Source organism: Thalia democratica, chromosome 4 (assembly GCF_965202585.1).
Source record: "Thalia democratica chromosome 4, ktThaDemo2.hap1.1, whole genome shotgun sequence".
In the NCBI taxonomy this organism is placed as follows: Eukaryota; Metazoa; Chordata; class Thaliacea; order Salpida; family Salpidae; genus Thalia; species Thalia democratica.
The window spans coordinates 8,966,006-9,038,094 of NC_139168.1; the positions used below are offsets into that span (position 1 = coordinate 8,966,006).

General features: G+C 25.1%; 3 protein-coding genes across 3 annotated transcripts; 1 reads left to right on the plus strand and 2 right to left on the minus strand.

The window, feature by feature from the left end:
• Positions 1 to 16,395: 16,395 nt before the first annotated feature.
• On the minus strand, positions 16,396 to 24,414 carry LOC145832987 (uncharacterized). Its single transcript, XM_082940191.1, has 12 exons — positions 24,255 to 24,414; positions 23,569 to 23,905; positions 22,514 to 22,676; positions 20,115 to 20,257; positions 19,427 to 19,480; positions 19,024 to 19,188; positions 18,703 to 18,762; positions 18,301 to 18,442; positions 17,884 to 18,102; positions 17,574 to 17,686; positions 17,356 to 17,481; positions 16,396 to 16,710 (listed from the first exon to the last, which is right to left on the minus strand). The coding sequence occupies exons 1-12, from the start codon at positions 24,412 to 24,414 to the stop codon at positions 16,668 to 16,670; spliced, it is 1,725 nt and encodes a 574-aa protein (XP_082796317.1). The 3' UTR covers positions 16,396 to 16,667.
• Positions 24,415 to 32,616: 8,202 nt separating this feature from the next.
• On the minus strand, positions 32,617 to 34,193 carry LOC145832989 (uncharacterized). Its single transcript, XM_082940192.1, has 2 exons — positions 34,060 to 34,193; positions 32,617 to 33,415 (listed from the first exon to the last, which is right to left on the minus strand). Exons 1-2 carry the CDS (start codon positions 34,191 to 34,193, stop codon positions 32,617 to 32,619), a joined length of 933 nt encoding a protein of 310 aa, XP_082796318.1.
• Positions 34,194 to 65,312: 31,119 nt separating this feature from the next.
• On the plus strand, positions 65,313 to 71,701 carry LOC145832990 (mediator of RNA polymerase II transcription subunit 20-like). The gene is made up of 4 exons (XM_082940193.1): positions 65,313 to 65,360; positions 67,900 to 68,039; positions 69,871 to 69,988; positions 71,545 to 71,701. The coding sequence occupies exons 1-4, from the start codon at positions 65,347 to 65,349 to the stop codon at positions 71,699 to 71,701; spliced, it is 429 nt and encodes a 142-aa protein (XP_082796319.1). The 5' UTR covers positions 65,313 to 65,346.
• Positions 71,702 to 72,089: the final 388 nt, after the last annotated feature.

Genomic DNA, 72,089 nt, shown 5'->3' on the forward strand with positions numbered 1-72,089 from the left:
ATAAATATGAGTAATATTGACTAAAAGTTGTTAAACTAAAATTCGTTTGTAGTTAGTCACTACAAAAAATCCCTTTTACAATCTGTTACATCTTTATTACCGTTGCTAATGAGTCTAAAAAACATTTTTAGTTTATTCTTTATATATTTTAGCATTCAATGCAAGTATTTTTATAGCTTAAACAAGCTTTGAATGTTCAATACAGTACAAAACCGTATATACAGTTTAGCTTTGTTTCTTATTTAACAAAACATATTTTATTAAACATTTCATCTTATTTGTCTTTTTTTTTGTTTCCTTAGTTAGTTCATAAAACATTTTTGTGACAGAAAATAAAATTAAAAAACTTAATTGTTAGTAATTAATTTCTTTTAGTTTTTTTATCACTGGTTATAAATTTATTTTGAAACATTATTGTTTACTAAAGATATCCACATATAAATAAAATTAGAACTTCTTATGTCTTTTAAAAAGTATAAACTCTTTGTTATAATTAAATTAATTTGTCGAAAATAATTAGTTTTTAACTTCAAATAAACTTAAGTTATGTATATAACTATACTTGGGTTTACATGATTCATCAATTACTTCTATCTAAATTATAATAGACTATATAAAGTTTTTACTATTATTTTCACTATTTGAACATAAATCTTGTAATAAATCAAAATTACAAGTTAAACAGTTTTAAAATAATTAACTTACACCAAAGCTGTTAGTTCAAAGCTAAGTTTTGGCCAAATAATAGATCATTTTATTTTTACAAAAAAAAGTTATCTTGACGTAGTTAGCTAAAGATTTTTATTTTATTATTAAAAAGCTTGTGACTTTTTAAACGTTTTAAATTAGATTTTAAATTTTTAGTATTTTACCTTTATTTTACTTATTACATGTCAAATTGATGCTGAAAATTCACAAAATTAATCCTAAAATAATAAAAAAGAAGTAAACAAAATAAACTCTTGAATTATGGTGTACGACTCGATAACCAAAAGGTTCCTTTGTACACCATGTCCTTAAACTTAACTTTTTAAGCGCTTTTTTTATAGTTCAATAAACAATATTAATATTAGTAAAGTAAAATAATATAAAGTAAGTAATATTAAAGTAACTTAAATTATGAACTTTTTAAATAGTATGAAAAATAACTTTATGTATTATGAAATATTTATTCACTATGTTTTAATTTAGTTATTTTCAGTCTTTGTTTAAAACATGAAAGCTAAATGCAATTATAATACCAACAGAAAAAAAATTGTTTAATAATCTTTGGCAAACAATTTAAAAATATATGCATCATTTTTTTTTCTTTTCACAGTATCACAAGATAAATGACGAAAAATTAATTCAGCGTAAAAAATATTGATTTTCTCGGTCATGTGTATTACATTTTTGTTGCGTTTTCATTGGAACAAAAGTTACTGGATTAAATATTTTTCTTGTTGCAAAAAAGTTTTATTGCTTGCAGCAGTTTTTTTTGGCTGCAGGCAAAGCTATATTTCTGCGGCATTTAAAATAAACTTCTCTTGGGTTAACATTGACCATAAATCCACCAAACATATTTTTTTATCCGTCGTATTAAAGAATAATAATCACTCTAAGATTAATGTAAAGAGCTTAAAATAAAAAAAAACACTATATGAAAAGTTTATAACGTATTTCCTTGATCAGACTTGTACACCTATATAAAGTTTATTTGCTGATACTTTTCATTTTCAACATATGTTAAATCCCTGTTTATCATATCTTACATAATTTATCTGATAATTTTTTCTAAATAGTTTTGTTTTAATATAGTCTAAAATATTACTGTATTTTTTACAACTACTCAAACTATGTTATTTATACAAAAAGTATTACTTTAAGCGAGCTTCTATAGCGTGATTTGTTAGTTAACGAAAGTAAAAATTTTTATTAAGTTACTTAAACTAATCTAATAATGAGCCATAATTTTGGTTCTGAACAAAAAAAAAATAAACTTTGCAATATTTTAGCTGATAAGTGTTTATACGAATCTGCAATACATTAGTATGTAGAACAAAATTCTGAACAAAATTTCAATTAATGATTATAGTTATGAAAATGGTTCTGAAAGTAGATAAAAGTATTATTCTTCAAAAACTTTATTTGCTTTAAGTACAGCTTGTATCATTACACTATTATATACATTTGTAGATGAAGTTCGGTTTTAAAGAAATTTTTAATTTTTTTTAATAAGCAATTTAAACTTTTTATAATTTTAAAATTCAATTTTTTTTTCCCCTTTTGTGTTAAAAGTGTTATAAAACAAATAAAAAATTACAGCCTCAAATATGTAACTATCATATAACAGCCATCATACTTAAAGCATTAAAAAAATTATTCTTAATCAAAAAGATTCAATCACTTATGTAGCTAGAAAGTTCGTCTAAGTTTACGCTGATTGAGTTTTTTAAATTGATTTGTATAGCCAATTTGGTTATAAATCCACTCGATCAAAATAGTTAACGTGAAACTAGCATTAATACCACATCAAGATACATCAGGGTTTCCTAAAGTAGCAATGTAAATTTCAGTAAAAATTACTCTTAAATGGCAGTTTTAGCTACCAGGGGCATTGACTAGTAAGGTGGCAAAAAGTAAACGGGTAATTATCTAGTAGAAAATCCGATATATAATTATCAAATAAATGGGTGAAATTGTTATTTTATTTTCTGCCAAGGGGCGTATAAGCAAATAATTTTAGGCTACTCTGATTAATATATATTTAATTCAAGAAATCCAAGAAGTCCGTTTTATATAAAAATTGACAATAAACTAGTACAGATATGACATCAATGTACTAGAGAAATATTACGCGCCGCCACTGACATCTAGCGTTTAACTTAAAATTGTTTTTTAAAATAACATCAATCCTCAACAACTGTGAAGCGGACTTGTTTATATCAATTATCAAAAAAATTTCATTGATTTATTAGATGCAATCTATGTTTGACAGTAATCTGTCAATTAATGTGCTTATGACGTTATTGTGGTTATTATTTAAGTTAGTTAACAAGAACATATCTTATATAATTTTTATAGTTTATTTTTATATATAAAAAAATAAACTACATAGGTTTGAAAACCTTTATTTAGATTAATGTTTTAAACCGTGACCTCTAATTGTATTAAAACTATTCTTTGATGTTCACTAATTGACATAAATAATTGTTTTAATTTTTTAACAAAACAATAATTATCTACAAGTGCACATAAATACATTACTACTAAGTGTAGTCCAGAAGTTCTTTACGTATAAAGATATGATTAAAATTAAACTTTCTAAAGCAAAGAAACAATTTTGTTATTACAAATTCTGCATTTAACTTTGATTTATTTTTATATATTTTTATTTTTTTATTATTATTCAGTAAGATTTTAAGAAAATATTTTTCATTTGTTTTTAAAACTGACGTTTTAACGTTGCTAATGAATTTGAAACGCTTTGTTTTATTTGATAACAAAATCAGTACATATTGTAGATTTTTTCAAATGCAAAACATAATGAAAAAATTACCTTAAATCTTCCCTCATTTTCTATTGGATTTCTTTTTCCTTTGTCATAACATTATTTGTCAAGTGAATTAATAAAGAAATCTTAAAATACTTAATTTGTTTACTTCTACAAATAGTTTCGATTATCAACCATTTACAACTAGAGATAAACTTTAAACAACAGAGCATTTTTGAGAGAGTAAAAAAATGAAAATATATAACATAGTGGCGTAACGATCTTTTTTATTTTAAAGTTTATTAGTAAAGAATAACATTATATAGCATTTGTATTAGTTTTGTTGAGATATAGACAAAATTAAAGTAATTCAAGAGAAATTTTGATTAATGATGCAGAAAATGTTTTGCCCTCTATTACTTTTTTTTCTTTGATATTTTTGGGCTTTTTATAGTTATAGAATTTTCATTGCACAAAATGTATTCTAGAAATAAACCTTTCTGGTTTTTAACTTTTATTGTTTATTTGCCATACGTGACGCTTAAATAGATTAAAATCGTGGCTTAAAGTGTTAATCCCTTAAAATCAATTTATTTCAAATTAATTCGATTTAAATAAATACATAAACAGAACTTAGTTTGCTAGAAGTGAATTTAAAAAAATATTTTATTTTCAGCAAAAGTTTTAAACCGCTGTTAATGTATTGAATGTAATTTTATGGTACGGTTTGTACTAAAATAAGCAAGCTTGTTAATAATACTAGGATTTTTATTTAAAAACAAAACGAAAATATATATTTGTATAGTTTCAAATAAATACTAGGTTCGTAAAGTTTAACGTTTTTTAATATTTGCTTACTGAATTCATTTAAAATAAGTAATACTAAGAAAATATTGTATATACTGCAAAAAATTACTTTTCAAAATAACGTTTCACATTTTAGTTACATACTAAACTTTATAATTTACTTAAAAGTAATGAATGTTAAAAAACTTTAGATTTTAGAAATTTGAGAACATTAAAATTTATAACGATCAACAAGGAAAATTAAACAAGAAATAGAATCAAATATAAGGTTATATTGTTTTTGGATATATACTTTTATCTACTTTAAGTTATTGAAAACACTCAATCATTTTTTTAATTAATTTGGTATTTTTTAATTATATATTGTTCTAGGTAAAACATTTAGTAATGATATAGTAAAAACTTAAATTCAAGTAATTTAAAGCTTTCACAGTTTTGTAAGATTGTATGTTTTAACTGTTACATCTTTCAACACAATAGTGTAACATTAATACATATATACCATCTTTATAGGAACAAAGCTTTCGTTGCTATAAAGTTCATAACTTTTTATGATATAAACTTAAATTATATAATATAAAGTTTTCAAATAGTAAAAAACTAAAAATAAAATTTAAAAAGTTTTTTAAAACTGTTAATAAAGAAACTTATAGATAATACACTGATTAAACAAAATTAAGTCAAGCAGTTAGAAGTAATGTTTACTATTTACAGTGAAAACATGTAATCTGATAACTTTTGAATCCGATTTCACGAACCGATTTTTTCATAACAAAATGATTGATTTGATACTGATTTGATTTCAAGTTGTTCTATATATTAGTAAAACATTTATTTGACACCTATATGCGAATTAAATCACCCATAACATTACTGTGACACCAGTGAATGATTGATATTTTAATTTTTTGTTATTTTAACTTTATAGCTTCAGTCGCTTTCATGGCTGTTTTGTAATAAAAAAGTTACAATTTTATTTCTGAATTTTATTACAATTTTATTTTTTTATTTTAAAACTGTACTATTATTTTGCGATTGAACTATCTAAAAAGGCAAATTTTCAGCTTTAAAAAGCAAGGCAACACTAGTTCTTTACAGACTCTACTTTAAAAAAAGGTCGTATTTAAAATATTTTAAGTCATTAAGAATATATACAAACTATTCAGACCAGCTTTCTTTTTGTGTGTAAAAATATTTAGTTGTATAAATATGATTACATTTCTTAATTTTATTTATCAACAGCTAAACCGAAATTCCTTTGTTGTGAAATCACTGCTAAAAATGTTTAAAATAACGTTCACAATTTTTATTTTAAAGCTAAAAATCAGTTTTTAATTTAAATATTTAAAATCAGGTTATTTTAAATGGTACTTCAAAATATTAAAGCAATCAATTTAAGTCAACAAAAAACAAGAATTAAAAGTTTATTTTAAACTTGAAAACCGTATAAAAAGTATAAACTTTGTTTCGACTTTGAAGGAATATGTTTTTATAAAACAGCATATATATTTAATCTTAACAAGTATGTTTGTGTCAAAATCGTCATAAAAGCTGTTTGTGACGTTAGACGAAACAAAATTAAATGTCGTTTAATTACTTTCATAAACATCTTTTTATTAGTGGTTGTAAAATTATTCAATATCAAAAGTATTTTGTACATCGTCCCGGACAAGACTTTAAAAGGTATCTGTGGTGTGCGACTCGATAAGCGAAAGGTTTTTTCGTGCACCATGACCTAGGACGAAGTTTTTTGAGCGTATTTTTGTCGTTCAATAAATTATATATGCACAAGTTTAGTAATCAAATCCACATATAAAGCTTAAAATTGCTTATGTATTTTTAAAAGTATATTTTTGTTAATATGTTTTACTACATTTAGCTAAGATGTTTAATTTAAAAAAAAGTTGTATTAAAACTGTTTAATTAACTAACCTAAAAAAATAACAATGTGTTCAAACCAAATTTATTCACTCAGTTAAATAATTAAATAATAATTAATATTTACAGTGATAACTTGTTGTCTGATATTTTTTTAATCCGATTTTAAAAATCGATATTTTCACAACAAATGATTGATTTGATACTAATTTGATTTCAAATTGATATATATATATATACATATATATTTTTTGTTTTATATAAGAATTTATATGACAACTAGTTGCGAATTTAATCACCTCTTACCTTACAGTGACACTAGTGAATGATTGATAATTTATTAATGTTATTTTTTGATATGTTCACATTTTGTTGTATTAAAAAGTATAAGCTTCAGTCGTTTTAATAGCTGTTTTATCATAGAAAAATAAAAACTCTACTTTTATATGTGTAAGTCTTATTAAAACTGTTATGTTTTTTTAACTTGTACCATTAACTTAATTATAATGTATTTTTAACTGTAAATTTTACCTTCTATGCCTAATTTGAGGCAAAACCTAATATTTTTTAGCTTGTTTTTATCAAACGTTGCTAAAAATATTTTAACTTCGTATGACTGTGGAGAATTTAATAGACTAGATGTTTTTTTTTTTGTTTGTAAGTAAAGTTCAGTATTTTCGAAGTATAAATATGATTAATTAAGACTTAAAATTGCCAAACTACAATTCCTTTGTAATGAATCAAATCACTTTACCAATATGTTACATTGTTATAAGCGCTACAAAAGACCTTAAAATACGATAACAAAAATATATCGTAAAAGATTGTAGCATTCAGTTTTAGTTATTAAAACAAGCGTTGAAAGACTAACACAAACTTGAAAACCGTGTTAAAGCTTAACTTTGTTTTATTTACAAAGGACATTTTTTAAATAACATTACACTTTGAAGTCTTAACCGTGTTTATTTCCTAAGTTGTGACATAAAAGCTGCTTGTAACTCAAAAATGTGCTACAACAGTTTGCTAACTTTCATAGATATTATTTTTCTAACGGATAACAAATTTTTTTGCGTTGACCTTAATTTTTGTGCAAACTTAGTAATCATATTCACATAATAATAAGTATTTTAATTTTCTATGTCTTATTGAAAGCACAATATTTTTTATATGTCTAAATTCAATTAGGAGAGTTTTTAATTTTCAACTTGAACTTTAGTTGTGTAAATTTTCTGTTTTTGATAAAAGTTTCTTTTTTCTGACTGTTTTTTTTATGTTTGTTTAAAGGATTTTTTGAAATTCTAAAACTTTATTTATTGTTTTGTCAATATCCTTTAGATTTAATTGTCTATGACTTTTTTTTCATGTGCGTTTAAGGCTAAGGCATATTTTTATGTGTACTTTTTTTTAACTTTAAAAATGTTCTTAATACTTCAAAATTGTAGGTTTTAAGTAAATATTTTACTACTAGAAAAAATATGTATCGTACGTAAATACATGATGTATTACTATGTGATTACATTTACCAAACTTTGTTTCTGTTAATATTACATGATAGTTTCAGATAATATTTACGTTCCTCTAACTAGGATGTTTACAAAATCGTCAAGTTTTTATTTTTATGTTCACTAACTTATCTTTATAACACTATCCGACTATAAAGGTTGTAATAAATCAAAATTACAAGTCAAACTACATCAAAGTTTTTAGTTCAAAGCCAAGTTTTGGCAGCTAATAGATCATATTATTCTCGCAACAATCGTTACTTTGACGTAGTTATCTAATTATTCAAATAGCTTGTGATATTTAATATCTACTGCTTGTTACTATTCTGTTTCGTTCTAATTATTTTATTTGTTAAAGAACAAATCTTTAAGGGTGTTTAAAACGATCTTTTTTGTTGCCAGAGTATTTAAAGAATTCGCTTGGCTTATTTGAATTCGTTATCAGTAGACCATGTTATGGTCAGTTGAGAAAAACTTTAGGAGTTAATTTGATATGTAAAAGCTAAATTTTATATTTTATGTGAACTAATCGCAAAACAAAAACTTTTTACGGTTTCATTTTTTAGTAATGAACTATTTTATTATTTTAGTTATTGACCTGTCAAGATACTACCAAATAAATTACCAAATTTTTTTTATCTAATTTTTAAACTACTTCATCTCATAATATTATAGGTTTTTTCAGATACAAATAGTTTGAAGTTGTACTGACAATATAACAAAAAATGTTTTAAGACATACTTATCAAAGTTAGTATTTTCCTCAGTCTTAAATAGTTCGTTTTGCAAGGTTTATTTGTTTTGGTTTTTATTTTACAACATTTTAGGCGTTTAAGTTTTAAATACATTAACTGAAATACAAAATATACTTACTTAATGATACTAGTTTTGCTTAAAGTTTAAGCAGTTCAGTAAAAAAAAAAATAAATTTTCAAATCTTAGAATTATTAGTGTATATTATGTGTCATAATTGAAAGAAACTAGACAAATAAGTTATTGAAATAAAAAACAATTTCGTTCTAAATTAAAAATATATATAAAACGCACATTTGGAAACAAATTACAGCATACTTACAAAATAATCAAGGTGAGATTTGTAACAGTCTAAATTAGCGTAAAAATATGTTTAAAGAAGTTCACGTTAAAAAATGTAATTAAAGTTTCTGATTTTTAAACCAACTTACGGTATGTTTTAACCAATGTGGCTTAATAAACAAGTTGTAGGCTGTATAGTTGATACACTTTATCATTCTCAAGTGTCGTACACATGCTTTATTTATCATGCTTTTAAATAACGTGAGAAATAACACAATTAAATATAAAATGAATACAACTTCATTAAATAAAAACAAATTTTGGTATATGGGAAATTTTTATCGGATGTTAAAGTTTTTTTTTTCAACTCCAGTTATTTTTTTATTAATTTATTATTATGAATATATTTTCACAAAAAAATATCAGATGTAAATTAAGGCTGAAAATTAATGAAATAATTGATATTTCAAATAACTTAAATTCTACCAATGAAATACGACTAGCTATTGTATGTTTTATTTAAAAATACTCTTCTTTCAAAAAACTTAAGAAAAATAGTCTACTGTCTTATAAATGTTTCAAAAGTGTAGCTTTTTCAACTATTATTGTAATTTATTCATCAGACACAAATTTTAGGTAATAAATGTACTTGATTTTATACAAATGTTTAAATTTTAAAATAAAGTAAAACTTAATTTAGTAACAATCTTTTTAAAACATTTTAGTAGTCATTTTTCATGTAACAAAACTAGAAAAATTTACTTCAGTTGTAAAAACTTAGTTATGTTTCCATTCAAAACGAACATTTTAAATTATGATCTAGTTTTCAGAAAACCATGTTATTTGCTTTATGATAAAATTTACTCACTTAACATAGTTGTTTAAAAGAATTAAATAACTAATCTAAGAAAAAACATCTTTATAAGGCATAAACTTTGTATTTTTTTCCAATTAAAATTAGTCTACATATTGCACACTTGACCTTTAAAAGAACTTTAACTTCTTCAACATCTTCAACCAGTTCTTACTATCAACACTCAATGCTAATTGATACAACTTGTGTGGCAACAGACTTAACAACTTTAATTTACTTGACACTCAGTTTTAATCCTTACTCTTATGGCTGGCAGTGACTACTAACAGGCAATCAGCGTGTTTGTATGTAAATACCACAACGTTTGTTTTGATATCAGTTAAGCTTCATACTATACTTTTTCTTGATTATACGTCGTTGACTGCAATGTGAAATGAGTATTAGTTTTGTACTGTTAAAGACAAAAAGACGTAAACCTAAACCTAAAAACAGTAACGAAATGAAACCGTGAGATATTTTCAAACAAGTTTTTTCTCAAACCGTTATTGAATCAAATTAAAAAAAACAATTTAAGTTTATTTTGAAATCAGTTAAGCTTCATATTATGTATTTTCTTGATTATACGTCGTTGACTGCAATGCGAAAAAATATTAAATTAATACTATTATAGACAAAAAGACTTAAACTAAACCTAAAAACAGTAAAGAAATGGAACAATGAGATATTTTTAAGCAAGTTTTGTTTTTAATCGTTATTGATCAAATTAAAATTGCCATGCTTCTAGCAAGGAACAAACTTTTTTTTTATGAAAATAGTACACTGTAAACTTTCGTTGCTTAATTTTTTTTATGAATCGTTACATTTTATAAATGCAACGTTAAACTGCAACGCTTTAAACATTTTAGTTGTTAATTTGAAATTAAGTTTAGTTTAATACTGTAAAGAAATAACATAATACTTTCAAACCTAGTTAATGTTCTAAACCTTACCCTCTGCGTAAAAAGTCTGTAAAGTGGCCAACTAAACCTATAACTTACGCTAGATATTCTGGGATTTAAAGTGGAGAGTGAAAATATAACCTAAGGGAGATTTTAAATTTGCGTTAGATATAGTGAAAAATTATGTAACAGAAAATTAGTTTTTTTTTCGAAACTAGTTGGATAATAGCTGATTAGTTTTTTAAATTAAATAAAATCAAAGTCTCCAGCCCGCAAAATACTAAATGTTTCTTCATTTGACCAGCCCACTAGAAAAGTTTTCCATTCCTGTACCATCCCGAAGAAAAAAAGTGTAAAAAAATTAATATAAATAAACTCTATTTATAACTTAAATAAATTCATAACTCTGAAAAATTTAAAATTGAACAAAAAATAAGCTACTCGTGTATTCGATGTTCTCTGTGAAATTTTTGTTACTTGAGTAATATTATTGCCTAGCAACGAATCCTTGTAAAGACAACAAAACTTTAGTTTGCAATTTTTCGCCATGAGTCATTTTGAAAGCGATATTGAGCAAATTATAGTGAAAGTGATGACTAAAAATTGTTATTTAAACAGTTTTTTAAGATGAAATTTAGCATTATGTAGAAAATTAATCTAAACTTGTAACTTAACACGTAATTAATGTCAAAATAAAAATTTGAATCTAGAATATAAAAAACATAGAAAATGATTTAGTTTTATCTACTATAAGTATAATTTGAAGCTGTTGTTAATGAAAACTGTATATAGATAAAAAAATATACCTTAACTTAAAATCTAAACTGCAGCTGAAAATCTAAAGGTGTTAGTTGCATGCCCAAGCTAAATTTTTCAAATGTAAATCTTGATCAGAAAAACAAAATATGAAAAAAAATTTATGAGTTAAAAGATTTAATTTGGTGCATTTTAACGTTCAGAAGAATTTAAATTGCATGAAATTGTCTTTAGATAAGAACTTTTCGGGAGATCATCTTTTGTTCTAAAATGAAAATAAATTATGTGCAAAACTTTGACAGGTGTTTTTATAAAATAATATTGTAACTGAATATTTCAAAAATCAAAAACCTCAGAATTTTTTAATTCATGACATATAGAAACAAACTATTTGATATAAGATAAGTATATAAAAAAGGTTTATTTTAAACAACCTAACAAAAGTTTTTAGGTATAATTTTCCTTCTCTAGTAAACCTTTTTTTGCAAAAAACTCAACAATACGACTAAAAAGTGTAAATAGTTTTTAGATGTGCCATTAGTGTCTGTATTAAGACAATAATTTTGTACAATTGCAAATGTTATTTTTTATGTAAAAAAAAATAATCAAAGTTTGTATAGGTTTATAAATGAGACAAAGTAAAGTTAACGAATTTTTTTTGAAACCTTTACGTTTAAGTATTTGCTAAGTTTATCTTTACTTAAAATAGTTTCAATAAATTTTCAAGTAATTAAAGGTATTAAGTGTAATTAGTTAAATTAAATAATAAACAAATAACGAAAGTTTAGACACCATAATTTGTTTAAAAATTAACCCAAGTTGTTAGTTATAGTAAATAAACAATATTTGGAATATGTAATTATACGATTGTACATCATTCATAGTCATATATATCAAAAATTTTGTTAGTCTTAAATTTTTCGTTGAAAAATATTTGTTATAACTTCAACTGTTAAACAGACTCTTTAAAATAGATGACTATAAACTGTGAATTTTGAGCAAATTCCTTAATACTGAGTAATTGCGTAGCAACGATTCATTATGATTAATTTGCATGACAACAAAAATTGGCATAGCAACAAAGAGTTACATGACAACAAGAGCTTTCCTTCTTATAATTTATATGAGTCAATTTCAAAGTCATTGTTTTCAAAACGAAGAAGAAATTTTATAACTTTAATTCTTATCTTATTGCTTTTACTGTTATTGGTACATATTTATAAATACAAACGTAGATGTAAGTCGACTAAAAAACTTTATTTGGAATTAATTTTTGTATATGACTAGGCTTTAAAATTTCAACGATTTGTTTTACATGTTAAAACTACTTTTTGAACATTTATTTTGACAAAATAGTAACATGTATAGACGTTTAAAACTAAAAACTTTATTATATAAAACTTAGTGAGTTTAAATTTAGGTTAATCAATTTTCGTGACTTTTAAATTTTTGTAAAAAAAGCGTAAATAATTAAATAATTAAATTCTAAAAACATGTTATTGTAATAAACTATTTGTTTTTTAAGGCATTTAAACTCACATCTGTTTTAGCGAACAGCTTGCTATAAATAGACGAGAGAAAATTTATTTTCTACAAATTGTTTCTTTTTAATAATAAAATTTTACTTGATAGTTTACAAGTATGCAAATTGTTTTGTCTGAAAAACATTTGTTTACATAAATTTGTCGTCTCAGATTAAATTGTTTATATGAGTGATCTTCACAACTCAAATACAAAACAATTTACGTTTAAAATTTATACAGAACACATTTTTTATTTTTACAACTTAAAATACGAGACGAGACTTTCAAAGACATTTTACCTCAGAAATGTCTGTTTCGCAAAATTACATTTTACTGAAACTCTTATAAAATTTACTTTTAGCTTCCTGAAAGTGATGACATTGGCTTAAATTTTGACAGCTCAGATTAAGTTTTTCTTTAAAGCTTAAGGCGCGTAGTAATGTAAAGAATTTTATTTTATCCACAAAAATCAATCTTAAGTTATGTTTTGATATTCTTAAGTTATTCTTAAGTTATGTTTATTTTTAAGTCTGTAAAGGAAATCTTCTTTTCTTTGTTTTTAATGTTAAGATTACTTATTTAACTTTTAGAAAAAAAGGCCAAACTTGTTGTGTTTACTTAAAGTCGTATTAGATTTCTAGGTGTTCCCCCAATATTTGATGAGTCAGCCTAAAAAAAAGCTTTTTTCATGTTATACTTAATTTGAATTTTTTTTTTTTAATTAGTTTTTAATATGTTCGGGAAAATTAGGTCGGGGTAAAGGGTATAAATAAAAAAAAAAAGATTTTTTTTTTAATCTGCTGACTGAGAAAATATTAGTGGAAGCACCTAAGTTAGATTCATACCCGTTTAACGTAAAGAGGTATCATTAATATACTGTTGTATTAACATATTTTAAACAATTCAATATGTTTAAGAATTAATAATTTCAAGAGTTGTTATTTTCGAGGAGGCTAAGTTAAAAATTTGCAAACACTTGCGCAGAAACAGAAAGTCATTTAACAATCTTGGAAAAATTAGAAAAAAAAACAAAACGAAATAATAGTTAATTTATAAAAATGTTTAAATTAAATTTCAAATTTTATTTTGAGCTCTTAAGATTCAGTATATGCAACAAAAACATACTTATATATAGAAAAAGAACTTTTATTAAAAAATAAACACACATGGTGTTTTATAAAATACCACTTAACTTAATAGTAGAAACTTTAAATGAACTTGTTAAGTGAGGTAAATAAAAGTTTAAGTAATGTTAAAGTGCTTAAAATTTTAAAAATGACAACAGAACTTTTTAAAACCGCAATATTTATGATAACAATCATTTGGTTTATTTCTTATTAAAGGAATTTGATTATTGCAATTAAATTAAAAATAATAAGCTTTTAGTTTTTTATTATATAGCGGTAATTAAGTTGTAAATAAATTTAAACTTCTAATATAAAACACTTCAACCTGATAGTTTTTAACATTTTAAAAGACTTTAGAGTTTTTAACTTGCAAGAATAAACACACTGTCAAAAAGTTTGTTTAAATTTGTTGTTAAACGTTTAAGTACAATTAAAAATACACAGCTGCAAAAACAAATGGTAATATTCTAAGGTATCCAAAATTAAGCAATAACTAATAAGTTTGCGAAAAAGTAAGTAGGTAATTAGTTAGTAAAGGGGTTTTGATAAAAGGGGACCTTAATTTCAAGATTTTCTGCCAGGAGTCGATTTTAAAAATATGTGGAAAACCCTGTATTATAGTGATTTAACTACTAATAGTCTTGTTTACATCTTAATTTCAAAACAAGATAAAAATATAATTTAAGTAGATAAATAAAATATTTTATTACTAAAACAGTTGATCTATTATTTTACCGTTTACTTCAAAGTTTGTCTTGTTATTTTCTCAAACAAATCTATCAAAATAATTAATTTGTCATTTAAAAACACTTATACTGTTTTAGTTTGAAAAAGTGAATAACTATATAATCAGCATTTGTAAACAAATAAAAGGCTATTACTAATATAAATAACTAATCAAAATGCTATGTTTATTATTTCATAGATAAATGTAGATAAAATGTATTAAACGGCAGTACTGTTATTATTAGGTTTTAAAAAAGGGCACGTTTTTATTGTCTGAAAGCATTTTGTTTTCTTTCAGTGGCCCTAAACAGAAATATACTTTGTACCTCAATTATGTGAGAATAAAATAAATGTGGCTTTTGCGTTGACAGATTGAGTATTATTTTACGCTGTTTGTGGTATTTTTGTAATTAAAAATACTTCATCTGTTTTATTATTTTCATTAGTGTGTAAAATTCTCAAGATTTATTTTTGTAACTTGTAGTTTTTTTTTAACGTTTTTAATGTTTTTTTGTCAGTTTTTGTTTTAAAGCTGAATAATGAAAAAAGTTAACAAGCAAACTCGTTTAATTACACTAGTAAAGCTTACACGTTTGGATAAAAAATACTTTATTGAAGAATAAAATAACTATAATTTATACTTATTTCCTTAAATTTCATAAAAAAAAAGTGTATTTTTAAATAAATACCTGTATGCAACTGGTTGTTTTTTAACGGTAAACCTCAGATTTTAGTTCAGAGTTGGTTGTTTTAAATTAGATTCAATAACTTTTGGGCTGCTCTTTTGTTTAATTTTAACAAAACATTTACAAATGTTTTACATATTTATTTTAATGATTGTAGATGACTTTTCAACTGCCTTCAGTAATATTTTATTTCATATTTTTTAAACTTTTTTTAAACTGAAAAAATTGCGAAAGTAAAATTTGCACAAACTTTAAATGAGTTTTTAATAAATTAATTAATTATATCTGGTGTGATGTGATATATTATAAATTGCAAAATAAATCATACGAATTTCGTCTAGACTAGTGTGACGTATAAGTTTGTGACTGTATAAAAACTACAATAACTGACGTCAGAGAATATCAAATTGTACTCCTGTTCATGTTTGTATCAACTACTTGAAGATTAGTTTGTGCTTAAACTTTCCAAACAAATATTTATTAAAAATAAAAAATGCACAAACAATGTCTAGGGCATTTAGTTGTTTTCAAGTTTTTAAAACTATTATCAAGGGACTCAAACTTGCCTAAAAGCTCTTATAGTTTTAACGTTTTAGTTAAATTAACATTTACGTACTTTATGTGTGGTCGTTTGAATAAAACTGTTTTGTAATAACAATTAAAAAATAAAAAAGTATGTTTAATGCTTATCAAGAATCATTAACAGTTAAAACTCATAAATAAACAAACTCTTGTTTACCATTAATTGTGAAACAAGAAAGCTTTAATTACGGTTAAGTTGTATCCTTAAACTATAAACGCTTAAATAAATATTCAATTAACAGCATGAAAAAAAATTAAAACTTTTATAAATTTTTTTAATATACCACTAGATTATCATAAATAAATAAAACTGTTATCATATTTGTAAATTTTTTGATTATGTATATTTTCTATAGAAATGTTAACATTTTTTTTCACAATGTAATTTTTATTTCACACTATGGATTGTAAAACGATAAGAAGACAAAGAAGACTGTAAAAATTCAGGTTTTTTTGTCTTATTTTACTATAAATTAATACTTTTTTGTTAGATAGCACTATATAGTTTAAATTTAAAATAAAGTGTATAAGAGTAATCAATTTAAAGGCAAGCAAGTTTGATAATAAAGTCATTAACATCATTTTCATCATTGTTAAAAAGTTGATCATTTAGTTTTAAAGATACTTTGAAAAACCAAAACAGAATATTGCCTAATATTGCTAAAAAGTAATGAAAAACGAACAAAATCCTTTTGATAATAAATGTCAATGTAAGAATTTAGTTCTTTAAAAGGCAACATTACCAACTATGTAAAACGTTCGATTCTAACAAGTAAAAAAAAAGATAAACAATTGACCTATTTTAACAATAGTTAAAGCCTTCTAGAAATAAAATTCTTTTTCAACTTCGTTTGACTTTAGTGGCCTGAAAATAAATAGTTTTCTATGATGATTTTGTTAGATTAAAATAACATTGTGCTTATGCTGAAACTTATAAAAACTTTAGTTTGTCTATCTTTTTGATAGACAGTACGAATTACTTTGAAATAAAAATTAAAAACACCAACTTTTTTCTGTCAATAACTTTTATACTAAAATATAAATTAATGTTTAAATTTATATTCCGATTTTAAACCTACTTTAAGCTTTTTTTTTTTTTTTATCTAAATTAATTAAGCGATAAATTCTATTTTGTCTAACGTTAAAATATAATAAGCAGTTGAACATAATTTTAAACGAGTTTCATTTTTGTTAATATTCAAATATAGGTGTTATCGAAATCTGTTTAATTTAGTAGACGTGATAAAACATATAAAATTAGTTTTTTTCCTATGGTTATAACAAAACAAAAGTGCTAAATTTACAAGTCTATATTATAAACTTTTTATACTTATTGTTATAGCACTTTTCAAAGGAAATGTTTTGAATAACCTAATACAATTGTTTACTTTTACCGAACTTTAAGCTGATTAAATAATTTGTAGTAAAACAAGCGTTAAGTAAGTTTTATTTTTTAATAAAGTTTTGATATTTATTTTAATCCAATATTAATAAAACAACGAGCTAATACCTTATTTCTTCTACTGAGCTGCTTTCATTTGAGCTTTCTGTGAACGATTCAGTTTCAGAAACTTTTGTTTTGGAATTTCTATCAGTTTCTTTCGACTCGTTCTTACAAACTAGTTGCTTGAGCTGGCTGTTTTAATTTATTTTACTTAAACATGGAGTTGTAAATTAAAAACAAACGGTCTAAACTAAAATTGAAGTCATTATTACATAATTATATACCTGACACGTCTTGAAAAACTCGTTGTGGTGAAGAAGTACAAAAATGGCCAAATTGCACATTGGGTCCATGTGAGGTACTTGGTGACAAAATTTATGTTGTCACATGGTGTACTCTAAAAAAATTTTGATTTAATCTTTCAAAAAAAAAAAGCTTTAGAGTTGGTCAACAGAAACTCAAAATTAAAACATTTAAGTTTTTTTTAGTTAAACAAACAAAAACCTTGTTTGGAACTAAATGGTTTTGCATATGTCATTAATAACACTTATAACAAAATTTCAAAACTTTAAAAGATACTCTTTATAAACTAACAGTTTCAGGAAAGATGCCGAACGTCTTTAATGCTTCCACCACGGCAAAAGGGAGCCAAAAAAATATAAAAGTCAAAGACAATAAAATTGGGGTCAATAGTTTGCGGGGTCCCAATACTTTTTGATTCTTCGAGCCATCTTCTAGCATACGATCTTTTGACACCCTGTCTTTTTTGTCTGTTTTCTTTCGAAATAGCTGGACGTAGAGTGTGATGATAATCTATAATAAGTAAATGATAAAGTTAAAAAAGGGTTCACTTAATCAGCAAAAAGTTCTATGTACTACTTTTTATATAAATAAAAATTATAAAGGTAAAATAAATTTGTTTTTAAAGTTTTGAATAGTAACTAGCTCCAATTTTATAGATTTATTTTAACATACTGTATAATAAAACCAACAAATTAAAACTTAACGAACCACAGCTGGTAACAAGTAGAACATGAAAAAGTAAACTGCGGCTGATATCCTATACTGCATTGTTTGTTGTTCAGAAGTACTGCAACTTTTGATGTTTCTGATGAACTGAGGTAATTTGCTGGCCTGCTGGTCGTATGAGTACCTAAAGGTATAAAAGCTTTAAAAATTTATAAATTAAACATTCTTTGATTATGTTTTACCTTATTATATATAAAAGAGCTCTGTAATTTTTTACATTATTTTTGTTTATTTAAAAAAAAATTATCATTTTTTTTAAACGGTCTAGTCTTGTGGTGTTAATATTTTTGACAAAAGACAAAAAATGATATCATAACAAATGATTTTTTTTTTAATTACAAAATTTCTATTTTCACAAAGTTTTCTGCTTATAAAAAAACTAACTCATATTCAGTGCTGTTTTCATCATAATACTCAACGGAGGAACCTTCATAGTAATCAGACCTAAATATATTGTAAATAAAAAAAACACAAGTACGATTAATCTAAGAAAAGAAAAATAAAATTAAGTATTTTTTTGTTTCAAACGTAAAAACTTAACAAAAAAATTATTTTGAAAATCGTTTAAAAAACTTTTTCATGTACGTTTTTATTGCACAGATGCACATTTTATAGACAATTGGCAGACTATAAAAACAACAAAATTTATTTTTTAAACTTTTAATAAAAACTCTAGTATATATTACAACTTTTAAACAAACTAACTCAGGTTCAATATAATTGCCTTCGTCATCAAAGTATACGTCATCATAAGTGGAACCCTTGTAATCGTATAAAGCAGAATAGTCATCAGCGTAATTGAAGTAATCACTCTCCTTCATAACCATTTCTTCAATGTACACCAGATCTCCGTTTTTATTCTTTATATCACTGTTTGTTTATGAAAAAAAGTATAATTTTGTTGTCCTTATAGTGTAAAAGTTTTTCATCTAATGAATTTATTTTTCAAAACTAGTTGTTTTAAATGCTTTACTTTATTACTTAACATATCAATGTTTATTAAAATTTATTAACAAATGTATCATTTAACAAAAATTAAATTGATTTATTTTTACCAATAGTTAAGCAAATAATTTTGTTTTTATTCACGTAACAAACTATTATTAACCTGCATATGTTTTCGTTTCGATTGACTTCAGTGTCATTAAAGTTGAAGTTGAGTCTAAAAGTTATAGAAGAAATATTTAATTTTATACTAATTATATTTGACAAGTATTATGCTCAACTAAATACCTGGTCGACATTTACTATTACAATTGACTTTAGATTTATAATATGACTAAACACAATAATAAAAGGTGATAGTCTGTTATATCACATAAGCATTATACATGTTATGTCTGAATTGTTTTTTCATTTAAGTTATCAAAGACTTCATGATGTCAAATATAAATGGTAATGCACTTGTAGACAATTGACTGTATTAATGCTAAACTTCAGTTATTCCCTACGGTAATGTAAAGCTAAGTAATTCAAGTAGATTTTCGTTAAGGTTATATTAAGCAAAAGAACAGACTTTTGATTTTTTTTTTTGTTTTGTTACTGAACTGTTATGCTATGAGATTTAAAAACACATAAAACTTAACTCTCTAACTGTTAAATTAAACAGTTACAATAACTTTTAATGATAATAAATAAAAAATTGTCGTTTTTGTGTTATTTAAACTTAAAATTATTAGTTTTTTGTTTTATAATAAAAAATAAGTTTTCAAATATTTATATTTTGATTTTTGTTATATTAATGTTAAAATTATGATGGAAGTTTTTTTATATTATTTAATCAATTAAACACTTGCCTGCATAAACAATTAGGTGAAATCCTAGTCAACCAGATTGTTGGTGACGCAAACACGAATGACGTAATCCACACTGACGTCACAATCAGTAATTTAACTCTTGAAGACGTCACAATACTTTTTCCATTCACAATCGCCATCACCTAGATTAAATGTATAACTGTAATTTAGCTTTAAATAGCAGTATGAGTAAAGTACCTTACTACGTATATATGTGGTATTTAATTTTTTTAAATTTTTCTATAACCGCTGCTACCTTGTTTTATGAAGAACTTTACTTTATAAAGTTTAGAATGCTAGTAAATTCAACGTATACAAGTTTCTAAATTTAAATTCAAGCATAATTTGTGGTAAAACTCATTTAAAGTGATTTTAAAAGAAATCAAGTTCAACTTATGGTCTTAAACTAAATTAGTTTTCAGTATGTAAAAGGGTTATAACAACAAAATTAACAATAGAAATAAAACATATTGTTATATGTTTATTTATTAACATTTTGAGTATCGATTAAGCTATAATGTATTTAAGGTTAGCATAGCTATAATAACAAAAATATTGTGAAGCATACATATCACTCAACACTAGAACAATTATGTCAGAGATGATTAAACCTGAATAAGAGTGTCATTGACATGTCTTCACATGTTAATATAAAAAAGTTTGAGTAGCTAGAAGCAATCTAAGTAATTTTAAGTTTAAATAAACGTTTTAAAATAATAAAAATGTAAAAATTATATCACGACTGATCATAGTCTGTATAGTTGATTTAAAAAGTGCCGAAAAAAAAAATATTTAAAGGTAATTACTAAATCTTCACTGTTGTTTGAGTAACGAATAAACTTACTGAAGCATAGAGACAATAAACAAAAGTTAACCCGTAGAATTTTGACCTAATGAACTACTAAGCTGATTAAAAACCAGAAAATCTTTTTAAGAGTCAGAGTAGTTTGTTTGCAAATCAATCAAGCTCTTCTTTAATTAACTCATTTTCATAAACCTAATGAAGCATTGAAACTTGAAAAGGAGTCACTCAGGCACGAAATTAATTTCAAGTCTAGTTTTGTCAAATGTTGCAATTTCTACTTTGTATTTGCAATTTACATTGTCAAATAACTTAGTTATAAAATAGTTGATTTGGACTTGAAAGTTTTAATTTACAATCGTAATTTTATACATTTCTACTTAGCTTGATGATAACAAAATAAAAAGTCTAAGAACATTAAAAAAAGTTTGACAACCACTTGTTTAAGATAAAAAACTTGATCTTTAAACAGGTTACGTCATGACTAGTAAATTTTTATTGTTTTAGACTTTTTACACCTGCGCACAGTAAAGAACATTAGGGCGCTTGTAAATACGGCGACGTTTAAATTTTCTGTTAAAGATTTTACACTTGGCAAACTTTATAAAAAAATACCCAGTGTAACTTTTAAGATGATTTTTGAAAAATTAATCTTGGCAGAATTTAATTGTTTAAAAACCATTTCAATGCAAACTGTAAAAATGCGACATTACAGTTTTAGCTTAAAACTTTTTTACATGTGACAATTATCACAAAAAACCATTGTGCACAATTTATGCTTTAATGTATACGAGCTTTGATTAGTCGAATAATTTTTTTTTTGAGTTTTTATCGGTCCTTTTTTCAATAAAACTTGGTATTTGCCTTAAAATTGTCTAAGGGGTGGTTTAAGTTAACATCATGGATAAAATAAAGAAAGGTTAAAAATTAATAAAATACGTATAGAAAAGTAGAAAGAAATAGTTTATTATATAAAAACTAGATATTAAAAAAATTAAAATATGTAAGATTTATTGTATAAATAGTAGTTATACAAATTCATAAAATATAACAATGACACTAATTAAAGTTTGATCACCCTTGACCTAATAACAATGTTAGGTGGTGCATTTGCTCATAAATGTTAATGTTATTTTAGTCAACATACACCTGACTATGTTATGGTTTAATCACAAAAGTTTGATAAATAAAAGTTTTAGAATAATAAATGTTTATTTAACTTTTTTTACTAAACGTCCCGTGTAAATTATGTTATTCCAACCCTTGTAATTACTAAAATGTTGTGTTAGTTTAAGACCGTAAATTGTACTTGAATTATTTTGAAAACTGTTTATACGAACTCTACCACATATAACGTTTATTTTGTTAAATTTAATGTTTGAATGTTTTAGCAAATTGTGTAAAAAGTAAATTAAGTTTAAATATTTATGCATTTGTTGACTTTTGCTTACATATATAAAAATTTTGTTTTCTTGCAAGTTTTTTAACATATTTCTACCTACACTTGATTTTTGAGTATCACAGTAAAACATAAATATCAAATTGTAATTTTTTTTCTCAGTGTATTTTGTTCGCTAAATTATGTAACGATACTAACCAGATAGAACAATATTGAAGACAAGTATGATGTCATAATCAACGATGACGTCAGCTTACAAGCGGGTTCACCTAACAACCATCCCTTGTTAACTGTTTCCATGACAACCATTGGTATAGTAACCAACATCAGAACATTTGAAACACATAATTGAAGAACAAAACTTTAAAAAAGTATTAAATATACTTTATAACTTTATTTTACCTTGAAATGTTTATAAGAAAGTAAAATGACTTTAACCAAAAAAAAAAGGAAATGTTTTTAGAAGTTTAAATAAAAAGGATTAAAAAACTTTTTTTATATTATGTCACAAGTTTTTGTTTGGTGGAATTTTTGATTATTTAAAGATAACTTTAATTAAACTTTAATCAACATCAAGTTCATCATTATTTAAAACTTTGAGGTTAAGTTTTCCCATCTTGTAAAGTTTTGATTAAAAATATTGTATAATATTTGTTGTAAATAAGTACTGTAACCTGAAAAGTAAGTGTAAAAATATAAATCAAAAATTTAATTATAGCTTTTTGACATTAAGCATAAAAAAATTAAAGAGTTAGAAACTTGTCCGTTAATCCCCTTTTTTATTACAATTTACCAAGTAAATGATTAAATTTACAAAAATTTTTATACAGAAAGTATAATTTAAATAAGGAACAAACGTATTAGTTAATTGAGGCAACGTTTTATTTTTTTAATCAAATCGACTGTTTTCAACATTGTATTTAGGAGTTTCTTTCGTGTTAAACATGTGTTTCGTAAGATGAATAATATTTTAGTGTTTGTAAATTTGTTGCAAAAACCATTCTATCCCATGTAAACGAACTATTTACATTTGCTAGCGTATAACGTAAAACAAAATTATATAAGATTTTCATAGTAAAATAATTTTTTAAATAAGATTATTTTATATACATTTTTAAACAAAAACAAGTCTCTGAAAAATCTCTATACAAGTGGACAAAAATTGTTGATGTTTGATGAAACAGAAAGTTTACTACTTGTTATTTTTTTAACGACATAAAAAGGATTTATTTCAAAATACAAACAAAACTTACATATTTGATTTAGATTTATTGTGGTTCTTCAAAACGATCATTAGCACAAAAGTGAACAAGTTGCCTAGCAACCCAACCCCGCATATCACCATGCCTAGCAACTCGGGAGCCGTTGCTAATCCAACTTGACCCGTGAAAGTGTAATTTCCATTGTAGTCGTAATTTTCAACGCCGAAACTTGTCTTTTTGGAGTCATAATCTCCGTAGTCACTGTTGCTATAGTCACTGTTGCCATAGTCACCAGAGTAATCTTGGGTGTTTTCGTAATTGCTACCATATTCATATTCTCCGTAATCGTCAATGACGTAATCTCCATCTTCATAGTAATCGTTGGAAGCTAGAAAAAAAGTAATGATTATAAAAAATCAAAAATCATACTTCCTATAATAGTGTTATAAGCAGGGTTTCAAAAACTCTTTTTCATAAACGCCTCTCGGCAAAGAACTGATAAATAAATACCCTTGTTTTTAAGATATTGCCCTTTTACTTGTTAATTACGCTTTGTTTTCGCCACCTTACCAGTTAAAAGACTTTTAAATTCTGAATTGTTCCTAGAGGAAAAATATTGCTTAATTTGGATAACCCTGGTTTACAGACTAAGTTTAGAGTTAGTGATCATTTTAAAGTTTTAAACATGTTAAAATATTAAAACTTTCTTGTCACTTCATACAATCACAAAAACAAACCATTTATTGCGTTAGAAACGGTTTCCATGGCAACGGTGGTTACGTTGTCATGGTCCAACAGGTAGCTGTGGGGAGGTTGCCCGTAATCGTTGTAATCGTCGTCATAGTTGTCATAAAATTCCCCGTCCCCAGAACTTTCATAGGACGTCATATCTTCCATTTTGACGTAGTATTTTTTTTATTCTCTAAATAAAAAATGTCTGAAAAAGATTTAATGTTTTACACGTATAACTATTTACTAATAAAAGTTTTTACAAATGTCAGTAATATACAAAGTATTAAACTTTTTGTCATAATTTAATCTAATTATTCACAACTAGATATTTTCTACACGAAAGGAAAAGTTTACTATAGTTGGTTTTTAAATATATTCTAATTTACACAATTCGATTATCATAAATCAAAACTATGATATAATTTTGTTTATATTACATACCTTTTTATAAATGTTGAATATAGAAGAGTAACTAATCCTAGAAAAACAACGCTGTTTTTACAATTGATTTTTAGTGTTTTTAATAAAGTTATAAAATATAAAAAAAATTAAACTCATTCTTAAAAATCTCAACAGTGTATTTTATTATTAAAAGTTAAAAACGCTTTAAATAAGGTAAAATCTTACATTATTTAGGTAAAGAATAAAAAAACAGAAAGTTACATAAAGTTTAAAATGCAATCAGATATTATTGTATGCAGTTAAAAAGACTTTAATCAAGACTTCATATAGCATAAAGTCCACTTAGTTAAGTGTTGGAGTGTTTATATGTTGAGGTTATATTTAAAACAAGCTAGTCACCTTAACAAAAAACAAGGCGTATTTGTAAAACAAAATGTTGAAAACTATAAACAAAATAGAATATGTTATTTCCTCGAACAACGAAGTCAAAATGTCATATAAGTTCAAAATGTAATAAAATACAGCTAATTTGTTTGTATTGTTCTAGTTGAAGTTTTTTAACCACAAAAGCACATACCAAATAAAAACATAAAACAAGCAGTGTTCACATAAATAAATAGAATCAAGTATAATTTTAAAATTCTATTTTTCAATAAATTTACTGATTTAGAGCATGATAGTTTACTTGAGTAAACAACTATAAAACAAAGTTTTACCAGAATAATTTAGTAAAAAGTGCTTTTTTATTAGATATAAAATTTAGTTTGAAAAGTGTAGTTTATTAAAAGTAAAAAAATAATATTTTTTTCAAAGTTTTTTTTTTCAGAAATGTTAGTATGCCTAAAAACTGAGCAAATGTTTTTTAATTACTCAACAAACTTCTTATGTCAAAGTTGCGAGAGTACAAATAAAAATTGGTATGTGTCGAGACTAAGTGAGAAGCTAGCTGCTTATCGGATTAAATCTTAGCGAGAGAGTGATATCAAATTACTTTCAGTTTATTTCTCCTGTGCATAACGAGCTTATTAAATAAACGCACATTCGATCGCTTTCATATATTGACTTTTTATCACTTTACTAGCTAATGTTCTAACTAGCTAACGAGTTTTTGTCTGAGTAAGTAAAAATTCATAGAGTGCCTTACAAAATAGGTGTAATATTATGTCACAATAAATTTTATATTTTTTTATGTTTGCATATATTTAATGCTTTTAATAATAAAACAAATTTTTAAAATTAAAGATCTATTTTAGCTTTTTTTTTTTTAATAATATATAGACACGTTTTATAATGTAGACACGTTACATATGTTTAATTTAAAAGTAATCTCACTTAAAAATAAATTAGCCTAAGATGTTTTAAATATGTCCTTACACTAGGTCACTAGGACTAGCTTAGCATATAAGTTTTTTTTTGTATTTTGACAAATTTTGTATGTCTGTAAAGTTTTATAAGTACAATGAAATAGTTATTACGTTTTTATTTATTAAGCCTAATCGATACTCAAAAAATGCATGTTTATATTGTACAAGTTTGTTAATAATTTCGTTCATTAGTTCCTAAAAGTTATAATTCTTAACAAATTTTTACCTGTGGCCATAAATTTTACACAAAAATTGTATTGATATTGTTAATTTAGTGAACTAGACAGAATACACTTTACTTGATAAACTATATAAAAAATAAATTTGTTTATTAATTATTCACAACAAATCACTATGAAATGTTTCACGTAAAATCGAGCAACATAAAGCTTTTTTAATGAGTAAGTTTTTGTAAATTGAAAATCGATTACCAAACTGAACAAAAAAAAACTTTACTCTAGTAACTTAATTAATTTTTCAAGAAACTAGTATTCTCAATAGACTTAACTTTTTATTTAGTTACTTTTAATATAAACTCAAATGAAAATTACAACTTTTAACTATTTCTACTAAGTCTACAGATTTATTTTAAAAAAATGCAAAAAAATTTTAAACGCAAACTAAATACTCTATACAAACTAAATAACAAATTTTTTATAACTTGAAAACTTAACGGCAATTAAAAACAAAGGTTCTAGTTGCTTGCTCGGGCAAGTAATTTATAAATGTTTCAATTTCGAAAACTAATATTTGACCTGAGAGAAACAAAAGGAAAAAGAGAAACTTTTGTTTGTGATTCAAAGTATTGTTGCAACGGTTTACAAACAAGTTTCGTCTTTTATATAATCCGAAAGAATCTTTTTTAAATCAAATTTCTCTACTTTAAAGTTCTTCAGTATATTGTCTTTAATAATGAAATCTAAATAGTTTTTATAAAAGTATTTTAAAAATGATTATGTTAAAAGACTATTTTTAATGTCCTGACTTCTTTTTTGAAAGATTTTATCCCCTAAACAAAATAATATGAAAAACCTTTATTGTTTATTCATATCCTGATCAGTGAAACATAATATCATAAAAATTATTTTTCTTAAATATACAAATGATTTTGTAATAAATCAATAGTCCAAGGTTTTATTATAATCTCTACAGTATAACTTAAAAATGTAGACTGCTTTTTATTGATACCTTTATATGCTCCATTATTTTTTTAGTATTACAGCAACTAAAGTATGTCTGTCAAAACAAACACCCTAAGTAAGTAGAAGCTTCAAAATGAAAAAAATAATTCAAAACAATACTTTTTGAAACTTTTCAATATGAAACTAAATTAAAACATTTTTATACTTTATAGAAATATGAAAAATCAAAAAACTTGATTATGACGTTGCTTACACGCAGTTTACTTGAAAAAAATTAAAAAACAAAAACTAAAAAGTGTATGAAGAAAAGTGGTTTGTTTAAATCGAAATAGATTCAAGAATAATAATTAGCCTTATACAGAAAATGCGCAAAAAAATTCAACTAGTAAAATTTCATGAAAAAGTTGTTTCACGAAAAAGTTATTTATGTGCTATAACTGAACTAAGCACTTTTGCTTATCGAATTGAATCATTGCGAGATAAGGATATCAAATTACAATCAGTTTATTTCTCCCGTACAAATTAGGCTATTAAATTCTCATTTAATTGCCTACAACGCTTAAAATTTCATGTGTGCTAAGTACTAGCTACCATCATTATTGTATATTGAAGAAACTTATTTTTTAATACCTATGATCTTTTAACCAAGTAAAAGTGTTGTTGAATGATTTTGTTAAAAAGACACGCTAAGGTTATTCACGCTAAGGTTACACTAATTGAGGATTTTTATCTAGACATATAAGTTAAGTGATATAAATGTACTCTTTAAAAACATATAACAAAAAAAAGTTTAGTACATGTGAAAAACGTGTTTAGCTTTAAAAGAAAGTTTTTATTAAAATAGAATTACAGTAAACTGAACCATAAAACTAAATAACAAACATATTAAAAAACTTATGTTTGAACCAATAAAACATGTAAAAATAGACTGACTTGAAGTAAAAGTAAATGAACAAATTATATAAACAAGCCACTTCCGTTTTAACCTTACGGATGTAGATTGCTAATCAGATTAAGCTGTGGTCAGATATCAAATAAAATTTAAAGTATTTCTGCGATTGAAATTTGTCTCAACAAAATTAAATTTGCATTTAATCTTGATCTCAACGATTTGTATTTTAACCGAAAAATTTAACTAATTTTTAACGGAGAGATGTAGCTCTTAAGTTGAGTAAGCTACTCGATATAAATTATACATTAATAGTTATTTCTTATATAAATTAATTCTTTTACATTTTTTTATTTCGTATATTGATTGTATATATTTTTTTCATCTTGCAATCAACTATTTTAGCATCAACCTACTTTTGAAAAAAGTATTGTAAAGTGTTTAAATTCATTACAAACAAAGTTCAATTTGAGTAGTATAAAAATACCAGAGTGTTTTACTTGAAAACTTTTACATCATAAAAACTAACTTAAATTTGACCGAACATACTAAACAATAGTAAAAAAATTAAAAAAGTATGTCGAAAACGTGAAAACTTTTAATTCTCTCAAAAGCTTATGACCAAAAGTCTACTGATTTAATAATCAAAAAAAGTTTTTTAATCAAAAACATAAAGTTTAATAATCATAATGCACTTCACAAAAATATTTCTGAAAAGTGGTTACTGAACAACTGTTACGGTTTTAAAGTAGTTTCAATCGTAATTTTTAGTTAATAATATCAAGTAAGTTATTAAGTATTACAAGCTATTTATTTTAGGTAATACAGTGAATATTATTACATTTTTTATAAACTCTATTATGGTTTAAAAACCTCCTTATTTGAAGACAGTAGCTGTTTTTTTTTTTTTGCTGACTTGTATAGACAATTTAAAAAAAGTTGTCTTTTTAGGCACATGACTGTAGACAAAAAATAATACAAGCTTAAGACAATACGCATGAACAAAAGATGAACTATAACACAAAACAAAAGCATGTAATATACTAAAAATAAAAACACAAAACAACTAATTATGCTATTTTTTTATTTTTTTTACACTGAACAGGTTATTAGGCTTAACTGACAATAAGATGTTTAAAGTATTGAACACTGTTTTTTTTAAAGTTGATTGAGGTCAAAGTAATATTTTTTTATATAATCATTATGTACAAAAAATATTGTATTGTAAAAAATAGTAACTAAGTGTATAACAAAAGTTTTTTGTTAATTTTCATCAAAGCATACTAAAAAAATAGAAAATTAAATTATTTTTATGTAAACAAAAATAGTTACATTTCATTAAAAACAGCTTAAATTTTAGAGAATTGAATAATTAAACACCACCAGCTTAAAAGCCCTGATCAAAAATTTGTTGCCATAAATGGTATAAACAAAAAATTTCGGCTAAATACATTGCATTCTTCGTGCTCATTAACATTCTTGCAGTTGCGGGTTGTAGCTATTACTGCGTTTTTGTAACAAAAAATGTTTACAAACGTTTTTGCTGAAGAATGTAAATGGAAACCGTTTTAGAGGTGTTTTAAGTTTGCTTAAAAGGAATAAATATCACTGTTGAAAATATTTATTTAGCTTTGAATTTTTTTGTAGTAAAGGAAAAACAGTTGAAAAAATTAAGTTTTAAAATTATAGTTGTGACAACTTTTGACTATAAAAATAAAGGATTTATACTTAAATAAACGACTTGTTTTTTAATTTGTTCGTAATATAACAACTTAGATACTAAAATATCATATGTAACATTTATACCATGAAACTAAAAAATAATATACTTAGTCTTTTTAACCAAAGGTGCATAAATTTTAGACATTGATTTATTATAATTTTACATTACTTGGTTTAAAATTTGACTAAATTTTGTTTTCAAGTCAAATGCCTTATTAATTATACATGGTGTGATTTAAAAACTAGTGAATAACTGCTTTTTTCAAATTACTATGAAACTGATGTTTTTAAAAAACTTTAATAAAAGTAAATCGATTTTTAAAAACTAATCACAATAAAAAGTATTTGACATAAAAACTAACATTTCTACTGACAACACTATTATATTACTTGTAGCTTTACCGCAAGCATAACAAAACAATTTGTGACAAACAACTTTGCAAAAACAAAATATAAACTGCAAATATAAAACAAAAGCTGCATACTGCTTACTTGAAGGAGCAACTGAATTTAACACAATGTCTTCTGAGACAGGTAAGAAAGATAGAAGAGAAAACCAAAATAAAAAAGGTAAAAAGAAACAGCTAGCCTTGCGTAAAATTGAAAATAAAAAAAAATTAAAGAAATTTTTTATAATTTTTTAAAATGACTTATATAACAAAACATCTCTTTAGTTTTTAATATTAAAAGTAGTAAAAAATAAAATAAAAATCTAGATAAACACAACGATTTAATAAAGGAACATATGGTGTCAAAACATAGTACATACAAAACATACTATTTAGTAATGATGTTTTTTGTTCACGAAAAACATTTGCTACAGATTTGAATAACAATTTATAGTAGTCTAAACCGCCTGAAAATTATTTCTTTTTGTTGGACTTGATCTTAAATGATGATATTAAAAGTATAACTAAGATCACAGTGCAAACACGTTTGTTCATAGTAGGATAATTTTTTTGTTTACAAACTAATCAACACAGTATTAGAAGTAAATACTTTAGTAGTTAACTATACAGTAAATAAATACTTTGGTTTTACTAACTGGTTCGTATCTTTTATTTTAACAAAAAGTTTAATTTAAACACAGTATTTTAGTTTCAGTTTTGTCACAAAACCTTAAAACCTTAACTTAGCTCAAAACTACTCTAAAATGTTTAATTACTACCCTTTTGTTTTATATCAATAAATTTATCAGTGTTTAAATTTAGTTTTTAATTTAATTAGATAATCTTAAGATCTTAACTGAACTCTTGCAAAATTTAAATTTCTTAAATGTGGTTTAATCGATAAACTAAACTAAAAATGTTTATAGATAAGTTTATAAAATGTGTAAAAACCTAATTTCGTAAAGTAAAACACATGATCATTCTATTTAAGCGTTGTTTTTTTACTTCAACTTCTAATATAAACTTTAATTTTATGTTTGACTTTTTAAGCAGCTTTATTTTTACACTTGTTTATTTTATAGCTGTAATCAAGTTTTAATTTGAAATAACTATAAATTAACTACTAGTTATTAATTTTTGTATGAAAATAAGTTTACTTATTTATTGTAAATATACTTTTCAAAATAGTTAGTAAACAATTAAATAAATATTTTATGATTTTAAAAACTTTATTACACAAAGCTGCCTGACCTATTTAGCCTGAGCAAAAAAGTTCAAATTGTGGGTCATAAGAGTAAAAGCGTTATTATTTTTACATATGTTGAAAATAAATACAAACAAAAATTTAGTTTGTTATTAAAGTTATTTTCTAATGAAATACATTGCTTTCTCAAAATTTGTGATTGATAACATTTTATTTAATTTTAGAATAACTTTAAACTTTTTAAGCAAAAAAAAAGTATTATTATGCACTATTTATTACTATAGTAAACTTTTTTAGATAAAATCGACTATAAAATATTTTTTTAAGTTTCTTAAGCACTGAACTCAATGGAAAAAATGAATTAACATAAGCAATTTTATTTAATTTGCAAACATAACGCATTTTCATAAGGTCAATATGTAAAAATCGAAAAGAAATTTAGCATTTTTGTTACCATTTTCAAGGTTCCAATTAAAATACGATCGTGGTATGTAAAAAGTATGAAGAGGATAATAAGTAGAAAGTATGATTCCGATCGGAGGCTACGCGCGTAGAGTGGGTATTGGAGCAATTAAATATATTAAAAATAAATTAAGTAATTAGATAACGTTTAAACTTTGTTTTTTAGTTATTCTTTTTATACTAGTTCTTTTTTGATTAAAACTTTTTGATTAAAAATTGGTTCGTTTATAATACGGCTTTATGAATTTCTAAAAAAAAAATCGAAATAAAAGTACAATCATAATCTAGGATTGTGACTTTAGAATTGCTCTATATTAAAACAATTGTAGTTATTATTTTTTAAGCTAAAATAGGCATATAATAAAATTATAACTGTTGTATTTTTAACATTTACTACTTAAATGTTCTAGTGCATGGTTTCTCAAATTAGCCATATCTTCGTTCAAGCGATTTCAAATATCAAGGTTCAATAAAAATTTAAGCATCATAAAAGTAAATTAATAAATACTTTAATTAGACTATTTATAATCTTTCTACCATAGAGCCAATTATGTACTCGAGTTTGGGAAACCATGTTCTTAAAGTTTCCATAAAATGGAAAAACTTTGCAAAACAAGTTAATTTTTTTGATGTTACTAAACAACTGCAAAACAATATTTTTAAATTTATTTTAAAACTTGAACCTTTAATATTTTTTCAAATTTTTGCCTCGCTATTTTGTTTTTTATTTTACTAGAAGATTTTGACAGCATGATAACACAAAAATGTTTAATAACTGTAAAAAAAAACATCGTTAAAAAAATGTTTGCTTGTCAGCTTCCAGAAACTCAAAAAACTTCTTAGTAGTTGTTGTAGTTTCGTCAACATGTACTTGCTCTTGATGCTTGCACTGTTCAAGCAGACAACCGAACTTGGTGAAAAATCTTAACAAGTGCACACCTCCGTATATACTACACAGGTCAGACTTTTGTTCTGGAGTCAGTTTTTCATACTGACTTCTTTCAGCTGGATACAGAAGCTTGTTTTCTAATGAAAGATCGAAAAATGTTTTGATGGTTCGCCCGTATTCTAAATATTCGCTCTTTTCACTCCTGGTCTTGCCGGTTTTGACAAACTCATCCAAAATCATTTTTATCGTCCACATGAACGGTAAATTGTAAGAGAGTCTTTCGACGTTCAAAAAATCGTGGTCTCTTTTCAAAAGTTCGTTGAACGAAGAAGGAACCGATATGTTTGCAACTAGTTTAGAGGCGTTATTTTCTAGCACTTGTGTATTATTTTTGTTGTTAAAAAGGTCTTCTTGTTTAGTTAGTGTCTTTTTATTTTCTTCTACCCTTCTAACACCGGTGTTAGTAGTTTCTAGATTGCCTTCTTTAGTTGTTAAAGGTTCAACTTTTATTTTCATTTCAGTTGTACAATTTGGTTCAATTTTTATTGTGGTTTTAAATTTGTTTTTGTAACCATTCATTTTTCTCGACTTAAATCTGATATTTTCTATCCATTTCATATTTTGTTCGTTGTATTTACACAAAACCTCATCTCCTACGAAATCATCTTGGCTCTTATTCCAACCAATGTAGTGAATGTTATATCTAAAAGTAGTAAAAGTTCTGTTGATTTTATATACTTATTCATAAACCTAGGTTTTTAACTTTCAAAAGTATGCTTCTCTAAATTATATCTGTAAATAATGTTGTCAATTTTCTTTTTTTAAGTTTAGCTTAAAATCTTTTTTAAGATGAAACTGGGAAAAGTTGATGATTAGTTTATTAAAATGATTAAAACTATTTAGCTTTAATTTATTCTAAAATTATAAAAAGAGATTTTAAACACTTTTGTGTTTAAAAAACATTTTATAAAGACAAAATACTTGTATACGCTAACCCGATATGCAAATCATTTTTATGTGGGTAGTTGTACTTTTTAATGTTCAGTATTAACAACAAAATGTTTAGAAACTAAACATTCTAACATAATTTAGTTTATATAAAATAATACTTCACCTTTTAACTATTATGTTTAGAATAATACTTCAGCTATAAACTATTATGTAATCTAACCCGATATGCAAATCATTTTTATGTGGGTAGTTGTACTTTTTAATGTTAAGTATTAAAAGCAATATGTTTAGAAACTATACATTCTAACATAGATTAGATTATATAAAATTTTACTTCAGCTATTAGCTATTATGTTTAAAATAATACTTCAGCTATTAACTATTATGAACTCTAACCCAATATGTAAATCATCACTATTTGGATCTTTGTACTTTTTAATGTTTAATATTTTTGCCTCGTACCATATATTCTGCTTCCAGTTGCAAAATACTTTCTCCCCAACCTCGTATTTTGTCACTAACTCATTCATTATATAACTACAACTGAAAAAATCTTATAACGTTTAACTAAGTTTTCATTATTTTTTGTGTTGATGTTGTCATACTGTTTTCTTTGAATAAAGGTTTAAATTTGGTTTTGTACGATACTTGATTGTTTTTAGTTTTGAAAATTGAAACCAAGATAAAAATTTTTTTTACTTAAACTAAAAACTTTTTTTAAGATTAAGCGTAAGTTTTTTATATTCTTTAAAGTTAAACATTTAAATTAATAACGTCATTAAAAAACAATTTATTGCAATTCAAGTAAGATCTTAAAAACAGGAAAGTATTTCTTATAAACAAAGTATTACTGTTCAAGACATTTAACTATATCCGTGGTGTGATATCCGTGGTGTGTATGACTCGATAGCAGAAAGGTTTTTTATACACCGGGTTCTTGAACCAAACTTTTTGAGCGCTTTTATTTTACGTTCAATAAACAATATTAAAAGTTTTTTATTAAATAAATTGCTGCCGTTATCTATAAACAGTAAGATTATTGACTTTCATTAAAAATTGTCTTTTATTTAAAAAGATAAAAATAAACAAGTCTAAACTTACTGATAGGAGGACAAACTATGTAATAAAACTAGAAATGCTATAACGTTTAAGTTTTTTTTTTACATTTTGAATATAAAGCAAGCTTAAGAAATCATATTTCAACAGTTTGTAATCCTACTCTAATCTCCAAAACAAGTGGACAACAAATGAGTCGCGACGTATTTTTTGAGTTAAACTCGTGTAAATGAAGCTAATGAAAAAAAAAAGCTATTTTGTAACAAATAGAATAAAATTTACTCCTAATACCATTTCTAATACACCGAAGATTATTACCGCTCTACTTTTAAAAATTGTTTTATGAAGTTTATGACATACTTATTTTACGTTCTTAGTCTGCTTTAAACTTTTTCTCAAGTTCGAGTCACAATGTTTTTTTCAAATCGAGATCATTGACAATAAAGTTATTAACTTCTAATCTAATATATACTAGATTTAATTCTATGATTAATCTTTTAAAAAACCTAAGACTGTTGTTACGTAATAGAGTAAAAAATATATAACAAGTATAAAAATGTTGAAAATAACTTTATTGTTTTTAAATTCTAAAATTAAACCAATCGGAATGACCAACAGGGTATGGATTTTTTCAAGAAAAGAATAAAAACAAATTATTTTACTACAATCTTGTTTCATTAATAAACCTTGTATATACATGATAGCGTTAGATACAAATGAACGTTTATAACAAAAAAATAATTCCGCTATCTGACACTAGCAAAAAGTTGTTGAAAAAAAGTAAAAACAAATAAAGTTTATTGAAAAACACAACAATACTTCCTTTTATCTTAGTACTAAATTGCACAGTCACTATAACTGCATTGTTTTGTTTTGAAAACAGTTTAAAAAGATTAAAGTCTAAACTTTTGTTAGCGTTTGTTTAATCAGTAGATTAAGTTTTGCAAAATAAAACTAACAATTACATGATTTTTTTAATGAGCAGATTAAAATTTATAACTTTTAGCACATCTTAAGTCTTAAAAAAGCTATTAAGTTGAATAATATTTGTCCTTTTTAAAGAAGCTTTTATTGTTTTTTTTTAACTAGCCTAATTTGACGATTGTTTAGTTTTTCTAACTAGCCTAATTATTTCTAAAGTTTATACAAATACTGATTACTACAAGTAACAACTTATTTTTAGTACAATAAAAATATGAAAGTTTAATTTAAAAAACAATAAGCTGAGATATTATGGTACATAATTTTTTTTAATTTACTCTAATTATAACTACCTTAAACTAACTCGTTTTTTTCTTAAAAAATATTTTATTGCGATGGTTCAAACTTAATTTTTCAAAAACAAAATGTTTTTTTCTACTAATTAAGTTTTACAAAGTGCTCACTAACAGATCAAAGGTAAGGTTTTCTTGGCAGCCTTTTACAAGTGAAAGACCAGATTTAATACAAAAAACTTTTGCAGGCTACTGTAAAAACCACGGTGATACTATATAAAAAGAAAAACGTTTTATATACAAACTTTTAGTCGTAAAAAAACTCAATTCTTTACATTTAATGATACTTATTTTTACTTGCAATTATTCTAAAATATTATTTTATGTATTTATTACAAAAACCTCAAGTACGCTTGTTTTAAATATATGTATTTTTTAGCCAAAATTCAGCTCATAGCGCTGTTGCGTATTTAGTAGCACAACGTGTCCCAAAAAAATTCTGTTTGTATAAGTTTTAAAAACGTTTTCTTAGCTTGAAATCCTGCTTATTATATGTTTAACTTCAAATAGTTTTATAATCTGGTAAATGTTTTTACTTATTTTACTTTCTTACAAATTATAAATTAAATAGGTATTTGTTTAGTATTGAATACTGAAAAATTAGATTTAGTTATGCAAATATCAAATATAACTAAACGTAATAAACAAGTTTGAAAATAACTTTTGTAAACGATAGTTTTTCTTTAAAGCTCATCAAAAAATAAGCGATATATGAAACTAAATTATTAGTTTTTCAATAACTTAAAGACTGTTTGATGTAATCGCCTTTTTTGATTTCTATAAATCAAAAGTTTATATGAGTTCAACAGAATTAAAACAAACAATGAAAACTTTTGACAGATATAGTAAGTTTTATTTTGTAATGTTGTAAAGTTTAAGTAAATTATTCAAATGATTTTTAGCTCCAAAAAAGTTTCTAGGTAAAGAATTTTATCAAAACAACTTTTATGATTTTGTTGTCTTTGTCCTTTGTACGCTTACAAGTTTTTCAAATAAACTTCTATGATGAAAACTATGTGTAGTCAATTCGTTAAAAAAGCAGCAATATGATGACATAAAATTTTTAAGAATTTAATACTCTCGTACCTATTTCTACTAACCGACCGTATAAAATCTTAAAACGGAAAACCTTAATTAAGATAGACACTAGTTTAAAATTTGAGTTATTTTAGGACACCATAATATCCCTATACAGTTAAGTTTGTATTCTTTTTAAGCTAGATGTTTTTTAGTTTTTTTTTTTCCGAAAAAATGGTTTAAAATATAAAAGGTGCAGAGGTACACTTTATGATAATTCAAAAAACTACAACAATGATATAAACTTTTGCTTATTTTGGTAACTAGCATAAGAGTTTAAGCATATTTACACAATACATCTTTATAATTTACTGTTAGTGTTAAAAAAAAACAATAAACATAATAGAAATTTTAAGCCATTTTGTTACCTGTGTTATATTGTTGTTTTGGTTATAGTTGCCTTTTAGAGATTTAAATTTATAATACAGGCGATTAAACTTTAAATCGAAATGTTAAAACTTTTCACTATTTTTTTTTTAGTTTTAACTATATCAGCTTTTTTAGTTTAGCAATCACTCGAAAAGATTTTAAACAAGTTTAATTGCAGTTAATTTCTGAAACTTTATTTGGGAACAAATTTAAAAAAATTCATGTTTATGTTTTGTGTAGTCCAACATCGAAAACAATATGGTTAAGCAATTCACAATGTCTTTGTTAAAAAAAATTGTATGTTTATAATTTTTAGCTTTAAGATGTTAAAACAAACTGTTGAAACTGTTGTAAGTTATGAAACATTTTCGTATAGAATTAAAAACACCTAATTTTTTTTTGAAAACCCCAACTGGGTTAAATTTATTGCGCTAAAACTTTTTGTTTAAATTCATAACTCAAAAAAAATATTAACGCTTTGTTATGATGAATAATTAATGTAAAAAGTGATAAAAGTTAACTCTTTGAAGGTCAAAGATGCTGGTTCCAAAACTTTGTAAAGATAAAATTTTATTTGTTGAAACCATAAAATATTGTTATGATTGTATTGTATTCGACATAAAACGTTGAAGTGTTTTAAATTCTTGTCGTAAAAGCTAAAACGCATATAGTGTGGTCCAAGTTTAACTCCCTTGAGGACTTTATCTTACATCATTATAAAGCGTTATTAGTAAAGCGCAACATTTTTTTTTGATTAGAAGGCAAACAGTTAAACAAGTGGAAATTTCTATTAGGTACAATTTTCATACTGATATTCTTTGGAATTCTCATTCTTACAGTTAATAAAAATAGTGATCGTCTTATTTTATTTAACGAGCTTTTAAATGCCACAAAATTGCTATAAATGCGTTATTTAAAGCTACATTCTAACAAAAAATCCATATCGTTTGTTTCAAAACTACCTTGGTTAAAATTAACAAACTTTATCGTCTACAAGTTTCAATTTCTTAATGTTACTTGTCATTTAAACTTTAAGCCTACGTGATTTATCAAATTAAATTTACTTTGATATAAACCATGATAAAGCTCAAGTTTTAAAGAAAATTATAGAATTTTACAACAGTAATTTTACAATTGACCAAACTTAATAATTCATAATCTCCATTGAACTAAAAAAATTAATAATTCCAATACTGAAAAAAAGTATCAAGTAAGAAAATTCTCATGATTACTGGATAACTTTAACAAAGCTGAAAATTTTTTTAAATTTCTTATAATAAAATCTAGACCTAACATAAGCATATTTAAAAGTTGTTTTTTTTATTTTAACTTAAACAATATAATCAGGTATTTAAGAAGCTAAAAAAAATTATAATAACATTTATCTTCAGCTCTAAAAATAAATGACAAAGCAATTTTAAAAACACATAAAATTAAAATCAAGTGCGTTTTGTTTAATTTAAAAGTTTTGCTATTTTATTAACATTTTTAATTTGTAAAAGTTTTTTAGTTGTTTCTGATAACAAATCCTTACATAACATAAGTTTAAATTGTTGCTGGGAGTGAGTATCTTATAAGTTAATACAACTCCCATGATAACTTGAATATTGTCAAAGTATTTAAAGTATTATCATTTTAAATTGAAAAAGGGGGCACAACACCTGAATTTTTTTTCTTTTAACTTAAGCCAAAGTTATAGTGGATGCTTTGTTAACATTGGTTGTATTATTTTAAAACAAATATAAATATTTACTTAGTTGTTTTTAAAAACTTATGATAAAATATAGCTTTGAACTATTAAAACCTAACACTTAGTGTTTTGTTTACCAAACTTTATACTTTAGTTAATAGTTTTCTTCGTAAATTAGGCTAAAAAGTATTAAGTGGGTAGAAAAAAGTTACTAGTTGAGCAAATTATATACGTATACGAAATATTTAAGTTTATTTTTTAAACAGTCATTACTTTATTGACGCAAGATATTAATCATTTTTTTGCAAATAGATGTTTATGTTGTAAAAGATATTAAATTAAATATTATTTCACAGTATAGTTTTTTTGATGACTCATACTAAGCAGAGCATTTTAAAGTTTATATAACGCTGATTTACGGATATTATTAAATTTATTAACAGTATCATTTAAAATAGTAAAAAATCTTAGGTATCGATATTTAGTTTTGTACACTGTATTCTAACATTGCTGTTTTAGTTTTGGTTTACATATGCTATGTAGAGTTTTTAACCCCGTAACTTAAAACTAGATTTTTGTAAAACTAGTAAGTTTAGTAATGTTTTAAACAAATTATAATATAGTTTACATATTTAGATTTTTTTTTTGTAAGTTCCTCTTCAGACTTATAAAATCAATATTTAAATGTCTCTATTTATTGTAATTTTATGATTTCTTTCTATAATACTATACCTATATTTTAATTTGTTTTATTTATTATATTTACTATTAATGATTATATAACATATACTTTTAAATTTAATTTTTTATTTAATCTGATTAAAATAATATTAGTGTTAGCTACTTGATTTTGAAAAATGTTATAATCAAAGGTATAAAGCAACTTGAATACTTTTATTGGCAAACTTAAAATTTCATTAGCGCTTTGACAGTTTTTACTTTTACTATTTAGTTAAAAAATCAGATGAGTACCAAAACAAACAAAAATTTCTCACAAATCTTTCAGTTTTACAACAAAACAATTGATAAATTTACAAGTCATTAAAAAATTTTTTTGTTTTAAATCGGGTTTTTCTTCCAATTTTAAAAGTTTATTTAAGTGAACATAGTAAAATTTCTTATATGAAAGTTGTTGATTTATGTTTGATAACAAATTTAAGCTTTATTAAATTTAAGCTTGTAACTAGGAGTTTAAGTTCAGTTAAATTTCACAATGAAGTTAAGACTTCTGTAGACGTTTTTTAAGTACTTTACATAGCTTTTAATTTTTCAAAACTAATCAATCTATGAACTTTAAATTTCAATTTGCAACAAACGTTTTGTTCAGTTTTATGTAAACCTCGGCAGTTGCACTTAAATACGGGAACGGAATTGCACGAAGACAATTTAGTACCAAGGGTCAATTTTGCACGAGTTAAAATTTTGCACGGAGGTCATTTTTGCACGAAAGTTAAGAAAAACAGAAAAAAGTATATAAATAGAAAAACAGAAAAAAAAGAAAAATCAATAAAAAACAAAATGAAAAAAAAATTACTGACCGAGGTAAGGGTTAAGGGTAACAGTGAAAGTAAAAATAAAATCAGAATAAACTAAAAAAAAATTACAAAGAAAAAACAGTTAAAATGAATAAATAAAAATAAATAAAACAAAAAAAAAAGCTTCCGACCGAGGGTAAGGGTTAGGGGTTTGAGTGATAGTAAAAATGATAAAAAAGACAAGCAATTAATAAAAATAAAATAAAAAAAAGTTACCGACCGAGAATAAGGATTATGGGTAACAGTAATAGTAAAGTTAAATAAATAAACTAAATTATTAATAAAATTAATAAAAAAATTAAAAAATTAAAACAAGCAAAAAATTTATACTGTGCAAAAAATATCACCTCGTGCAAACTGTCTTTGTGCAAAGTTGTCTTCGTGCAACTTTGTCTTCGTGCAATATTTTCCCTTTATGCAATTTTTTCCGTTCGTGCAAGTTTGACACCTACTCCTTTAACACAGTTTTAAAATTTAATTATGTATTTAATAAAAACTTGAACTGGAATTGATCTGTAGCCAACTATTTACATTAAACATAGTAACAACAGCTATTATTTTAACAGAAATCTTTTAAACATTAAAAATCTCCAAATGAACAGAACATCAGTCCTGAACAAGGTACGAATCTTACTTTGCAGACAAGTTCAAAAAGCGCGGCGAAAATTCGCAAAACTAATAAAAACTAATTAGCAGGTGTCGGCAGCACCGAAGAACTGTCTTTAGTTACGTCAAATACATTTACAAACCTACTGAACGCGAAACCGCTTGAAATTTAAATTCGTATAGTGTCGTTATTCTATGAATTACTTCGAATCGCTCGGAAGCAGCCAATAATAGACTGAAATGGTCAATTATAGTTTTCCTTGCTTGCGGTCTGTGTATAGAAAGTACCAGCTAAAAGTTCTTCAACTGTAGAACTACAAGCTGGCAATGGTTATGTGCAAGTATGACTGAGATGGGGGTACAGTTGACAAGCATAAGCTTATTAAGTTGATCCAGGAGTTGGCATCGGAAGTACTGTTCAACCTCTAAAAAACCAAGGTGTTTTATAGAAAGCAAACTTTTTTCTGTAGTAAAGTTTGCGTGCTTGTGGAGATTATTAGGTAAAAGTTTTTTTTCATTGAACTTTAGTACTTTGTAAAAAGTAAAGTTTTCATTTTGCGGATATAGTAGAGTTCAACTTTGTATATGTTTGCGTTTTGCAATGATTGTTATAAAACTTAATCAAATGTAGTTCTAAATTTTAGGTCAAAAAATTTTATTTTTTTGTAATAAAATAAAAATATTTTTTTTGTATCTTTTAATCTTACCAAGTTTAATGTTGAAAACACATTTAATTTCACTTAACTAGAAAATATTTTGATTTAGTAAAGTTTAAAAACTAAAGATTAGAAATCGTCTTTTTTCCCTAAAGGATATATTACATTAATATTCACATGAACTTCAGAGTAAGCTTTATATTTAATCGCGTAATATGTATTTTTACTAAAAAAAACTTTTTAAAATTTCATGCTACCTAAAACAAGTTTAAAAAAATGTTGAATATGTAAACCAAAGTTTCTCAAATTCATTTCTATTAAAACCTGACAATAGTTTAAGAACATTACTTACTTTTTTTTACAGTAACTTCAGCTATAAAAACTAGTCTCGACTTATATAAAATTTTGTTTACTTTATAGTTTCTAAAGTTTGAACGCAAAACTTAAAAAAAATAACTAGATTTATAAACATAAACTTTTAAAAACAATAAAGTTAATACTATAGAGGTAAAAAATAAAATTAATATTTACTTGGAGAATAGCAAAAATAAATAATTTATATCAGTGTGTGCATGAAATAAAACATTTAAAACGAAAACATGCTCATAACAGTAAAATACCCTATACGGCTAAAACCAGTTATTTTCCAGAACAGGCCGAACCCTTATTTAGTGTAACCGGTAGATCACTAGTTCATGATTTGAAAACTTAAGAACTTTTCTATGTAGATAAGATATAAGTACATAAAGAACTATAAAAACAATTTTCATTAAAAAAAAATCAAATTAATACAATTCTATTGACAAAAACAGAACAAAATTGTATGAAATTAATATCTGTCAGACGCAATATGAAAAACAGTATCTAAGAATTAAACTGTATTGTTGTCAACGATGTTATTCCAATTTAAAAACATGGTTGCACAACGGGCATTTGTTGTGGTTTTTAAACCAAGTATCTGTACAAGTTTCGCAAAAACAATGGCTGACATGACAGTCAGACGGACCATTTTTCTACCAACTTGCAGGTCATCAAGGCAAACAATACATTGCTTGCCTACTAACGATTCATCTACAGTGAAATGTTCAAAACTTTCAATTCGTTCAGGTGTGAGACCACCATTTTCAATTGCATAGCGTCTAGCTTCAAGTCTAGCTTGACGTCTAGCTTCAATTTCAACTTCTGGTCGTTCTATGTCTAATTCTATCTCGTAACGTTCAACCAGTTGCTTCCTTTTTCTATGTCTTATTTGTTTTCTTAGCTCTTGCAGCGCCTGCTTTCGATTTCGCACTTGCCCTCCTAGTTCCAGTCCTGTTCCTACTTGATCAACCAGTTGCTTGTTTTGACGTGCTTCTGCGACTGTTCTCTCTTCTTCAACCGGTTCAGCTCCTATTGATACAGCATGTGGTGGTCTTTGTTGTTCCATTTGTTGTAAGGCACACCGTCTTGCTTTAAGTCGTTCTATCTCCAAGTCTGCGTCGTCACATTCGCACAGCTGTCGTCTTATTTCTTGAACTTCTTGCTGCCTGAATTTTTGAAGCGCTTGCCGACGATTTTGTAAGAGTTTTTTTTGCTTCCAGCTCAATATCTATAGATTCGAATCGTTTTTGTTCATTACCTATCAGTTTAGTTTCCTGTCGATTTTGTTGTTCTCTCTGTTCCTGAAGATGATATGCATTTTTACTATCCGTTCCTACTCTAAAAGGATCATATCGCTTTTGTTTCAGACCCCATTCTACAATTTCATCTACATTATTGGAATGTTGTTGCTCCATTTTTAGTGTACTTTGGTTTTGTAGACTGCAATTTTAGTTATAAGTTTAGTTACTAAAAAATATTTTTTTATATTTAAACTTAAAGATAGAAAGAAGACAGATACTTTTAAAATGTATCAATTAAAAATAATGATCTCACTCTAATTCTTTTGTCATGAAAGTTTGGAAAAACACATAAAGACTTAGTAAATAAGCAAATTGATGTTTTAATACTTTTATCTTTTAAATCGAATAATAATAAGTAATATTACCATTAAACTTAACGTACTAGATTTATAATACTAAAATAAAAAAACATAACAACAGATATTTTCTTACTATTCGAGATTTGATTTAAATTTACTTTTGTTTAACAACAATGCTGTTTATCTAAGCTCGCCTTACTACTACCGAGTAAACACAGTTTTACTCAGTCTTCTGTTTTAGTACAGTTTCACTTCAGGAATATTCTCATTAAAGTTCGAGTTAGTTTTATTTAAGTAAATATGCTAATAGTTACTATGGTAATTCAGCACTGAAGCATATAAACTTTGGTTTGTTTTAAGTTTGTTATTTCACGCTCGAGTAAGTAAGGCGGTGCCTTTTACTACTTTTACATTGAAAGCCTTTTACTAAACAATATATTTTTTTTTTTGATGTTACTTTTTCTCAATTTACTTTTTTTTTTTTGAAATAAATTGAAATTAAATATTCTTAAAGTTAGCTAACTAGGGTAAAAATTATTAAAATAATTTTGTTTAAGTTTTAAAACAAAAATCAAAAATAAAACTAAGAACTTAATTTCCAGTTAAAAAATGCAACCATTAAACAAACCCTAAGAATTTCTGTACAAAATCATACTTACTATAACTAAATTAGTAAAAAAACACATTTGATTTTAGTGATATTTCTATGATTATAAGTAATCTTAGCATGCACCAGCATTAAACAAAATCTGCAAATTTTGTGTGTAAAGTTGTACTTTTTTCTAATATAAAAATCAAGTTCTTTTGCTGTTTTAATTTTTAGTTTCTTTGGTTTTAAAATAAAAATGTTTGGAGACAGTTAGCCATAAAGATATTACTAATGTAATGTCGTTTTAAATGCATGTTAATATACATTTAAAATACATTTTAATCACTTTCAGTTATTATATATTATGATTACTGAGAGCACTTGACAAACAGTAAATGAATTTGACTTAAATCTTTAAAAAACTGCATGTAAATTTATTAAAATTAGTGTAGTTTTATTGTTGAGTTTTAAAGAGTTTTTATTTAATTATACCATATATATTTAACGGCTAAAAGTTTTTTTTAAGCTAACTTTAACTAGGTTATTATTTTCACATTATTATTAGTTTAGGTTTTTTAAGTTTTTTACGTTTAAACTTAACTTTTTAGTTTCTTTAAATGTTTCCAAATGTTTAAATTCTGTAACTTAAAATATTTGTATCAAATACTTTTTAGTTGTAAACTCATTGCATTTTTTATTGTATTTACTTTTTATAAATGCTATTTACAAGACTCAGCACTTAGCAAGGTATAAACTTTTATTTATACCACAAAAATATTATACGCATTAAGTTGATATTAACTACTTTTTGGTTTATTGTTAATCAATAAAAAATAATAATCTAAAGCATATTAATATCAGAAAAGTACTATAAGCAATTCGAGTTTATAGTAGATGCGATGCGAATTACTTATTTGTTAAAATAGTACTGTTTCTTGGTACATCCTTTATTTTTGATTACTTTCGAAATTGCTCTACATACACTTTATTAAGTTAATTATTTACTACTGCTGACAAGTTTTACTTAGGTTTTTGATAATATATATCCTTTACTAAATGCTTTGGTCCACTTTGCTATCAATATAGAATTTTTTGCACGTAAAAATCTTAAAAGATGCAAGGCTGTGTTCCTGCGTATTCAGAATCCCTCAACCTACAATAGACGAATCATTTTGTGTAGGATATAATAAAATTCAAAAAATCAAAATTTCCAGCAAAATTGTTTATGGAACAACTTGATATTAAAATTAAGTAGACTTAATCATATTCCAAATATAAAAATATCTGTCCTGAAATTATAAAACACATAAAACAAATAATCCTGAGATTTTATAAAAAAGAAATCCTGAGCAAACCTGAATTTATTTTTTTTTTAATTATTCAAGTTATCATTAGCTGTCCTGACTCCTGAGTCATTCTGATACTTCAAAAAACTTCAAAATGTACTGACCTATCCTTTATAACCTTGATTTTCATAAGTATATTAAGTATGAGACAACCCTGATTTTCCTAAATGTCAATATAAAACATCACATAAAAAGGTAAAGAACAAATACTCATATTAGGTGTTAAATGTTAAGAAAATTATAATCATAGCTTAGTAAAATAACATAGTATTGGTTATGTAAGATAAAAACTGTATAAATATAAATCAGTATATCATAAATGACAAAAGTAATATGCAAAATAATAATCTAAAATAAACTTAGTGTTTTTACCCTTAAAGATTTTAAAAAACTTTTTTTTTCTACTAAAATGAATTTTTATTCTTTTTAAAAACAAATATATTATTTTTTTCCTATTCTAAAACTCATTTATACTGTCAGTTGAATTTTAAGTTCAAAGGAAAATTGAAAGTACATATAAGATTTTATTGTCACTTAATTAATGTCATAAAAACTACATTTCATAAAGATGAAGTGACATGGTCAGTATATTTTACTTATAGCAGGCTGTCGCTGAACTTTAAAAAATTGTTTTCAGGTTTTCTACATTTCATCAAGTTTTTTAAAACTACACAATTTTGGTCTATTTTAGATTGAAAATAAGTTTAAGGTTATAAGCTGTGTTAAGTAGTGTTACAATATTTTTTTTTTTTTTGAATTTTTGATCAAAATTTGTTAATGATGACTAACTTTTTTTATCTTTTTGATAAATTTTTAGTGTCAAATAAACATTTTACTAGTAAACAAGTAAAAGTTGCTTAGGGTTTTTAATGGTTTTTATTCAAAATTTCAGGCTTTTCCAGATTTTATTACCCTAAATTGTCAAATTCCAGGTTTTTCCAATATTCTTAATTTTATAGAAACTCTGTTATAGTCTATATTTTAAACAAGATTAAATAATATGCAGTCAATAATAGATTCTAATAGTCTGATATGCTAAATATATTAAAAAAAAGAAAGTCTATTTATTTACAATTATGTAGGAACCTCCTTATCTAATTGGTGTCAATTCATTATCATACTAATTCATACACATTTTTGAGAAATATAATCCTTTACTTATATTAAAATATTTAGTACACTTTAAGTATTTTTCAGGAAAAATCATAACAACAGCTATAATTACTTTATTCTATGTGAAAAGTGTACTTGAATGTTAGTCTAAGCTTAATAAAAAAATTTATAGTTTTAGCTGAAATTGATAAAATATATTTAGAGGTTATATTAGTTTTAGAAAATTTTTCCTTTAATGAAAATTCACAAATTGGCTTTTTTACTTGAAATATAAAATTAGCAGTATAGACTATTTTAACAACAATAAAACAACATTACAAAATAAAACTTTAAAAATAAATAAGAATATTTTGTACTTTTTACAAACTCTTTTTTCAAACAAAATTAAAATTTTGTTAAATTTAGTACACTTTTGAGGTATATTCGTTTGTGTGTATCTAAAACTAAATTTTAGTAATTTTAAAAAGTTGTCGATAGATAAAGAAAAAAAAAGTGTTTAAAATTAATTTTAAATTCACTTCAATTGCCATTTATTATTCAAATCATAATAATTTAGAAATTATATTACAAAATTTGAGAAATGATTTATAATTTTTACTGCATAACTTAGTTTTAACTAAAAAGTAGGATATTTATAACTATTTTGATAATTGTGAATTTTTTTGCAAAAAAAAAAAACTTAAAACCAACTAGTTATAAGAATATAAAAAAGTTAAAAATAATTTTTTAATTTTTATGAGTATACTTAAGTTTTTTGATGGTATATGCTAAACCTACAAATTAAGCTTAACTTAATAAAACATTATTAAAGCAACAATGTATGTATGTAGTATAGATAGGGTCAATTTTACTGATTTTCGATTTTCGTTTTGTGATTTACATAGCAATATAGCTGTCCAGATAATTTTTATGTTCATACTTCAACTGTCAAGCATAAATGACGCTATAACTAAATACAATAATTGTTATTTTTTAAATACCTAAGTTTCATATGGAATTATTTTATATTTGAGTCATTAGAATTTTATAGGAAGTAAAACATTGCCTTTTTTATTAAATTATTTACTGCTTGTCTATTAGCATAGTTGACAAAATTTATGACACCTGACTACCTCAACGTGAAGCTACCTGAACTTTTATGATCTTTTCTATATGCCATATAAAATGCATATTATGAGTATACTAAAGTTTTTTGATGGTATACGCTAAACCTAAAAATTAAGCTAAAATTAATAAACAACAATGTATATCACAGATGTTCTTGTGCTAAAACTTTATTCCGACTAACGGCGTTTAGCTTGTGCTTAGCTTATCAGGATCTCCAGGATTTAACGCCTTATAACGTTACATCTTATAAACAACAATGTATGTATGTAGTATAAAGTCAATTTTACTGATTTTAGATTTTCGTTTTGTGATCTTTTCTATATACCATATAAAATGCAAAACACAAATACTATGTATATTATCAAAACTTCTAGCCACCCAAAAAAATGTACAGCTAGTTTGGAGATATTAGTTAAGTCAAATAACCAAATTTAATCCCGACTTGCATTTGTTTCTCATTTCGATATTCGAAAAACAATTGTGAAGGAATATACTGAAATATCACCCAAAACCGTTTTCTTAGAGTAGTTTCTTACTAGTTCAAAATATTTTAATTTGTATCTGATTGATTGTTTTTTTATTGAAACTTGTTAACATAATACAGTAAACTTCAGAGTTTCTTCTGTTGAGAACCTTAACACTAGCCTAGTTTCTACTAAGAAAAGAAAATACTGTTAAAAAATTCTTAATATTTACTTGAATAAATACTTTTTCTATTACTTATATCTCTATTTTGGAAGTAATACTTACTTTTGATAAATAGACATTGCACGATTTTTATTTTAAATAAATATTTAATTTAAAAAAATACTATTTAATATTACAAACTTCTTTTGTAGTTCACTAATAGCTATTTATGTCAGTTTAACAATATAAGGGTTGCCATACTTTAAATTAAAAACTTACGTAAATAACTTTTGCTAAGAAATAACTTTTGTTGTGGATTTCAATAAGTTAGGGTTTCCTAAGCACTTTCAATCAATAAGGGACTCATTGAAGAATTTAAAAAAGCAACAGCCCATTATAGTAAGATTTTTTAAAAACTGACCGAAGTCAATTTTTATATTCATCATCAACTCAGTATTTGATAAGAAAAGTAGTTAATAAGACTTAAATATAAACCAAAAATGTTAAAGATATAGGTATGTGAATTTTTAATTTGCTTCACTCAGTAAGTTATTTTTGAAAACCGTAAACAGAAAAAAGGTCAATTATAAACCACAATTAGGTGTTCAGTTATTTAATACTCATTTATATTATATTCTGACATGTAATTAAAATAAAAAGATTTCACATTTAATTTTATTTAACAGTGTATTAAACGTTACACGATAAACACAGCTACTCATACTCTAAATTACTGATGACCAGTCTTCTAGCTGAAAACGTGGTTGCAAGTAGGACATTTGTTTTGATTTCTGAACCAAGTATCTGCACAATTTTTACAGAAATAGTGGCTAACATGACAGTCCAGACGGACCATACTCATACCAGCTTCAAGATCTACAAGGCAAACCACACATTCTTCACCTACCAAGTTTCGTCTGCAGTGAAGCGTTCAAATTTTTTAATTCGTTCAGGCCTAAGACCTTGAACAGTTTGGAAAAGAATCACGAAGACCTTGAACTTGAGCCCTGAGCATTTCTAAATGCGCTCGTGTGCCATCTATTTCAGCTTGCAGATCATAAGCTTGTTTCCTTACCAGTCGTGCTTCCTCGGGATCCTGTTCATTTTGTTCCGCTTCCTGGTCGATCAGTTGTTGTTTCAACTGTTGCGCTCGCCGGAGTGATTGTAAATGACTCTCCGCATCTCTCCTGACAAAATCAGCTAGATCCCTTGCCGGCTCTTGTTGCAGCTCACGTTCGATAATTTCAAATATGTCATCGTAGTTAAGTTGTTCCATTTTATTGTAATTTTGTCAAAAGGTTAGTCTTTTCACTTAAACTGTGGAAAAATTTTAATTATACACAAATTTTCAACCTCGTATGGCAACCCTGAGTTGTACTGACCACCGACATTACAAGAATTGTTTTTATATGTAATACGTATAGTGTCTAACTTCAAGTTTTTTTTATCCTCTTGGTTTTTAAGTATGAATAAATTGTATAGAAGTATAAAATTCAATTTAACCTTAAAAAGAGAACTTATACTAATAATAAAATTAAAGTTTTAGATACCATAGTACTATACCTTACAACATTGAGAAACTTGATGAACTAGATGAATTCTTAGTTGAAAGTACAATAAAAATTGTAAAGTTCTACTTCAATAAAAAAAAAACGAAATAAATTTTATTACAGATGATATTTAAAAGTTTCAACAGGGCAATCTGTTATGTCTAACTTATTAAAACATCATATATTAATAAAAACACACACATTTATAGCTGTGTTGGGCTTAGCCTGCTAATAACCAAGAACAACTTTAACATAGCAGAAACTTACAAATGTTTGATTTTCAACATTAACTTAGCTCTTAAGTTTTTTTTATTAAACACTGAAAACAAAAGTTATAAAATTAAAACTACATCTGATAGAAATTAAAACTTTATTTTTTAGGTTAAGTTATCAATGTCAGGTTGACATATGGTTGAAATTAATTCCTTTTCGAAATTTACAATTTTGCTTTTTTCATTAATACTAAGTTTAATTATAAAACAAGAAACTACAATTTTTCATGACAGTCATTCCGAAATTTGAGAAAAATTTAAGTTATTTTTCTTCACTTGAAAATTAAAAACTCTATAATTGTTTTATTCTTTGAACTATGAGAATAGTTTTTACAAATTTAATAGCTTAATGATACAACTAAATTGAAAATTTGCTAGTTTTTGAGTTCGAGGTTAATTAGTTGGTGCTAGAGCCCATAAATAATAAGAGACATTTAGGCTTTTTTTAATTTTCTCAGCTAAGTTCAAAAACCAAATTAAATCTTTATTACTCTTTTAAGATTCTTCAGTGAATTAACTTTATTGATGAATGAATCTGTTTTTTATATAAATTTAATATAGGCTACTAATGATTCGCTCAGTTTTTGTCTTTGATTAGGGTTTTCTTATTTTGTCAAAAACCAAAACTAAGATAATTTAAATTCAGTTAATCATAAAAATATTATTTTTCTACATTTCGAAATAAAATAGGAACATGTTTAGTTTGATTTTGATATTTATCGAGAACGAAATCAACAAAGGGGTCTATATTTATATTTTAGTTCTTGCACCATATATGAAAAAATATGAAAAAAAATGTTTGTCGTGTAACGATTAATAAACAGCTAAATTGTGGGTACTTTTTATTTTGTTTAAAATTTTTTCGTTAAAAAAAATAAATAAGATAAAGTTATTAAAATCTTAAATCTTAATAAGAACATATGACTAACCTACTCATTATAACTAAAAATATCTCTACTTATAATGAAGTTTTTAAAACGAACTTACTAGATAAACCTAAAGAAATCTGACATGTTTGTAGTTTTTCTTAAATTAAGGTCATAGTTAAATACTTATATTATCTAACAATTAAAACTTTTTTTTAATGTAAAACATAATTTAAAAAATTTTCGGATTTTGCAATTCGTGTTTTTTAAATTAAAAAAACTACAAAGCTCTGTTATTTTACAACAATCTAAAACAATCCAGTAATATACAGGAACCATATCACTAGGATCTGTTTTTTTAACTGATTTGGATAAATAAGATTATAGGTCCGATAAATCAATAAATCCAAGTTTAATTTAGCAATGGGAGTTTAAAGTTATAAAATATATTTTTAAAATTACTAGTATCTGTAAAAATTTTACTTACAAAAAACTAAATCTTAAACTACCATAAATTTCAATTAAGGACTTGTTTAAGAATTTGACTAAGAATTTTAATAATTTTAATTATATTTTATTGTAACAGACAAATGCTATCACAAAAACAGAAATTCACTTTGTTTTAAGAAGCTGTTTTGTTAAAAACTATTAAACTATACTTTTCTAAAAATGTTTTAACTGTGCTATTTTACTAAAACACTGGCTCTCTCTGGTAGGAACCTGTACATAAGCATTGTTCTTATCTAAACAATCATGAATAAAATTTCAGTTTGTACTTGAATACCCAATATCTGTTTAAGTCTTAGGATTTTTCTGCTAGTTTTTTTTCTAATTGTAACATCAAAGTACTTGGTTGAAAATTTACTTAAAAGTGACGGAATTAAGCCCACATGCTGCAAACTACTGAGCCGAGACCTAGTCTGTGTAGTTTTAAAAAGATCATTAACTTAACATAATCGTACTTATTATAATCTGACATTGTAATTTTAGTTAAACTATATTCTTTTATTTTACCATGGTGATCATGATTTTAAAGTCGTTTCAAATTGTTTCTACTAATAAATACAAAACATAAACTCAATTAAAGTCTGTTTTGTTGCTTTACGGAAAACTTAGTTTTGTTTTTTACAGACTATTAAATAATAATTTGTTTTATGAATTTTTAAGTTTTAAATATGCATTTTAATTTAGCTCAACTACTATTTGTACTAGTAATTACTACTGTGGATTTGTAAAAGCTTCAAAGTTTAGCTAAGTTAGCGACTGTATAGTTTTGTAGTCGGCGGGGCGGATAATATTATTTGCTCGCATAAGTGACTTAAGTATTTAATATATGTAAATAGATGATTGAGTATTTTTTTTTTTGTTATCAACTTATTTATTCAAATAAATATCAGTCACTCGAAAAAGCATTTCATATAAGAACTTAATAAATATTCAAAACATTTCTAGTCATAGCCTTAAACAAACTTTAATTTCTTATAGTTATACCCTAATAACATTAGTTATAAACAAAATAAGGTAGCTTTTAATTTTGTCCCAACTTTCAATTGTAAAAACCTAGAAAAAACTTATATGAAAATAATACAATTTTATTGGTTGCTTTTCCCTTATTATCCGTGTTGATTAAAATATATACCCAGTATCCTTGGTATGACGAGACAAACTGGCCTTTAGTTATCTCAATATATGAAAAATATTTTACATCATTGCAAAACAAAAGTAGCTGTTTATTTAATATTTTTAAACCACGGAAGCTTTTCAAGCTATTTTCCTGAGTAACTACTAGTCTAAATAATTTGGTTTAATTTTTGAGTCACGTAAGAAAAGTTTTCAATCATGTTCGTTGATAAATTTATACGCTTACGAAGTAAATTACTTTTTGACTTATGTCACTTTTGCACATTTGACTTTTGTGTAGTTAAGATAAAATAAGTTTCGCATAAAAATTTCAAACTCAACTAAATTAAAATTGAAATATAATCAAAATAAATTAATTCAAAACTTTACATCTATTAGAATTAATACACTTTTCTCAAGACAAATTTGAAATTATCTTACATGCATTAAGTACAAGTACTTAGCATGTACTTTAGAGTTTATGCTTTAAAACATTTAAAAGTAGTTTTGTCAACTTCAACAAATTAAAACCGATTTTTATCTTTTAAATAAGTAACCATAGTTTCAAAACTTTAAATAACACTCGTAAGTTATACTTAACTTCATTTGACTTTTTTGCTTTAATAAATAGAGCCAGCATGTATATTTGTTATTCAAACTAATTGAAATGTGCAACATACTTTAAATAAAATAAAAAAAGTATTTTATTGATCAATTTCAAAAAGTACATTATGTTTTTGCTGACAGACTAAATTAACTAACAGCTTGTAAACTAAGCTTAACTAAATAAAAGTTTCTAAATTCTAAACAATTTGTCTCCGACCATGATTGAGCCCGAAATACTTCAACAGCACATTAAACAACCAAAACTGTAAAAACTATTACAAATACCGAATTATCGAACTATATTTAGAGTTAAAGGACGCAAAAAAAGACTATAATTTAAAATGGGAAATACTCTGCAGAACTAAACAAAACCGAAAAACAATAAAACATGCCATTTATGTTGCTTGGAAAAGTACGAGATTGAAAAAATTAAAAAAGATTTATCATTAAATAAAAGAAAAAAAAGCAGCAACCGTGCTTCCATAATCAAAAAATGTATTTTAAAAGAACAAAAACCACTAAAAAATAACAACAAAATAAATCCAAAAATAAGAACAAACAAAGCAAAAATAAGCTAACTTGTACTTAATAGGCTAACTAAAATTATTCAATTTTAGTTGAAACTTCACAATGTGTTTTTTTGTGTGATTCTTTAAAAATTTTACTTTGTTCTTTATTTCGTTCTGAGGAGATGCACAAAGCATTTAAACTAAGTAAACGAATTGAAAATTAATTGTTTTTTATATTATAAAATATATATTAATCAATATATAATTTTAAAAAAAACTATAAACTGAGCAAGATTATTTACTGAGCTTACAAAAGCCTTAAGTCAGTTGTGGTAGAACTGCGTCACTTTTTGATTTACTTATCACACATTATTGTTTTTTGTTTTTTTGTACAATATAAATCACAATTCGCTTAAAATTTATTAATTAAAATTTGGCCTAGTATTGAAATTAACACATTAAATTTGGCGAGCGTTCCATTTGAATGTTTGTAATTATGTAATTAAATAACCTACTAGATCATATTCTCCAAACAATTATCATTGGACGACTTAAAACGCACAACGCGGTCAAAACCAAAACTAAACAACCCCCTACCCCTAAACCTATAACTTGACAGCGACCGAACCATCGGTCAGCGGTCACACCTCTACAACAAGTTAAGATATAAAGTATTTATATATATATACTATTCATTAAAATAACGATCTGAAAAATGTTATACATTTGTTTTTGGAAAGTTGATAACATTGACTTTGTAAATTAATAATCTTTTTAATTTCTTAACACTAAGACTGTCGGCTTGGAAGTTTACAGCATGTACAATAGAATCCGTCCTCTTATGCAGAGTTTATAGGCATGTTACGTACTATCAACTAAAATTTACTCGATAATCAAAATGTTTTCCGTACTCCAGGTCATATATCCAGTTATTTCGAACGCCTTTTATGTTAGTTTTTTAATATTTTTAAGATAAAAAAAAAATTTAGTAACCAATGGCGACAATTTTATTGTTAAAACACGTTAAAATTGATATTTAAACCATTGTTTAAAAGAAATAACTTAAAAAATATTAAAACTATTAAGTTTAACCCAATAAGTTATCTAGGTTTAACAAATTATTTTTTGAATTAAAAAATTATTATTAAGTGTTTAAAATCTGCGTGTAAAAAAGAGTCTTTTAACATTAGAAGAGTTAATTTTTATTTTAATAAATTTTAGTTTAAAAAATTATATTTAAATTATATTATTACATTTTATTATTGTTGCTATCATGATGCTTAGTACACTTTTGAATGTTGAATAACTATACTAAAAAGTTATAGTTCAATTGGTTCATAGGCAAATTAAATGATTCAACTTTAACAAATATGTTTTGCATAAATGCTTGAACTTCTTCTGCATCAATATAAAAGATTTATACAAATAAGTATTATTATTATTTACTATAAAACACATATCATTATACAAACATTCATTTATTTAATTAAATATTGCCAGAATTAGTTATTATAATTTCTTTAGTGTAAAAAAATCATCAGTCACTTTTTTTTTTTTTTTTTTTTTTTTTTTTTTTTAAAGGTAGAAAAACATCAGAAGAACCCACTCTCCCCTCTACAACGATAAACGTTTTCTGAAGGTCATGCAAGTGAGTTTCAGCTCATCACGTGTTATTCCACCTGCCCTATCTTTTAAATTTACTAAGAAAAAAAATTACTTTTTAATTAAAAATAAAACTAAATCTGTCTAAAAACAAAAAAAAAACAAAACAAAAATGTTTAACTAACCAAAAATAAAAAACTAATCCTAACCCTTATTCAAAAAACAAAACCCTTGGTGACACGCCATTTGGCAAACACTCACAAGGCTAAAATCTCAACATCAAAAACCACAAAGTGTGGGAAAACGATGAAGCTCAAATCCCCAAGTAAAGTGTCCACCGGCGCTACAACAAAAAACACATCAACAATCCAATAATGTGATCACTGCCACCAGTGTGAACTCACAATCAGCTGTTGCAAAATCAGATAAACCGATATCTAATTTAGAGTATTTAGTTCTAGAAAAAACAAGCTAGACTAAAGAAAAACTGTAAGTAGGAAAAAAAGTAACTATTTGTATTAAAAAAAATAAAATATATGTATACATTAACACTAAAATCAATAAAATAATAAGTGTTCTACAACTTTTAGTATTAACTTGGTTCAAAACTCAAAAAAAAAAAAATAAATAAATAATAAATAAATAAACAAATAAATAAGTAAGTATAATAAATAAAATAGATATTAAATAAATAAACAAACTAAAAAAGAATAAACTTTGCAATGATAAACTTTTGTTTATTAATCACACTTTTCAAAGTAATTTTTATAAAAATGAATTAAGAATCTAAACATCTTTTATATAATAATACACATAAGTGTGACCTGATTGTATAGGGGTCCTATTGACAGGTTTGATAACTCTCTGACATGAATATTACAAAATCAAAACCCATTGGTAAACTCAAAAAAAAAGTTTATTTTATCAAACAGAATTATAAAAAAAATCATATTTAAGCATCAAACCAAACCAACATATAGATTTGTTAGTAAGTATTTAGTAATATATATGCAAAATTTGGTTTGTAAAGCAGCTAAAACATTTTAAATTTTTATTTATTTTATTTTTTTATGGTAAAAAACGCCAGTCTCAAACTCTACCCCTTGCAGCAATAAACTTTTTCTGGGGAAAGGTGAGTGTGTAATTTTACCTGCCCCATTAATATTTAACTTTAGCAATCCAAAAACAGAATAAACAAAAACTATATTTTGAACAAATAAAAGACCCTTGGTGACACACCATTTGGAGAACACTCACAAGGCTAAAATCTCAACACTAAAAACCACAAAGTGTGGGAAAATCATGAAGCTCAAATCCCCAAGTAAGTGTTCACCGGCGCTACAACAAAAAAATCGCACCATCACCATGATCACCGCCACCATAGTGAACTCGCAATCAGTTGTTCCTCAAATGCATAAAACTAGTATTATAATGAATACATTAGCATTAAATAACTATCTTAAAGCTTGATAACTAACTAATTTACTGAAATGGTACTCAGAAAAAAAATAAAAATTAAGCTAAATTTAAAGAAAAAATAAAATAAAAATAATAATAATAAAATAAAAACTATTAAGAAAAATGTAGTATCTGAAACTTGTATTGGTAGATTTAATTTTAGTCTAATAAAAGTAAGAAGAAAAAACTTATATTTATGCAATAATAATTAATATTTACAGCTAACAAATAAATATAACAAAAATATAATAAAAACTCTATAGTAAATAAACAATCACGCACAACCATACAATATATTTCTCCATCAACAGATCAAAACTAGCAAATCATGATCAGAGTAGACACAAACAAAATTGACTCAACATATATTATGAGAAACAGATAAAAATATCAACCAAAAGCAGTTAATCAAAATCTGCATGTAACTTAAAATACTCCCACAGCACTCTAAACATTCAGTATACTGACCCAACAAGAATTTTTTGTAACTATATTTAAACTGATCTTTTTTTAGGTTTTTAAAAATTTCTGGAACACTAGACCACAACTTAGGGCAGTAATACTTGAAGGATTTAAGGCAAGTTGTGTTCTAGGTCTTTCAATAACAAAATTGTTATTTTTGAATGTCTTATATAGTGTGTATGAACCATACTTACTGGATTAAAAGAACTGTGGTCAACCTCAAATCCTCTCAAAGTATTCAGCATCAACTTACAAACTTGCAAATTAAACACCTCATTTTATTTCAGAATACCAGTTTTTAAAAACAATGGAGTCAGTGCAGGTACGTGACAAACATATCTTAGAATTCTTTTTTGCATACAAACAATTGTATTTAAATGATAACTAGCAACACCACCCCAAACAGATATACAATACAGGATATGAGGATAAAACAAATTATAATGCACCATTTTCAAATTACTCGTATCCAAATAATATCTTAATTTTAACATCATAAAACAACTTCTTGAAAGCTTAGACTTAAGGTACTTTAAATGTGCCTTCTAATTTAAATTATCATCTAATACCACCCCTAAGTATTTAATATTTTCACTCTGCTAAATCACAAAACCATTTACTTTAACACTGAATTCATTCTTTTTTGCAGTTGCAATTATTGTGTGGTTTGATGACAATTAATTTAAATACAGGGTTGCCAAAAAAAATCGGATTCCTGGAAAAACTTGGAATATGAAAATTTAGGCTAAAAAAACTGAAATTTGAGAAGTTCTGAAAAAAAAACCTCAACTTTTGAACAAAAATTACTATAAATACCTGGAAATTTAAACAGTTTTTTACATATTAAGCAGTTTTAATTTTAATTTGACACAAAAAGTCTATCATGTAAATAAATTTTTTTACGCTATCATCAAAAAAAATTTATAAAAGAATATATTTAAAGTAGCTTATCAGTATTTTTTCAATGTTGTTATACTGCTTAGCACAGCTATTAATCTTAAACTTTTGTCCTGAACATTACATTATATTGTATCCTGGTGTATGACTCCATAACCAAAAGGTTTATTTGCACACCAGGCCGTTGGGACAAATTTTATGAGAGCTTTTTTTTTGTTCAATAAATTTAGCTTGAAATTAAATATAGACCCAAAAAGGTGTACTTTGTAAAAACCTGGAAGAAATTTCTCAAAAAAAAAATTGGCAACCCTGTAAATAGGTATAGATAATGCTAAAAAATCTTATTAAAGGATCAGCTTGAAATAAATTAACGTTGGTACTTAAGTTTTGAACAGTAAGTGTAATTATTCTTTGCCAAACAAAAAATTTGGTTTTTAACGTTAAAGAATAAGTCTATCCTGATGACATTAAAAACTCTTTAAGATACAAGATAGAAAGCTTCTGTTAAACACAAACACAGAAAAGAAAAAAAAAATACTTAACTTGGATGTAAGTAAATTTAATAGTTTATCTTTAATAAGAGTGCAACATAATTTTGTTCAAAAATCAATGTAAGATCATCAAATCATACAAACACTTGACATTAATTATTTTAATTTTGACAATTTGCACATAGTATGCAAATTTTTATATGTACTACTGAGGACTTTTTTTAACCTCTTCTCTGTAATATTTAAATCTAAAAAGTAGTTGTGGCACCACAATAAAACATAGCTTTTTGTTAGAAACTTTATTTTTGGCACAGTTAACAAAAAGATATTAAGTTTGATATGTGAAAGTTTGTGTACATACTATTACTGACCTCTAAAATCATTATTTTCGTTTTAAGATTATCTAAAAAAATCTTATTCTGTAAGTTTGTACCGTTCTGATTTTACTGTACTTTTTATAACATTGACCAGATCAACCTGAAATTAAGATAAATGAAAATATAAAGCTTTGGTTTTCAACCAAAAGTGTTCTTTGAAAAGAAGTGTAACTTAACAGTGACTTTTTTGTGTAGAAGTTTTAAATATTTTTGTATTTATTACCACCATCCAAAATGTGCATGTAAAATCTAAAACTATGATTTTTAATACTCTTTAAAAAAACCTTAAATCTCCCCTTTGTCATATTTTATCTAACATGATAACATTGGTATTTTAGACGTTACCTGTGCATTATATAATACCTAAACATAATATATAAATTTAAAGTTTGATTAGAACTGTAACTATAACATTTAGGTTTGTGTTTTTTAAAACTAATAAAATAATTGAAAGCCTAGAAATAGTAATTGTATCAATAATTTTTTATCAATTTATAATTGAGTTTAAAGCTTATAATTTTTATCTGTTTAATTCTAAGCTAGGTGTGTTAGAATTTTGATTTTATAAGTTTTTTAAAAGTGTACTAATATTTGATATATTTAACATGCTGTTAGGTTGCTTAACTTAGAACTTTTCCCAAAATTAAAAAATAATTATTCTTATCATTTTAAAATAACTTCACAACCAACTGATAGAAAGTAAAAAGGATTCCCTACATTTTACATTTTTGTCCAATAATAGACCAATAATTCTTATCTATAAATCCAATTTGTATTGAATTGTTTATTTGTTTTCAACTTATTTTATTTATGTTAAAGTTATGATGTTAGAAGAAAACCAATTTAATATTCTAACAATTTTTCCCAGTCCCATTTTCATAAACCCCCAACTTAGCAAAAAAATTAAAAAATTGTTTCACATACAGTAACCTCTTGCATCTTTACGCACTCGTGACGTTACGCACTCTCGTTTAGTTAGGCATTTTAGAATTCTAAAAATTTCAAAAAATAAAATTTTTACTTAATTTAATATTGCACAAATTAAGTTTATTGTATTATTATAATTTAAGATATGTTTTTGAATGCCAACTTGCCTCTCTGTATCTTTAGACTTTGTAAACTTATGGTCCTTGACTAATTGATAAGCATTTAGTTATACCTCAGTATATCAGAAATTTTGTTAACAATAAGAGATTAAATTAAAATTCAAAAGAAATAAGACTGTGTTAAATACTAAAAGTATAATGAAATAATGAGAGTTTAAAACACAAACAAATATTACAGCTCTCCTACCCTGTATATGAATAAATATAGATTAATATAGACACCACACCATTTCTTAATTGTAAACAAGTGCTTAATTATAAATTGAATTTGCATAGTAGAATAGAATATAATTGTTAAGTATTTGATAAGTCACATATAAATAAAGATAACATCTTCTTATTATTAAAATTAGTAAATTTTTTTTACAAGTTTTATTACTTTATATAAGTTCAAACTCTTATTTTTGAAAATATGTATAGTTTTATATTTTGTTTCATATTTATAAGTAAAATAAATAAATTGTTAAAAGTGGGAAAGTCCCCAGCCTGCTTTTAACTAGAAGCAATATCAAAAACAGTCATTATAATAATTCTATTTGGTACCTCTCGAATTTTTACAATCTCTCATATATTTACGCACTTTTTCTGTGGACACAATGTGCGTAAATAAGCAAGAGGTTACTGTAGCTAACTTATTTTCAACTTATTCACTTATTACAAAATTATGATGTTAAAAGAAAAACAACTAGATCAAACATATTCCCAATCTTATCTTCATAATCGCCCACTTTGCAAAGAATTAAAAAACAGTCCTACCCCTTTATAATTGTTCATTTTTGTTTTACCCCCTTCCTTAATTAAACATAAAATTAATTTTCCAAAACACTCAGATTATTCATTTGTTAATATTTGCTTTTGCTAATTATTTAAACATCATTTTTTTATTAATTACTTTTACTGATGACTAATTAAGGGTACTTGTATTTATTTTTAGTTTTAGAATTATTTGTTTTATATTGATTTGTTAAGTGTTACATTTATAAAGCTAATAGTTTCAGTATAAAATGTCTAAGTATTTAATAATTGTTAAGCTGAAGCCACTTTTGTTCACCAAAACGGTTTTAAATTATCATATTCTTGTAAACTTATACCAGTTTTTAGTGGAAATACTAATATTTAATAAAATCTAAGGGATGATCATATCTATTCAGTCATCAGACTACCAGCCTTCTAAGACTCTCAGTCAACTGAAGGCTTGTAATCTGATGATTGAATTGGTATGATCAACCCTTTAGTTAAACTTCAGCTTGTCTCACGCCATACAAAAGTCCAAGCTTCTGCTCTGCAGACTTTTGCCAATGTTTTTGTTGATTGTAATAAAATCTTCACAAATTATACCTAACGCAATACTTGAGATAAGTTATTCAAAACTTATTAAATTAAAACTTTTTCAGTACACAAATCCATAATATTTTAAGTGAAGTCAAGCTTGTCAGCAGACCACAGAATATAAATAAGTTTCAAGTTGTACTTAGCTGCCAACAGTACTATTAACTAGTACTCAATGCAAATTATCATGCAATCCATGTTTACATTTTTGTTTTAAATACATGAGGTGTTTTTTGCATATACTGAAATATACTATTCACAGGCAAAGTTTTTAAAAGCATAACAGCAATACTCAGCATGTGTATTCTGTACATTATTAATTTAGGTAAGGTGTTAAAACACCACTAAAAAAGCAGTTTTATAAACTAAATAGAATAATTTTAACTTAGAAATACTTACTTAAGTTCAAGCTATAAGTTGTTTTTCCAGATTATATAGAAAACGCCTGTGGTATATGTAATGGAATCAAACATTGAATTTGTGGAGGACTCGGACAGTGATCAGGAGGTGATTGAGATTTCCTCTGGAGACGCCTCTTCCGCCGATGACTTCCAGGACAGCCCCAGCTTCAGCAGCTTGTACAACAAGGAAGTTGGTAACAGCAAGGGCCAGAGCTCGTTGGCAAAACCAGCCAAGCATGAGGAACCGATCAGAAAGAAGATAAACTCAAAACCGCAGAGCGGCTACCAGATCTTCCTTGCTGAGATGAGAACGGTTCTGGAAAACAGCGTTGAGGACATCAACAGGAGCGCCGAGCAGATGTGGGACCAACTGGACCGCCAGGCCCAGGAGTTTTACCACAACAAGTCCAAGGAGGAGGTAAGGAAGTGGGAGCAGAAGAAGGCGGCGAGGGAGAGGATGCAGATGCAGCTGGACAAGAAAACAAAGAAAAAGAACCTGCCCCCGCCACCAAAGCTGCACAGGGCCCCAGCTACCATCAAAGCTCCCCTGAAGAGGAAGATAGCTCCCTACCAGCCGCCCGTCAGCCAGCCCTGTGTCCTGTCCCCTGAAAAGTTTCCAGCCAAAGTTACAAAGAGGAACAACAGCTTTGAGAGGGAGCCCATCCTTCAGAGTTTGATGGCCATGAATGACAAGAAAGAAGCTGAGAAAAAACCCTTAAAAATTGCCTGCACCCCAAAAATACCCAAGAAAACCCCCTCAAAGGAAGAAGACGAGCTTATTGAGGAGTGCTACCTTGACAGCTCTGACATGTCTGATGACTCAGACAAGGCTGAGGAGGTCGAGCCTCCCACCAGGTTCAAGACTTGCGAGAGGGAGAAGTGCGACAACATGGCAGTTGCCGGGCAACCCTGGGGGGAGGGCTTCTGTAGTGAGAAGTGTGTCATCAAGGACTTTAGGAAGAACTTTAAAATTTTACTTGAGGACTATAACAGGCCACCCGGGCAGAGAAAATATCTGAAGCTCACGTAGCTCTTGTGGTGCTTTTTTGTTTACTTTTGGGTTTTCTCCTGTGAGAGTTTAGTAGCTTGTGTCATCAAAACAAGGCTGCTGTCATTATTTTTTTTGAGTATTTGAGTTAATTAATGAAAAGTTTAAAATGTTATATATGATATAATTAAAGAAATTAGTTTTATCCTGTTTTTGTTTTTAATTTTGGTTAGTGTAGACTTTTTGGAATTATCAAAAACAAAAGTTGCCTATAATTTTTTTTATGCCTGACAATGAAAGCATGAATTTGCACAAGTTTTGATGACAGAAGCTATATGTGGCCAGTAAAATGTTGTTGGTAAATTGATTGGTTTTACAAAAAAAATAAATTTAGGAAAATAAAAACAATTGCATTGTGGCTTGTTTGTGTAAGTATAGCGTTTGTCATTGTTGTTTGTTAAATGGTAGAGACCTTTTTCAATTAAAATATGTACAGTTTTAAGCAGAGCTTATTTAAATCCGTCTTAAAATTAAAACTTACTGTTTAATAGTTTTTGCAGTACTTGTATTTATTGTTTTATTTTAGTGCTGATGTAAAATTTAAAAATGAAAGTTATTTTAAATTTTTCTCAAAGTTATTCTTAATATCAATGAAATGGTATGTTTTGAGCAACAAAGTAATTTGCTAAATAGAAGTAAGCACTAAAGCAATTGAATTTTAAAAGGTAAAATATTTTAGATCACACAAAAATAAAAAGTGTGAGCCTTTTAAAATTTTCATAGTTTTTTAAATTGGTTCCAGTATTTGATGTAAATGTTTAAAGATACATCTGTAGAGCTTTTTCTCCTGTTCGTGAAATTTATAGTTTAATTTATTAATACATAAGCTGGAATAAGTTTTAAAGAAAAACATATTTTGCATGCTGTTCTCAGGGTTGCCACAAACCTGGAATTTGACAATTTAGGCTAAAAAACCTGGAGTTCAAGAAATTAAAAAAAGTAAATCTGGAATATTGAACAAATATCACTAAAATTTTTTCATGTTAAATAGTAAAATTTTGATTTGAAACAAAAACTATGCAGGTTTACCACTTTACCTGGAATCCTGGAAAAACCTGGAACTTGGGAAATTTTGAAAAAAAACTGGAAAAAGTTTTAATAGTTTTCATATGATCAGTAGTAGAATTTCAGTTTGACTCAAAAAGTTAATGATATAAATGAAAAATTTTTGTCATCATCAAAAAGTTATTTTTCAAAAAAACATAATTAAAGTAGTATTACAGTATGTTTCCAATGTTTTTATACTATTTAAGGCAGTTTCTTACATTAAACTTAACTTTAAACTAAAAATAGACCCAATAATGTATACTTTTAAAAACCTGAAAAAAATTTGGAAAACCTGGAAAAAAATTTGGAAAACGAGTGGCAACCCTGAGTATGTCATATAGACAAAAATTTTTGTCATCATCCATTTTTTTAATTAAAAAACACATTTAAATTTGTTTTACAGTATCTTTTCAATGTTAGTATACTACTGAACACAGTTTTTAAACTTAACTTTAAACTAAAAACGTGTACTTTTTTTATGTACTAAGAAAGTTTGCTAAAAATCAGAAGCCACCCTGTGACATATTTTGCTTGCGTTTCTTAAAATAAAAACCTTAAATAATATAATATTTTTTTTAAAAATTGATTTCTTAGATTTAAATATGACAGAGTCTTTTTCTATTGTTGCTGATAAATCATTAGTTATATAAAAAAATTTGAGAAAATGTTAACATTATTTAAAACTTTGAAAAAAAGATTACTTTACTTATTTTAAAATTTTCGTATATTGTTTGTTGTTATATTAAACCCTAATAAGTTTTTTAATATTTGTTTATTTTCATATACTGTAGAAAACTTGTTTTTTTTTCTTAATTTTCGTTTAATTCAATTTATGCCAATTTTGTTATCAACTAGTGTTTTAATTTCTTTGTGTTAAAATAAGAAGTCTAAGTGTAACTTACTGAGGAAAATTTTGTTTAGTTTGTATTAAGAGTTTCTTGCTTTCAAAAAAATTGGTGTCTTTAAAAGCAAACCTTTAGAGATTTTTATAATATCTTTTTCAGATCTAACTATTAGTTTTATACTTCAACTACGAAATGGGCATCACATAGTAAGTTGTATGTTTCATATAACTCATAAAAGAATTAAACTAGTTTTATGTGTTTTTTGAAAGTGTTTATATTAGGTTTAGATGTGTTGTACATTATCACATCACTCTGTAATTTGGTGCCACAAGTTTTATATTTGATCCCTTCTTTTTTACAATAATGTGAGTAAGCTGTAAAAAATAATAAATATCTCCAACAATTTCCATTAGTGTGTATTGGTTTTAATTTTGAAATAGCATTTATAAAAATTATAAATATGTATCATACAAACTTAAGCGTTTTGATATTTTGAAGAATTCTTTTATCTAATAAAGTCTCTTACTAATACCATGCAATAAATATTCAAACTTAAGTCAGTTATCTACATGCTAAAATGCGCACAGTAAACAGGGTTGCCACAAAACCTGGAATCCTATAAAAACTAAAATTTAAGAAATATTGAAAAAAAAAACCTGGAATTTTGAACAAAGTATCTGGAAAAACAATATTTTAAACAATTTTTACATCTTAAGTAGTAAGATTTGACAGAAAAATCTATCCTATTGTTAAATTTTTTTTGTCATTATCTAAAGTTTTTCTATCAAAAAACACATTTAAAGTAGCTTTATAGTATCTTTTAAATGTTGTTGTTTTACTTAAACACAGTTTTTAACCAAAAACTTAACTTTAAACTAAAAATAGACCCAAAAGCATGTACTTTTAAAAACCTGGAAGAAATTTCTCAAAAACCAGTGGCAACCGTGTATATAGTACATTAGCAATAGTATTATACATATTTAGCAAATTGTGATAAAAATATAGTTTAAAAATATAATTAAATTTTTGCCAGCTCATTCATTTTATTATGTTTTACAAGCAATGATAAATAACTTAAAAAAATTAAACTAATTATTAATAATATTTAGCTCATACCGGGGTTGCCACAAACTTAGGTCACTCAGGTTATTTGGTTTTTTATTCAGGTTTTTTATTCAGGTTTTTTGAAAAACACATGCTTACCCAAGCTGGTATGAATTTTTATGTTTGCAAAACTTTGACAGTTTTTATGACTTGAAAGTTATCTTTTCTATGAAAACTATATTGTTTCTTCTAAATATTTCTTGTAGTTTCATTATATTTCTTTATTCTGATCAAGGTTTTTATTTTGTAAAGTTTTTATCGTTTACTATTTTTAAACTATTTAATAAACTTAAACTAGTTTGATGTAACTTAAGTCTTAAGCTGTCTTTTCTTTAAGAAGTGGTAAACCTGTAGTACATATTAAAATTTTTCAGGTATATTAGTCTTTTTATTTACTCTACAAATCTACGATCATCTGTTCTAAAATACTTTATTCCTATATTTATTTGTTTGATTAGTTGATCTTTGTGGTTTTTTTTAAACATTTTTTGGTCTTTGAAACCCACTGAATTAATTACAAAAAAAAATACTGTTTTTATTTTAAATTCAAACAAAGTTCCAAAAATTAATGTATGTTGTATGTGTATTTCAAAATTCAGAAGGTACAAAATTTTTTCTCAGAATTTAATTATTGCTTCTTATGTGTTGTTGTAAACAATAAACAAGATTTAGTATTTCAAAAATATTTTACAATTCAGGACAATACAAGTTACTTGGATTTATTTTTCAAATATAAAAAAAAATATGTTAGCCTTATACTTGCTGCTGTTTAGAGATAAAATAAAACAAAGTTTAATTAAAAATCATATTACCAATTCAACGAGTTAAAGAGAAATAATGAATAATTTCTTAAGGGCTAAATACTTTGTCTGTAAGCTTATGTGTTACATAAAGTAATTAAAAAAATAGTTGTAGACAACCTTGAGATAACTAAAACTGTTTATTGTGTTGAAGGTAAACATAAAAAATTTCAATAGATATTTGTTTTTATTCATAATTTTGTCAATTGAAAGATTAAAGTCATAATAAATTAATAGAAAAAAAAATACAAATAATATTTACTGAAGTGAAAAGTATATCATATTTGGCATTAGTCATGTTTGAACTTAATATTCGTATGGTAATTTGAAATTTGTATTATATAAAGAATCTTCTTTAGAATAGTATGGTAATAAAAAGATAATATAATTTTCTCATGGTTAATACAAACAAAACTGAATTTTTACTCCCTTACTTTATCTTATTTTTGTTTATTTTGTACAAATACTCTGTTTGTTTTAACGCCCTTAGTTGTATTTTCAACTTTTTTGTTCATTTATTTATTTAACTACTTAAAAATTGCATTGTTTATTATGCACTACAAATTTTACAGCATCGCAATTAGCTTATTAAAGTTAATTAACAAATACAAAAACTTTTTAAGCTGTTTCTTTAAACAAGCTGTTATTATTCTATTCTAATCATAATATATTTTTGTTCGAATCATAGAAGCTAATAACTAAAGTAATACTACAATTAGTTTTGGAAAACCATTTACAGAAGTAAACTATTATTTGGACAGAAAAAAAAAAACAATTTATAAAATACTATATTAACTTTCAATACAGTTATCATACTGTTAACATATGTAAAACTTTACAGTGTTGTAGAATGGAAAGCGATAGAGGGAAAGACGGAATTGGACAGTTTGAATTCCTACTGCGAACAATTGGAATCCATGGGTGCCACTAGACTGCCTGAAAAATTTGTGCTTGAGTATGACACATTCGCACCTATTAACAGTGAGTTTTGTTATAAAAAAGTTTGTAAAAATACAAAATGAGTTGAATGTTTTTTAGGCATGTTAAAAATGATTTGTTTTGATGAAAAGTTATCTGGAAATAGGAAAGTTATTTTCATTTGGTTGAATCTAAAAAATAATTTAAATTTACACTTAGTGGGTAAAATGTTTATGAAATGTTAAAGTTACCAAAAATAAAGCTTGGGTTATTAAGTATATGTCTTGAAAAGTTGGTAATAAATCAATTATTTATTAATTTATATATATATTAGCAAATGTTTGAGTATTGTAAGTTTGTTTTTAATATTATATAAAACATTAATTTAAAGAACAGTAAATGTTAGAATAAAAGTGTGTACATTTAGTACAATTTTTGTTTTTTGAATAAATAGATAAATTTATTTTGTCCACAATAATGCTCTATAACATTTAGTATATATTTACCAATTAAAAGCTATGGTAAGTAAAAAAAAATATTTGTCTTCATACATCTATGATTTTGAATAAAAGCATATAAGTATTTTTATTACACACACAAAATTTTTTTTTAATATTTGTTTGCTTACTTAGGCTTAACATCTTAAAATAATAGAAAACTTTATTTTTTTATAAAATTTCAAAACTTATTACAATACTTCATAAAAAATTAAGTTTCTTTAAAAAAGGTGTTATTTAAAAAAAAAAACTAAAACATATTGGAACAACAAGTTTTGTTTTATGCATAAAGGCAGAGAAAAAAGTTTACGAAATATACTTATGATTGAAGCATAAATCTTTAGTAATTAGTTTAATTATGCTTAAAACATGTAATGTGTGTATAAGCTCTATTAAGTTTAAACTCTGGAAAATAATAAACAGTTTTTATAGTAAAGCTAAATAAAAAAAAATCAGAGTATTATTCAAAACTATTTACAGACAAGTATTGTATACGTATTGCAATAATTTTTCACTTAAACATAATTTTACCTAAGTTTGTTATTATTTATTATTTACAAAAGTTGTAGCTATATACTTTTATTAACTTTTTTTTTTTTAAGTTAAGGGTCACTACAAAACTAAATAAAAAATCTGCAATAAAAATCTAGCTACATTAAAAGAACATTTTTTGTTCAAAATCACTTTTATTCAATTTACATCAGCCAACATAGCTTAATTCTGAGTATACTTTACATAATTTATAATATTCAATAGCTGTGTATGTTTATTACATAATTAGATATTCAGTAACGTCTTAGATTGTCAGTGTAGATAGGTGTAGTATGAACTTATTAAAAAGTATTATATTGTGTTATTTATAGCAGTTAATAAAAGCAACATAATTAAGATTTTACTAAAGTTATTTTTTGTTTAAGTACTCTAGTTTAAAAAACTTATAATAAAGTATCAAATTTTTGTAAAAAAAGATAGCTGCTTTTATATGTTGATCCTACTTAAGTATCTATTGTAAAAATAGTCTGAATATTGTTATTTACATCTGTTAAAAAATATTTATATTGTTGCTGAACCAAACTAAAAATAAATTTAACTTTGTAGTCATAAGAATTTTAAGTACTAATTTAGTTAAATCTTTAACTTTAATATATTTTTGAAATATTTTTTATGTTAGTCTTAAAGTCTCATACCATTTGTTTAAATAAACAATAATTATTGATTTAAGAAATTTTTTTACTGTAACCAAAAAAAAACTTTCTTTATGAAATCTTTTTGTTTGTATGATATTCTATTTTGTTATGATTATTTATATATATGTATATATTTATATATATACAAAGTTATTTTTTAAATGCTTTGAATTAGTTCATAAATATAAACAACTATATTTACTACAACAGCGAACAAAACCCTGATAGTAGTAAAATCATCCGACTACCCGAGATCTAGGTTCGTTCAATTTGAAGGAATGTCTAATTTCATTACATTCGATGAAAACATCAACTCCTTTATTTCCAGGTTTTACTTTTTATTACGTGATTATTTATCAGCTTGTTTTATTGCTTATGGAGATTACAGCATTTAAACTATTAGTTACTTTAAAACTCAGTTGTTTTAAATCTTTGTTTAGCTTAAATAGTATTTTTCAGTAAAGTGTATATATTCAGTTTTTTAATTTAAGGTGTTATAAACGCCAAAATATCAGTTCTATTTATGACACACATAACATACTTAAAATAAATGTTAAAAATAGTAATAGATATTAGAAGTTAAAGTTTAATAATAATATAAATTATCTATCTATTAATATTTTTTGTATTACGAGCACTATGTAATTTCAAAAGTCTTAAAAAATACGTAGAATGCCAGAAAAAAAATATATGAATATTCTTAATTTCAAAACTACTAAAAATAAAATTTAATAATTGTAGGATTAAAAAAATAGTTTGTGTGAAAAAATCCAATTATAGTCAAGTTCACAATTACTGTATTTAAAAAAGTTAAATTTGTGACAGCTTCTTTGACTACTTATAACTAAAAAAAATAATTGTGTATTACTTGTAAAGATTGTTGCTGGTTATTCCACTTATATTTTAATATTTGATAATATCTTGATTGTTAAAAACTTGCAAATTATAAAAAGTTTTCTGGAGAAAACAGGATATAAATACCATACATGGAGCAAAGCGCTTTAACATGAAATTAGAACAGCAGTCAAGTAGCTTATTGAAACGACAAATTTTAAATTGCTTGAGATTTTATAAATCACTATAAAAATATACTTTATTCAGGAAACCTGGTATTCTGGAAAAAACTGGAACTTTAAACATTTTTTACATTAAGTAACAAAATTTCAATTTTACACAAAATATCTACCATATAGATGAAATTTTTTTGTCATCATCAAACTTTTTTATTAAATAAAATACAAAGTAACTTTACAGTATCTTTTCAATGTTGTTATACTATTTAACACAGTTTTTTTTTTACCTTAAACTTAATTTTAAACTAAAAATAGAACCAAAAATATGTACTTTTAAAAACCTGGAAGAAATCTAAAAAAACAGTGGTAACCCTGTTTATTTATTAAGTTTAAACATTATGTATTGTAAGAAAAGTTACTTTCATGACTTTTACCAGAAAACTAAGTTTTGGTCAAAGACCTCGTCAATAATTAAAGTCTTGAAACTATATTAACTATATATTAATTCTCCTCTAGAATTTGATATCTTTTTATATTGTTTTCAATAAACCAAAACATATAATAGTAAGAAAAATTGCATCAGCTTAATTAGTTGTAAATAGTTTCATAAATGTTATATGAGATTACGATTTTTAAACCAAATTACACTATGACTACAACATTTACCAAGTTTATAATACACTTATATACTGTATAAAAATGTTTAATTATTTAAAAAATTAATGTATCTTCTATTTTAGATTAAGATTAGGCAGGTTTAATATTTTTTAAATCAATTAACACTATGACTTCAATAATTACATAGTTTATACACTTATGTTGTAGAAAATGATAGAATAACTAAAAAAAAATATATATATTTCAAACACAGGTTAGGCGGAGTCGTTCAACCGAAAAAAGGCGGGAAACTTTCAGTAAGAGGTCATTCGTTCGAGTTCAAAAATTACTTCATTAAAATCGGAGTCGTTTCACAAGCAAATGTTTCCAAATCGCTCAGTTTGGAAGTATGTTCTAATAGATTTTTTTAATTATAAGTGTAAATAAGTTTTTAAAATGTTTCTAGTTTGTACTCGTTTGCACTTATTAAAATTTACCAGTTTGAAAATATATTTGAATGATTTCATCAACTATGGCCCGTAAAACAAATTGCTTATTTAGTATTCTCAACTTACATTTTATAACAAACACATGTTTACGCATTATTATAAACAGCAGTTTCAGTTACAAACATGATTTTTCTGTTGCATCAATAGTAAAGATACAAGAGATCGTAAAGATACGAGAGGTACCAAATATACTTGATATAATGGCTGTTTTTGATATTGCTTTTTGTTAAAAGCAGACTGGGGACTTTCCCACTTTTAACAAATTGTTTACTTTATTTATAAATATGAAAACAAAAGATAAAACTATATA

Bases quoted from the DNA above. Each gene is read 5' to 3' on its own strand.
- LOC145832987 (XM_082940191.1), bottom strand. From the start codon at position 24,414: ATGGAAGATATGACGTCCTATGAAAGTTCTGGGGACGGGGAATTTTAT. The intron at 23,906-24,254 runs GTTTGTTTTTGT...CTTTTTTTCTAG, and splicing joins CGTTTCTAACGCAATAAATG to CTTCCAACGATTACTATGAA. The intron at 18,103-18,300 runs GTTCGTTAAGTT...TACTTATTATAG, and splicing joins TCTACTTGTTACCAGCTGTG to ATTATCATCACACTCTACGT.
- LOC145832989 (XM_082940192.1), bottom strand. From the start codon at position 34,193: ATGAATGAGTTAGTGACAAAATACGAGGTTGGGGAGAAAGTATTTTGC. The intron at 33,416-34,059 runs GTTAGAGTTCAT...TACTACTTTTAG, and splicing joins AGTGATGATTTACATATTGG to ATATAACATTCACTACATTG.
- LOC145832990 (XM_082940193.1), top strand. The intron at 68,040-69,870 runs GTGAGTTTTGTT...TTACTACAACAG, and splicing joins CACATTCGCACCTATTAACA to CGAACAAAACCCTGATAGTA. The intron at 69,989-71,544 runs GTTTTACTTTTT...TTTCAAACACAG, and splicing joins ATCAACTCCTTTATTTCCAG to GTTAGGCGGAGTCGTTCAAC.